The 72,089-nt window shown below is 42.9% G+C and overlaps 1 protein-coding gene across 1 annotated transcript; it reads left to right on the top strand.

Annotated features, from left to right (window-relative positions):
• The first annotated feature begins 26,765 nt into the window (after positions 1-26,765).
• LOC125552504 (DExH-box ATP-dependent RNA helicase DExH14) lies at positions 26,766-47,667 on the top strand. Its single transcript, XM_048716088.1, has 49 exons — positions 26,766-27,171; positions 27,264-27,316; positions 27,438-27,597; positions 27,785-28,226; positions 28,308-28,373; positions 29,606-29,710; positions 29,794-30,093; positions 30,504-30,620; positions 30,737-30,796; positions 30,913-30,984; positions 31,800-31,916; positions 32,010-32,171; positions 32,410-32,475; positions 32,551-32,703; positions 32,784-32,867; positions 33,235-33,309; positions 33,385-33,516; positions 33,596-33,661; positions 34,075-34,140; positions 34,229-34,351; positions 35,140-35,289; positions 35,632-35,844; positions 35,937-36,092; positions 36,176-36,400; positions 36,481-36,582; positions 36,682-36,762; positions 36,854-36,934; positions 37,602-37,805; positions 37,889-38,005; positions 38,452-38,574; positions 38,645-38,734; positions 38,812-38,937; positions 39,055-39,117; positions 39,379-39,467; positions 40,213-40,303; positions 40,691-40,840; positions 40,923-41,114; positions 41,250-41,315; positions 41,387-41,542; positions 41,626-41,769; positions 42,055-42,122; positions 42,210-42,375; positions 42,483-42,545; positions 43,727-43,822; positions 43,917-44,084; positions 44,234-44,404; positions 44,913-45,059; positions 46,630-46,761; positions 47,262-47,667. Exons 1-49 carry the CDS (start codon positions 27,065-27,067, stop codon positions 47,340-47,342), a joined length of 6,237 nt encoding a protein of 2,078 aa, XP_048572045.1. The 5' UTR covers positions 26,766-27,064; the 3' UTR covers positions 47,343-47,667.
• The last annotated feature ends 24,422 nt before the right edge of the window (positions 47,668-72,089 follow it).

The following is a 72,089-nucleotide window of genomic DNA, read 5'->3' as shown; positions in this document are numbered from 1 at the left end:
TTCGGTGACGATCGGTATTATGCGTTTATGTGTTTTGATGTACCGAATGTAGTTCGGAGTCCCGGATATGATCACGGACATGACGAGGAGTCTCGAAATGGTCGAGACATAAAGATCGATATATTGGATGACTATGTTTGGACATCGGAATGGTTCCGAGTGAGTTCGGGCATTTACCGGAGTACCGGGAGGTTGCCGGAACCCCCCGGGGAGTGTATGGGCCTTATTGGGCCTTAGTGGGAGAGAGGAGGAGGCGGCTGAAAGGATCGATATGGTTGACTAGAGGGGGGGGGGGAATAGGCAACTAACAATTTTTAACTTTTCTTTAGCAAATTAAACTTTGCATCAAAGTAGGTTGTCTAGACATGCAACTAAGTGAGCAACCTATATGATGCAACAACAACAAGCACACAAGCAAGGAAGGGAGACAACACAAATAAGCTTGCACAAGTAACAGTATGAGATAACCAAGAGTGGAGCCGGTGGAGACGAGGATGTGTTACCGAAGTTCCTTCCTTTTGAGGGGAAGTACGTCTCCGTTGGAGTGGTGTGGAGGCACAATGCTCCCCAAGAAGGCACTAGGGCCATCGTATTCTCCTCACGCCCTCACACAATGCGAGAAGCCGTGATTCCACTATTGGTGCCCTTGGAGGCGGCGACCGGACCTTTACAAACAAGGTTGGGGCAATCTCCCCAACTTAATTGGAGGCTCCCAACAACACCACAAAGCTTCACCACAATGGAATATGGCTCCGGGGTGACCTCAACCGTCTAGGGTGCTCAAACACCCAGGAGTAACAAGATCCGCAAGGGATTAGTGGGGGGAATCGAATTTCTCTTGGTGGAAGTGTAGATCGAGGCCTTCTCAACCAATCCCTAGAAAATCAACAAGTTTGATTGGCTAGGGAGAGAGATCGGGCGAAAATGGAGTTTGGAGCAACAATGGAGCTTAGGGTTGGAAGAGGTAGTCAACGCGGAGAAGAAGACACCCCTTATATAGTGGAGAGAGAAATCCAACCGTTATCCACTTAACCAGCCCGCGATAAGCAGTACTACCGCGCCTGCCAAGCGGTACTACCGCAAGGCCTTACGGTACTACCGCACACCCTTGCAGTACTACCGCAAGGCAGGGTTGGACCAGCCTGGGAAGGCCGTGGACATAAAAACGTCCGTGGCTAGTGTAACACCCTCGATGCGACTATAGCTCCCACGTGTCGAGGCACGACTTAGAGGCATAATCGCATTGAAGGCATATGTCGCAAGTTAGGCAATCTTCACAACATCCCATGTAATATAAATAATAACAAAGGGGAGATAACATAGTTGGCTTACACTCGCCACGTCAATCAAGTACATAAATAACATTACATCATCCAAACACTCATGGCCCGACTACGACGCCAAAATAAAAGAGAACCCAACATGCGACACGGTCCCAATCACCCCCAACTGGGCACCACTACTGATCGTCGGGAAAGGAAACATAGTAACGTTGAGAGTCTTCGTCGAACTCCCACTTGAGCTCATACGCGTCTCCTGGAGCGGAATCATCAGGCCCTGCATCTGGTGTAATAGTAATCTGTGAGCCATAGGGACTCAGCAATCTCGCACCCTCGCGATCAAAAACTATTTAAGCTTATAGGAATGGCAAGGTAAAATATGAGTGGAGCTGCAGCAAGCGACTAGCAAATATGGTGGCTAACTTATTCGCCAAAGAGAGCGAGAAGAGGAGGCAAAGCGCGAGCGAGAAACTAGAGAGTTAACTCATATTTCGGACACCGTGTCCACTTTCCGGACTCCGCCGAGAAGAGGCCATCATGGTAACACACTCAGTTGATTCATTTTAGTTAAGTTAAGGTTCAAGTTATCTACAACCGGACATTAACAAATTCCCATGTGCCCATAACCGCGGGCACGGCTTTCGAAAGTTCAATCCCTGCAGGGGAGTCCCAACTTAGCCCATGACAAGCTCTCACGGTCAACGAAGGAATAGACCTCCTCCCAAGACGTTCCGATCAGACTCGGTATCTCGGTAATTCAAGACACTTCGACAGGTTAAAACAAGACCAGCAACACCGCCCGAATGTGCCGACAAATCCCGATAGGAGCTGCACATATCTCGTTCTCAGGGCACACTCAGATGAGACTAGCTACGAGTAAAACCAACCCTCAAGTTTCCCCGAGGTGGCCCCGCAAGCAGCTCAGTTCGGACCAACACTCAGAGGGAGCACTGGCCCGGGGGGGGTTAAAAATAAGATGACCCTTGGGCTCCGGTAACCCAAGGGAAAAAGAGGCTAGGTGGAAAATGGTAAAACCTAGGTTGGGCATTGCTGGAAAAGCTTTAATCAAGGCGAACTATCAAGGGGTTCCCATTATAACCCAACCGCGTAAGGAACGCAAAATCCGGGAACATAACACCGATATGACGGAAACTAGGGCGGCAAGAGTGGAACAAAACATTAGGCGAGAGGCCGAGCCTTCCATCCTTTACCAAGTGTATAGATGCATTAAGATAACAAGATAATATGATGATATCCCAACAAGAAAATAAATATTCCAATAAGGAACGGCCTCCGATCTCCACCCGCAACTAGTAACGCTATAAGAGGGGCTGAGCAAAGCGGTAACATAGCCAATCAACGGTTTGCTAGGACCATGGTGGGTTAGAGGTTTGACATGGCAATTTGGGAGGCTTGAAAGCAAGTGGTAGGCATCGTAGCAATGGCATAGCAAAAGAGTGAGCAAACTAGCATAGCAAAGATAGTAGTGATTTCGAGGGTATGATCATCTTGCCTGCACAGTTGTCAGAGTTGACTGGATCCTCGAAAGCAAACTCAACGGGCTCCTCGTTAGCGAACTCGTCTCTCGGCTCTACCCAAACAAGACAAACAAGCAATAAGGATACAATCAACCACGTGCAAGACCAAGCAATATGATGAAATGATGATATGCTATGCGGAATGCGATGCGGGATGCAAAATGCAAGATATGACAGGAAATGCATGAACCTGGCCTCAACATGGAAATCCAAGTGTGCCACTAGAAAGATGAGGTGAAATCGCTTGAAAACGATATAAAGAACGCGGGAATCGGAGTTACGGTTTGGAAATGGCAAGCGATTCAAAAATGACACCGGTCTGCGATTTACAGCAAGTAGGCATCTAAATGCAACGCAATGAACATGCTACAGCCGCCAAATATGACAACAAAATACATGGCAGGGATGCACACAAGATGCTTAACAAAAGTCTAGCACTTAGCTACGGCCAAATCATCCATTAACAGGTTCAAACAAGCATGGCAAAAATGCATATGACGAACAGATCTCAGACTTAGTGAAATTAACACTCGCCTGGAATTTCAGATCAGGTAGCCCTCTTCGGAGCAACAAAACTACATGCTACAGGACCTTAACATGGCAAAGTAAAGCATGTCATGGAGCTACTCAAAGAGCTTAACAAAAGTCCCTTAGTGACCTTGAGCCAAAAGGGATCAGAAAATACAATTGCAAGTATGTGAACATAGCAAAAACATAATCAGTTTCAGACTTAGTGAAAAACTGACACATGCTGAAATATAACTCAAGTAGGCACGTTTACAAGCTCGATGCACTCACTACAGAGCAAGTCATGGCAATACAAGCATACACCCATCAAGAAGGCACAAAATTCAAGCTAGAAATGGCAAGAACAATAGCATAGCATGCACGGATCAACTACAACATCACCGATAAAATTGCAAACAAGTTGACAATCTGCCCAGATTCACAAAGTAGCAAAAGTAGAGCTCGATTGACTCAAGCTAGGTTGCTCCATAATTGCAAACAAATACATGGATGGATAGAGCACTACAATATTAACAAAACTCCCTTACTGATCATCCTCAAAAGAGGAACAGATCACTAGGAAACAACATGAACATATGGCAACATGAGATAAACAGCTCCAGGACTTGGTGAAATCACTAAGTCCCTGAAAACAGAATTAGCAAGTGCACCACTTTGCAAGCTTGCACAAGTCACCACACACATCCTAAAAATACATGGGTTGCACCTCTAGAAAGATGACAAAACCCTTAACAAAACATAAGTAGAACTCACGGGCATATCATGCACACAATAATCATGGCAAAAAAGACAAAAGTGCTAAACGGAGTAGCAGATCTGACAATTAACTCAAGTAGCCCTATTCTAACAGCATTTCGGGCATCAAGATGAACTCAAATGAAAAAGATGCAATGGAATGAAATGATGTACTCTCTGAGATGAACATTTTGATATGCTATATGCATGAATCGGGAGCTACGGATGCAAAGTTATGGAGCGCGAACATGTGCACTTGGACTGAAAATAACAGGGACTTAGAAGAAATTTCGACCTCCGGATCTAGGGTTGACCCGGCACGCGAACCGAGGTGGCGGCGCTGCTTGCCGGAGATGGCGCGGACGGCGGCCGGAGTGGAGGGGATCGCCGGATCCGGCTCTCCCGCGGCCGGATCTGGCCGGAGGCGAGGCGAGGAGGCGGCGGAGCGGCCGGAGGGCGCGGCGGCGGCGTGCGAGTGGCCGGGCCGGCGAGCTCGGGTGGCGGCGAGCTCGCGCCGAGAGCTCTCCGGCATGGCGCGGCGGGGCTGGGAGGAGTGCGGCGACCGGATCGGGAGGAGAGGGGCGGCTGTCGGTGGTGGGCGGCGGCGCGCTGGGCCGGGAGGGCCCCGCCTGGGCCCGGCGGGCGGAGCGCGGGGATGTGGGCGCGGCGCCTCCGCGAACCCGGTGGCGACACTGGCGGCGGACACGGCGGGCGGACACGTCCGTCGGTGGCGCCTTTGTCGGCGGCGGCGGGTGGAAATGGATCTGAGGTTAGGGATGGAGGGGATCCGGGATTTTTAGAAGGGGGAGGTATATATAGGCATAGAGGGAGCTAGGAGAGTCCAAATGAGGTGCGGTTTTCGGCCACGCGATCGTGATCGAACGCTCTAGATGATGGAGAGAGTTTGGTGGGTTTTGGGCCAAATTGGAGGGGTGTTGGGCTGCAACACACACGAGGCCTTTTCGGTCCCTCGGTTAACCGTTGGAGTATCAAACGAAGTCCAAATGATACGAAACTTGACAGGCGGTCTACCGGTAGTAAACCAAGGCCGCTTGGCAAGTCTCGGTCCAATCCGGAAATGTTTAAACCCCACACACGAAAGAAAGCTAGAAATGACCACCGGAGGAGAACGAAGCGCCGGAATGCAAAACGGACAACGGGGAAAATGCTCGAATGCATGAGACGAACACGTATGCAAGTGCAATGCACATGATGACATGATATGAGATGCATGACAACGACAACAACACACGGAGACAAAGACCCGAACCCGAGAAAATAAGATAACTTAACGCCGGAAACGGCAAGAGTTGGAGTACAAATAGGGAAAGTTACATCCGGGGTGTTACAACACTCCACCACTACGAAAGGATCTCGTCCCGAGATCTAGGACTGAAAGAACGCCGAGTACTCAGAACGGAGGTGATCCTCGCGTTCCCAGGTAGCTTCACGGTCGGAATGGTGTGACCACTTGACTTTGAGAAATTTGATCGACTTGTTGCGAGTCTTGCGTTCAGTCTCTTCAAGAATAGCAACTGGGTTCTCACGATAAGAGAGATCTTCTTGGAGCTCAATGTCCTCGAAGTTGACGGTGCGGTCAGGAGTCTTAAAGCACTTTCGAAGCTGAGAGACATGGAACACGTCATGAACATTTGCAAAGTTTGAAGGAAGCTCGAGTTGATAGGCGAGGTCGCCTCTCTTGCCGACAATCTTGAAAGGTCCCATGTATATGGGGGCAAGCTTCCCTTTGATACTGAAGCAACGAGTACCTTTCATAGGAGAGACACGGAGGTAAACATGATCTACGATCTCGAAAGCCAAATCACGGTGCTTACTATCATAGTAGCTTTTCTGGCGGGATTGGGCTGCTTTGAGGTTATCACGAATGACTTTGCACATTTCTTCTGCTTCTATGATTAAGTCATTACCCAAAAGCCGACGTTCACCGGTTTCAGACCAGTTGAGTGGGGTACGACACTTCCTGCCATACAGAATTTCAAAAGGGGCCTTGCCCGAACTTGCTTGAAAACTGTTGTTGTAGGAGAATTCAGCATAAGGAAGACAATCCTCCCACTTCATGCCGAAGGAGATCACACAAGCCCTGGGCATATCTTCAAGAATCTGGTTGACACGCTCGACTTGACCGCTAGTTTGAGGATGGAAAGCTGTGCTGAAACGGATGTTGGTGCCCATGGCCTTCTGAAAAGAATCCCAAAACTTTGAGGTAAAGATGCTGCCACGGTCTGAAGAGATCACTTGAGGAATACCGTGCAGAGAGACAATACGAGAGGTATAGAGTTCCGCCAATTGAGCTGCAGTGATCGAATCTTTGATAGGCAGAAAATGAGCCACTTTGGTGAGTTTGTCGATGACAACGAATATAGCATCATTGCCACGCTTGGACTTTGGAAACCCAGTCACGAAGTCCATTTCAATGTGGTCAAACTTCCATTCTGGAATGGCAAGAGGTTGGAGGAGACCTGCTGGCCTTTGGTGTTCTGCCTTCACTCTTCTGCAGACATCACATTCATTCACGAATTGAGCGATCACGCGCTTCATTCGAGTCCACCAATAAGCCTGCTTAAGGTCCTGATACATCTTCATGCTCCCAGGGTGGATGGAGAGGAGAGAATTGTGAGCCTCGTTCAAGATCACTTTACGGAGGTCACCTTTGGGTACCACAATACGATCCTCGAAGAAAAGAGTGTCCTTGTCATCAAGGCGGTAGCACTTGTACTTGGGTTGACTCTTGGCAATCCCAATCTTCACCTTTTTCACCATAGCATCAAGAAGCTGGGCTTGGCGAATCTGGTCTTCTAAGGTAGGAGAGACTTGAAGGTTGGCGAGGAAACCTTGAGGAACAACTTGTAGATTAAGTTTGCGGAAAGCTTCACAAAGCTCGGGTTGATAAGGCTTGAGAATCAGACTGTTGCAGTAAGCTTTCCTGCTCAAAGCGTCAGCAATCACATTGGCCTTGCCTGGAGTATACTCAATACTCGGATTATACTCTTGAATCATTTCGACCCATCGAGTTTGCCTGAGGTTGAGATTAGGCTGAGTGAAGATGTACTTGAGACTCTTGTGATCAGTGAAAATGTCCACTTTTCTTCCCAATAGAAGATGTCTCCAAGTCAAAAGAGCATGCACAATTGCCTCCAACTCGAGATCATGAGTGGGGTAGTTATTCTCATTAGGCTTCAACTGGCGAGATGTATAAGCAACAACTTTCTTCTCTTGCATCAATACTGCGCCAAGACCTTGGAGAGAGGCATCACAAAAGACCTCGTACGGCTTGGATTCATCAGGCGGAGTCAGAACTGGAGCAGTGATCAATTTCTCTTTCAAAGTGTTGAAAGCAATGTCACACTCCGGAGACCAAACGTACTTGACGTGCTTCTGAAGAAGATTAGAGAGAGGCTTCGCGATCTTAGAAATTTTTTCAACGAATCTTCGGCAATAGCTTGCGAGACCGAGGAAGCTACGGAGTTGCTTCACGTTCTGAGGAGGTTCCCAATTCACAATTGCAGACACCTTCTCAGGATTCACGGCAATGCCCTTGGCAGAGATGATATGACCAAGATAAAGAACCTCATCAAGCCAAAATTCACACTTGGAGAACTTGGCGTAGAACTGATGTTCCCTGAGCTTATCGAGTACCAAACACAAGTGCTTGGCATGATCTTCCTTGTTCTTGGAGAAAACCAGAACGTCGTCGAGATAGACCAAAACGAAGTCATTGGTGTAGGCGTTGAAGATGAAGTTCATCATGCGAGAGAACGTCGGAGGAGCGTTGGCGAGGCCAAAAGACATGACAGTGTATTCATAAGAACCAAAGCTTGTTCTGAATGCTGTCTTGGGAATATCTTCTTCACGAATGCGAATCTGGTGATAACCCATACGGAGATCAAGCTTGGAGAATACTTGGGCACCTTTGAGTTGTTCGAACAGCTCATTGATGTTGGGAAGTGGATATTTGTTCTTGATGGTCTTCTTGTTCACTGGACGGTAATCAACACAAAGTCGGTCCGTTCCATCCTTCTTCTTCACAAAAAGAACACCACAACCCCACGGAGAAGCACTAGGCCGGATGAGACCCATTTTCTATTGAATATCGAGTTGCTTCTTCAGCTCCTTCAACTCTTCTGGTCCGAGCTTGTAAGGACGTTTGCACACAGGGTCCATACCAGGCTCAAGATCAATAACGAATTCAACTGGCCGGTGCGGAGGCATTCCTGGAAGCTCTTCTGGAAAGACATCTTGATATTCATAAACGACTAGAATTTGAGAGATAGCATCCAATTCACCCTTCTCATTGAGAGAAAACAGACGGATGGTATTATCCCGAGCGGCAAAGGCAATTACATCCTCAGACGAATGAGTCAATTGAATCTGCCTGGCTGCACAATCAAGCTGAGCCTTGTGCTTAGAAAGCCAATCCATCCCGAGAATAAGATCAATATCCGAGGTACCAAGAATCATTGGAGAAGCCAGAAACTTGAAATCACGCATCAAGATAGAAATATCCGGAACCATCAAACTAGAACTCAGACGCTTAGCCGGAGAGACGACTTGCATAGCTCTGGGTAAAGCCTTATTACTAAAATTGTTCTCCGATGCAAATGGGAATGACATGAAGGAATGCGATGCACCAGAGTCAAAACGTACTTTTGCGGGAATATCATTAACAGGAAGGTTACCCATGATCACATCTGACGAGTCCTCTGCCTGAGCTGCATTCATCAAATTGACCTTGGCATGCTTGGGGTTATGCTTGACCACAGCTGTACTTGCCGATCTGACAGGAGGAGGAGGAGGAAGACGCCTCTGGTTGAAACACTTGTTGGCATAGTGACCCTTCTGTTGGCACTTGTTGCACGTGACCTCTGAAAGTGGACGGTGATACGGAGCACTCAATCTTGGAGCTTGAGACGAAGTCTTGTTCTGAAAGCCAGGGTTGGGTGGGTGGGAAGAACCAATGCCACCTTTACTCTTCTGCTGATACGGCTGACGGAACGGAGGAGGAGGAAGCCAATACTTCTGCTGCTTGGCCACTTGAGTAGAGGAAGAAGGAGTAACACCTCTGACTCGCTTCTTGGAAGCATCACACCTCAACTGAGCAGCCTCTTGCTTCAGTGCCATGTTGTAGAACTCATCGTACCTCAAGGGCTCAAAGAGAACAAGAGCGAGCTGGATATCTTCTCTGAGACCACCCCTGAACTGGTATATCATGCTCTTCTCATCAGGGACGTCCTGCTTGGCAAAGCGGGCGAGCTTCTGGAACAACTTGTTGTAGTCATAGACAGACAAAGAGCCTTGCTTCAGATTGCGGAATTCCTCACGCTTGCTTTCAACCACGCTCTGCGGAATATGATGAGCTCGGAAATCTCGACGGAAATCATCCCAAGTGATAACACGTCCACCTCTGGAATCCTTGTACTGCTGGAACCATTCTGCAGCTTGATCTTTGAGTTGGAAGGAAGCGAACTTAACAAAGTCCTCAGGCCTGACGTTACTGCACTCGAAATGCTTACATAGATCCACAAGCCAATCGTCAGCATCGGTTGCCTCAACACAATTGCTGAAAGTCTTTGGCGCGGTAGCAAGGAACTGGTTGAGTGTAGCAAAGTGACTCTGGTTGCTGCCTTGATTCCCTTGGTTGCCTTGATTGCGCTCTTGGAGAATTTGCATGATCAACTATGTGTTTGCATTGGTTGCGGCCATCATAGCTTGCCATGCCTCTGAAGGAGGTGGAGGTGGTGGCGGATCAAGATTCGGAGTCGTGCGCGTTGGAGGAGCCATCCTGAAGAGGTTGACCACCATTAGCACAATGATAGAGAAATATTGAAGCTGAATCCAACGGAATGAAAATTGCAACATATAGTCTTCACATCCGAACAAAATGAACGAATGCATTCCTCTTGAAATGGTCACATATCCATAAATTGAGAAGCCACGTAGAATTAAGGTAGAGAAATAAATCAACAAGGTACGGATCAAGAACGAATAATCGGTAAGAAATCCCAATCTCAAACCAATATCCGTGGAAGAAGAACTAGAGCTACTAGAATTCCCACCTATGAAACTCCCGAACCTTTCCGGTTATGCAATTAGGTGTTGGGGATACAGGGGAAGCATAATATCTCACCCAAACTAGCAAATCCGACATCCAGCTGTATCCATCCTTCAACACATAACCAAGAAACCTTCGGAAACCATCTACCTCAACCTTCGAAAAGCATCCGTTATACAAGTCATGGCGATACTCCCGAACTCCCGCCCCAGTACTGGGTGGCGTCGAGGTTATCACACCAATGAACTGCATAAAAGAGATTTTCGATGTCGGCGTACTAAACTCAGGTATTCCAGAACTGCAGCGATAAAATTATGATGACAACACCTCAGAGCTCAACTCCCCGGGACACTTCCACTAAACCCCTGACAGGAGGCACCAAGACAATGTTCTCATCATAAAACCATCGGAACAATTCCAAGACACCCGCGTGATCCTAAATTTTTTTTAGTGAAATTTGAGGAGACTAGGAAGTAAAAAGAATTCCTAATATCTCCGATATATAATTCCTAAAAGACTCAAAACATTTTTCTAGACACAACTCGGCCGCTAAAAACGATCAAGCAATGGGGCTCCTAAGGCCGGGGAAGGCTCTGATTACCAACTTGTAACACCCTCCCTCGATGCGACTATATCTCCCACGTGTCGAGGCACGACTTAGAGGCATAATCGCATTGAAGGCATATGTCGCAAGTTAGGCAATCTTCACAAACATCCCATGTAATATAATAATAAAAGGGGAGATAACATAGTTGGCTTACACTCGCCACGTCAATCAAGTACATAAATAACATTACATCATCCAAACACTCATGGCCCGACTACGGCGCCAAAATAAAAGATAACCCAACATGCGACACGGTCCCGATCACCCCCAACTGGGCACCACTACTGATCATCAGGAAAGGAAACATAGTAACGTTGAGAGTCCTCGTCGAACTCCCACTTGAGCTCGAGCGCGTCACCTGGAGCGGAATCATCAGGCCCTGCATCTGGTGTAATAGTAATCTGTGAGCCACAGGGACTCAGCAATCTCGCACCCTCGCGATCAAGACTATTTAAGCTTATAGGTAAGGCAAGGTAAAAATATGTGGAGCTGCAGCAAGCGACTAGCAATATGGTGGCTAACTTATTCGCAAGAGAGCGAGAAGAGGTGGCAAAACGCGAGCAAGTAACTAGAGGACAACCTGCGCAAGCATTACTCCAACACCGTGTTCACTTCCCGGACTCCGCCGAGAAGAGACCATCACGGTAACTCACACAGTTGATTCATTTTAATTAAGTTAAGGTTCAAGTTATCTACAACCGGACATTAACAAATTCCCATCTGCCCATAACCGCGGGCACGGCTTTCGAAAGTTCAAATCCCTGCAGGGGAGTCCCAACTTAGCCCATGACAAGCTCTCACGGTCAATGAAGGAATAGACCTTCTCCCGAGACATTCTGATCAGACTCGGTATCCCGGTTCTACAAGACACTTCGACAAGTTAAAACAAATCCAGCAACACCGCCCGAATGTGCCGACAAATCCTGATAGGAGCTGCACATATCTCTTTCTCAGGGCACACTCAGATGAGCCAGACGTCAGGTAGGCCAGCCCAGAGTTGCCCCTGGTAGCCCCGGACATCGCTCGGTTGGACCAACACTCAGAGGAGCACTGGCCCGGGGGGGTTTAAAATAAGATGACCCTCGGGCTCCGGAAACCCAAGGGAAAAAGAGGCTAGGTGGCAAATGGTAAAACCAAGGTTGGGCATCGCTGGAAAAGCTTTAATCAAGGCGAACTATCAAGGGGTTCCCATTATCACCCAACCACATAAGGAACGCAAAATCCGGGAACATAACACCGATATGACGGAAACTAGGATGGCAAGAGTGGAACAAAACACTAGGCGAGAGGCCGAGCCTTCCACCCTTTACCAAGTATATAGATGCATTAAGATAACAAGGCAATATAATGATATCCCAACAAGTAAATAATATTCCAACAAGGAACGGTCTCCAATCTTCACCTGCAACTAGCAACGCTATAAGAGGGGTTGAGCAAAGCGGTAACATAGCCAATCAACGGTGACATGGTGGGTTAGAGGTTTGACATGGCAATTTGGGAGGCATGATAAGCAAGTGGTAGGCATTGTAGCATAGGCATAGCAAAAGAGCGAGCATCTAGCAAAGCAAAGATAGTAGTGATTTCGAGGGTATGATCATCTTGCCTGCAAAGTTGTCAGAGTTGACTGGATCCTCGAAAGCAAACTCAACGGGCTCCTCGTTAGCGAACTCGTCTCCTGGCTCTACCCAAACAAGACAAACAAGCAACAAGGACACAATCAACCACGTGCAAGCTCAAACAACATGATGCAAACATGGTATGCTATGCGGGATGCAATATGCGATGCGTATGCAAGACTTGACAAGGAATGCATGAACCTGGCCTCAACTTGGAAATCCAAGTGTGCCACTGGAAAGATGAGATGAAATCGCTTGAAAACGATATAAAGAATGCCGGAATCGGAGTTACAGTTTGGAAATGGCAAGCAATTCAAATATGACCACATTCTGTGATTTACAGCAAGTAGCCAACTAGATGCAACAAGATGACCATGCTAAAGCACCCAAACATGGAATCAAAATACATGGCAGGGATCCATTCATGATGCTTAAAAAAATACTAGCACTGAGCTACAGCCAATTCATCCATTAACAGGTTCAAACAAGCATGGCAAAATGCATTTGGTAAACAGATCTCAGACTTAGTGAAATTAACACTTGTCTGGAATTTCAGATCAGATAGCACACTTTGGAGCATGAAAACAATATGCTACAGGACCTGAACATGACAAAGTAAAGCATGGCATGGAGCTAATCAAAGAGCTTAACAAAAGTCCGTTAGTGACCTTGAGCCAAAAGGGATCAGAAAATACATTTGCAAGCATGTGAACATGGCAAAAACATAATCAGTTCTCAGACTTCGTGAAAAACTGGAGCATGCTGAAACAGATATCAAGTAGGCATGTTTACGAGCTCGATGCACTCACTACAGAGCAAGTCATGACAAACTAAGCATGCACCCATCAAGAATACACAAAATACAAGCTAGACATGGCAAGAACAATAACATAGCATGCACGGATCAACTACAACATCCTCGGCAAAATTGCTAACAAGTAGACAATCTGCCCAGATTCACGAAATGACAAAAGTAGAGCTCGATTGACTCAAGCTAGGGTGCTCCATAATTGCAAACAAAGACATGGATGGATAGAGCACTACAAGATTAACAAAACATCATTACTGATCATCCTCAAAAGAGGCACGGATCACTAGGAAACAACATGAACATATGGCAATATGAGATAAACAGCTCAAGGACTTAGTGGAAATGCTAAGTCCCTGAAATCAGCATTAACGAATGCTCCACTTTGCAAGCTTGTGCTAGTCGCCAAACATATCACAAAAATACATGGGTTGCACCTCTGGATAGATGGCAAAACATATAAAAAAACTCATGAAGAGCTCAGGGGCATATCATGCACACAATAATCATGGCAAAAAATGACAAATATCTAAATGGAGCAGCAGATCTGACAATTATCTCAAATAGCCTACTTCTAACAGCGTTTTGGGCATCAAGATGAACTCAAATGAAAATGATGCACTGAGATGAAATGATGTACTCTCTGAGATGAACATTTTGATATGATATATGCCCAAAACGGAGTTATGGGTGCAAAGTTATGACATGATGAACATGAGCAAATAATTAGGGTTTCGGAGGGAAAAAGTCAACCTGAGAGGTTCCAGATCCAGATCCGGCCGGAGTTACTGTAGCAAGGCGCGGATCTCGCCGGGGATGAGCACGAAGTTTGCCGGAGTTGGTGGATCCGGCCGGGAGGTGGAGCGCGGCGGCCGGAGTCGGCACCTAGCACGGTCGACGGCGAGGAAGGACGGAGAGGCGGCGACGAACGGACGGCGGGGACGGTCAGGCGACGGGTCGCGGGCTGCTGGCGCGAGGCGGAGGCACCGGACGGCGACGGCGGCTGGCGGCGAAGAAGTGGCACGGCGAGGCGGACGGTGGCGTGGCGAGCGCGGTAGGCGGCGGGGCGCGGGGCCCGGTCGGGCGGCGGGGAGGGCCGGCCGCGGGATTCCGCAGGCCGCGGCGGCGGGGACGGCGGAACGCCACGTGGCAGGCGCGGATTGGCGCGGAGGTGGCGGCGCGGGCTGTCCGGCACGAAGCGGACGTGTCCGGCCGCGCAGATGTGCGGGGAACTAGGGTTAGGGTGCGAATGACCCGGGATTTTCGGGGAAGAGACATTTTTATAGGCAGGAGGAGCTAGGAGAGTCCAAATGAGGCGCGGTTTTCGGCCACGCGATCGTGATCGAACGCTCTAGATGATGGAGAAGGTTATGGTGGGTTTTGGGCCAACTTAGAGGGGTGTTGGGCTGCAACACACACGAGGCCTTTTCGGTCCCTCAGTTAACCGTTGGAGTATCAAACAAAGTCCAAATGGTACGAAACTTGACAGGCGGTCTACCGGTAGTAAACCAAGGTCGCTTGGCAAGTCTCGGTCCAATCCGGAAATGTTTAATCCCCACACACGAAAGAAATGTAGAAATGACCACCAGAGGAGAACGGAGCGCCGGAATGCAAAACGAACAATGGGGAAAATGCTCGAATGCATGAGATGAACACGTATGCAAATGCAATACACATGATGATATGATATGAGATGCATGACAACGATAACAACACACGGAGGCAAAAATCCGAACCCGAGAAAATAAAATAACTTAACGCTGGAAATGGCAAGAGTTGGATTACAAATTGGGAAAATCATATCCGGGGTGTTACACTCCGATACGTGACCCTTCCTGAAAAAGATGATGAATTGTAGTTGCGAAGTTGACTGAGAACACAGTTTGTTGGTTTTCAATACAGTTTATGCCTTATACTTCGATGTTGTGATGAATTGTTACTTATTCATGAGAAGTTTATGATAAAATGTGATACAAAAATTCTATGATGAAGTTTGTTGTTGTCATAATAATATACAAGATGCTTCTATCTCCGTATTTTGTTTTTATCGACACCTCTCTCTCTCTAAGCATGTGGACATGTTTTTTGATTTTGGTTTTCGCCTGAGGACAAGTGAGGTCTAAGCTTGCGGAGTTGATACGTCCATTTTGCATTGTGTTTACCTACTGTTATTTATAATGTTTTTATTCATAATAATATTTTTTGGAGTAATTCTAATTCCTTTTCTCTCATAATATGCAAGGTTCACACAAAGAGGGAGAATACCGGCACCTAGAATTCTGGACCTAAAAAACTACGTCAAGCTACCTATTCTGCACAACTCCAAATGAGCTGAAACTTCACGAAGAATTTTTATGGAATATATAAGAATTATTGGAGCAAATAAGTACCATAGGGGGCACACAAGGAGGGCACAACCCACCTGGGCGCGCCAGGGAGCCCATGCGCGCCCTGGTGGGTTGTGCCCTCCTCGGCCCGCCTCTGGTGCCCCTCTTCTGGTATATAAGTCATTTTGACCTAGAAAAAAATAAGGGGAGGACTTTCGGGATGAAGCGCCGCTGTCTCGAGGCGGAACTTGGGCAGGAGCACTTCTGCCCTTCGGTGGAGCGATTCTGCCGGGGGAACTTCCCTCCCGGAGGGAGAAATCATCATCATCATCATAATCATCACCAACAACTCTACCATCTTGGGGATGGCAATCTCCATCAACATCTTCAACAACACCATCTCCTCTCAAACCCTAGTTCATCTCTTGTGTTCAATCTTTATACCGGAACCTTAGATTGGCGCTTGTGGGTGATTAGTAGTGTTGATTACATCTTGTAGTTGATTACTATATGTTTTATTTGGTGGAAGATTATATGAAGATTATATGTTCAGATCCATTATGCTATTTAATACCCCTCTGATCTTGAGCATGATTATCATTTATGAGTAGTTACTTTTGTTCTTGAGGTCACGGGAGAAATCTTCTTGCAAGTAATCATGTGAATTTGATATGTGTTCGATATTTTAATGGTATGTATGTTGTGATTCCTTTAGTGGTGTCATGTGAACGTCGACTACATGACACTTCACCATATTTGGGCCTAAGGGAATGCATTGTGGAGTAGAGTAAGTTGTCATCGGTGCAATAAGGTAATAAAATTGCTTCTAAAAGTGTTGGATCATTTAGTGTAAGAGAAAATTGAGCGTTGTACGAACTTGTGATGGCAAAGAATAAAAGCGATAGACTGCATAATAAAGGTTGCTATCACAAGGGGCAATATAAGGTGATGTTCTTTTGCACTAAGGGATTGAGCATACAAATAAAAAGTGCATGGCAACCTCTGCTTCCCTTTGCGAAGGGCCTATCTTTTACTTTTATGTAATTACTTTTATGCAAGAGTCAAAGTTTTTCTTTCTATTCCTTTTTATTTTCTCTTTTGGCAAGCATCATGTGGTGAGGAAAGATCTAGGCACATATATCCAGTTAAATATGGGTAGCATGAGTTATTATTGTTGACACCACCCTTGAGGTGAGTATGTTGGGTGGCGAAATTTATAAGCCCCTATCTTTCTATGTGTTCGGTTGAAACTTTTTGCTCATGTGTATGTGGCGAGTGTTAGCAATCATAGAAGACTATATGATGGTTGAGTGTTGACACCACCCTTGAGGTGAGTATGTTGCGTGGCAAAATTTATAAGCCCCTATCTTTCTATGTGTCCGGTTGAAACTTTTTGCTCACGTGTATGTGGCGAGTGTTAGCAATCATAGAAGACTATATGATGGTTGAGTATGTGGACTTGCCAAAAGGCTCCGATATGTGACCCTTCCTGAAAAGATGATGAATTGTAGTTGCAAAGTTGACTGAGAACACAGTTTGTTGGTTTTCAATACAGTTTATGCTTTCTACTTCGATGTTGTGATGAATTGTTACTTATTCATGAGAAGTTTATGATAAAATGTGATAAAAAAATCTATGATAAAGTTTGTTGTTGTCATAATAATATACATGATGCTTCTATCTCCGTATTTTGTTTTTATCGACACCTCTCTCTCTCTCTAAGCATGTGGACATGTTTTTCGATTTTGGTTTTCGATTGAGGACAAGCGGGGTCTAAGTTTGGGGAGTTGATACGTCCATTTTGCATCATGTTTACCTAGTGTTATTTATAATGTCTTTATGCATAATAATCCTTTTGGAGTAATTCTAATTCCTTTTCTCTCATAATATGCAAGGTTCACACAAAGAGGGAGAATACCGGCAGCTAGAATTCTGGACCTGAAAAACTATGTCAAGCTACCTATTCTGCACAACTCCAAATGAGCTGAAACTTCACGAAGAATTTTTATGGAATATATAAGAATTATTGGAGCAAATAAGTACCAGAGGGGGGCCCACCAGGTGGGCACAACCCACCTGGGCGCGCCAGGGAGCCCATGCACGCCCTGGTGGGTCGTGCCCTCCTCGGCCCGCCTCTGGTGCCCCTCTTCTGGTATATAAGTCATTTTGACCTAGAAAAAATAAGGGGAGGACTTTCGGGGCGAAGCGCCGCCGTCTCGAGGCGGTACTTGGGCAGGAGCACTTTTACTCTTCGGCGGAGCGATTCCGCCAGGGGAACTTCCCTCCCAGAGGGGGAAATCATCATCATCATCATCATCACCAACAACTCTACCATCTTGGGGATGGCAATCTTCATTAACATCTTCAATAACACCATCTCCTCTCAAACCCTAGTTCATCTCTTGTGTTCAATCTTTATACCGGAACCTTAGCTTGGTGCTTGTGGGTGACTAGTAGTGTTGATTACATCTTGTAGTCCCTGTTTAAGAATTCATCCGATTAACCAGTTAACTTGCCGATTAATCCCTACTCATAGGGTCACCGAGTAGCCGATAAACCAAAAAATCGTCCGATTAATTCATTAAATGGCCGATTAACTTGCCGATTAGCCGATTAATCCCCTACTCGCTAGCCAACCGAGCAGCTACCAGTTAACGATTTCCTCAACAATGCTTGTAGTTGATTACTATATGGTTTATTTGGTGGAAGATTATATGAAGATTATATGTTTAGATCCATTATGCTATTTAATACCCCTCTGATCTTGAGCATGATTATCATTTGTGAGTAGGTACTTTTGTTCTGGAGGTCACGGAAGAAATCTTGTTGCAAGTAATCATGTGAATTTGATATGTGTTCGATATTTTAATGGTATGTATGTTGTGATTCCCTTAGTGGTGTCATGTGAACGTCGACTACGTGACACTTCACCATATTTGGGCCTAAGGGAATGCATTGTGGAGTAGTTATTAGATGATGGGTTGCGAGAGTGACAGAAGCTTAAACTCTAGTTTACGCGCTACTTCGTAAGAGACAGATTTGGATCCAAAAGTTTAATGCTATGGTTAGATTTTATCTTAATACTTTTCTCGTAGTTGCGGATGCTTGCGAGGGGGTTAATCATAAGTAGGAGGTTTGTTCAAGTAAGAACATCAGCTAAGCACTGGACCACCCACATATTAAATTATCAAAGTAGGGAACACAAATCAAACCAACATGATGAAAGTGACTAGATGAAATTCCCGTGTACCCTCAAGAACGCTTTGCTTATCATAAGAGACCGTTTTGGCCTGTCCTTTGCCTCAAAAGGATTGGGTTACCTTACTGCACTTTTGTTACCGTTACCACTACTTGCTCGTTACAAATTATCTTACTATCAAACTACTCGTTACTTATAATTTAAGTGTTTGTAGAAAATACCTTGTTGAAAACCCGCTTGTCATTTCCTTCTGCTCCTCGTTGGGTTTGACACTTTTACTTATCGAAAAGGAGTACGATTGATTCCCTATACTTGTGGGTCATCAAGGTTACCCTTGACGAAATCACTTCCATAACGCATGATTTATCATTACGGAAGTGGACACTTTCGTGATAATAAATGGAGTATTGTCATGGTACACTTACGCGGCATTACAAGTATGATTATATTGATTCTTTCATAAAATCGTCATGGATGTACATGTGTGAGAAAACATGACCTACTATGACAAACGCGTATCATCATGAAAGTTTTTTTTTTCTAATGTAAGGTGGAGATGATGCTTAGGGAACATGTGTGTACATCCTTTATCCTTTTATTCTTTCAGTTTTATAGGTACTTTCCAGCAGCAGTGTATCCTTCTCTTCTTTAAATTTTAGGTACTTTCCAGCATTCAACTTGCTAATAAAAAAACGTGTTAGCAATTGTTCCCAATAAACGAGGTGAGTGTTGAAACTTTGATAGATATGTTTCAAACTTCTAATTTCCAACAACATTAGTAACTCTAATACAAATAAGTTGTTTCAACATTAGTTTTGGTATAACAGAAAAATGGTACAAAATATATCTATTTCATTTTCATATTTTTTTATTTCTTTATGTGTTAAAATCATTCCACCCGCCCCCTCTCCCTCCTTCCCGGTCAACATGTGTGCACAAGAAGGCATCATGTCGGCATTGTCGGGCACGGGACTATGGCGCCCCCACACCATCAACGATGGTGGCGAAGAGAAGTTGCAACATGGATGGGTTGCTAGGGGCGTGTGAGGATTATTTCTCCCAATGCAACGCACTGCATCTTTGCTAGTCAAATAGTATAATAAGTCATAAGTATGTTGAATTTTGCTTCTCATGTTATCAATCCAAAATTTTCATCCACCAATTTCCACAGCAACACATGTGTATCCTCTACTATTAAAGAAAATCATTGCATTTTAACAATTTTCACTGTATATTAAAAAAGTCAACGTGTATCTAAAAAATATCACAGTATATTAAAAAATTATATAGCTTGGGGAGTTGATACGTCCATTTTGCATCATGTTTACCTATTGTTATTTATAATGTTTTTATGCATAATAATCCTTTTTGGAGTAATTCTAATTCCTTTTCTCTCATAATATGCAAGGTTCACACAAAGAGGGAGAATACCGACAACTAGAATTCTGGACCTGAAAAACTACGTCAAGCTACCTATTATGCACAAGTCCAAATGAGCTGGAACTTCACAAAGAATTTTTATGGAATATATAAGAATTATTGGAGCAAATAAAGTACTAGAAGGGGCCCACCAGGTGGGCACAACCCACCTGGGCGCGCTAGGGAGCCCATGCGCGCCCTGGTGGGTTGTGCCCTCCTCGGCCCGCCTCTGGTACCCCTCTTCTGGTATATAAGTCATTTTGACCTAAAAAAATAAGGGGAGGACTTTCGGGACGAAGCGCCGCCGTCTCGAGGCGGTACTTGGGCAGGAGCACTTTTGCTCTTTGGCGGAGCGATTCCGCCAGGGGAACTTCCCTCCCGGAAGGGGAAATCATCATCATCACCAACAACTCTACCATCTTGGGGATGGCAATCTTCATTAACATCTTCAACAACACCATCTCCTCTCAAACCCTAGTTCATCTCTTGTGTTCAATCTTTATACCGGAACCTTAGATTGGTGCTTGTGGGTGACTAGTAGTGTTGATTACATCTTGTAGTTGATTACTATATGGTTTATTTGGTGGAAGATTATATGTTCAGAAATCCATTATGCTATTTAATACCCCTCTGATCTTGAGCATGATTATCATTTGTGAGTAGTTATTTTGTTCTTGAGGTCACGGAAGAAATCTTGTTGCAAGTAATCATGTGAATTTGATATGTGTTCGATATTTTGATGGTATGTATGTTGTGATTCCCTTAGTGGTGTCATGTGAAAGTCGACTACATAACACTTCACCATATTTGGGCCTAAGGGAATGCACTGTGGAGTAGTTATTAGATGATGGGTTGTGAGAGTGACAGAAGCTTAAACTCTAGTTTACGCGCTACTTCGTAAGAGACTGATTTGGATCCAAAAGTTTAATGCTATGGTTAGATTTTATCTTAACACAAATCAAACCAACATGATGAAAGTAACTAGATGAAATTCTCGTGTACCCTCAAGAACGCTTTGCTTATCATAAGAGACCGTTTTGGCCTGTCCTTTGCCTCAAAAGGATTGGGTTACCTTACTGCACTTTTGTTACCGTTACCACTACTTGCTCGTTACAAATTATCTTACTATCAAACTACTCGTTACTTATAATTTAAGTGTTTGTAGAAAATACCTTGTTGAAAACCCGCTTGTCATTTCCTTTTGCTCCTCGTTGGGTTTGACAATTTTACTTATCGAAAAGGAGTACGATTGATTCCCTATACTTGTGGGTCATCAAGGTTACCCTTGACGAAATCACTTCCATAACGCATGATTTATCATTACGGAAGTGGACACTTTCGTGATAATAAATGGAGTATTGTCATGGTACACTTACGCGGCATCACAAGTATGATTATATTGATTTTTTCATAAAATCGTCATGGATGTACATGTGTGAGAAAACATGACCTACTATGACAAACGCGTATCATCATGATTTTTTTTTCTAATGTAAGGTGGAGATGATGCTTAGGGAACATGTGTGTACATCCTTTATCCTTTTATTCTTTCAGTTTTATAGGTACTTTCCAGCAGCAGTGTATCCTTCTCTTCTTTAAATTGTAGGTATTTTCCAGCATTCAACTTGCTAATAAAAAAACGTGTTAGCAATTGTTCCCAATAAACGAGGTGAGTGTTGAAACTTTGATAGACATGTTTCAAACTTCTAATTTCCAACAACATTAGTAACTCTAATACAAATAAGTTGTTTCAACATTAGTTTTGGTATAACAGAAAAATGATACAAAATATATCTGTTTCATTTTCATATTTTTGTTATTTCTTTATGTGTTAAAATCATTCCACCCGCCCCCCTCTCCCTCCTTCCCGGTCAACATGTGTGCACAAGAAGGCATCATGTCGGCATTGTCGGGCACGGGACTATGGCGCCCCCACACCATCAACGATGGTGGCGAAGAGAAGTTGCAACATGGATGGGTTGCTAGGGGCGTGTGAGGATTATTTCTCCCAATGCAACGCACTGCATCTTTGCTAGTCAAATAGTATAATAAGTCATACGTATGTTGAATTTTGCTTCTCATGTTATCAATCCAAAATTTTCATCCACCAATTTCCACAGCAACACATGAGTATCCTCTACTATTAAAAGAAATCATTGCATTTTAACAATTTTCACTGTATATTAAAAAAATCAATGTGTATCTAAAAAATATCACAGTATATTAAAAAATTATATAGTATAGAAAACTATACAAAGGAAAAAGTGCAAAAGGAAAAGCCTAACTAAAAACAAAGGAAAACGCAATCCAATAAAAAAAGAAATAAAAAAGAACAAAAAAATAGCACAACAGAAAAATAGAAACAAAATGTCCAGTAAACAATGAGCGAGACGCAACGCACGAACCGCGGGTGTGGCCTCGCCTATTTTGACGCTAACGAACGTCCAATAGGATGAGAGCAGCTATGTCTCGCTTGTTTTGAGATGGTAGCTTTTCAAGCCTCAATGACACTATAGTGGGCTGGCCCAGTAGGAGCTAATTGCTTTGTTTTGCTCATTTATTTCTGTTCCTTTTTTGAATCATGTATATATTTTAAATTACTTTACTTAATTTTTAAAGGTTCAGCGCACATTAAAAAAAGATCATGAAATGTAAAAATTCTTGAGATTTTTTTTTGAAATATTTGTATCATTAAAAGAAATAATTCATCACATGGAAAATATATTCATGTCTTTAAAAAATATGTTTGGATGTTTAAAAAATATATTCATACAATCTAATTTTTTCTGTAGTTTTGGGAAAAAATGTCCAACTATTACATAAAATTTAATAACATTTTTTTAAATAGATTCACAAATCGACATTTCAAAATATCTATGGCCTTTAACAAAAATGTTTAGAATCCATGTTTAAATTTTTTTACCGTATAATTAAATTTATTTGTATTTTAAAAATCTTCAACTTGTATTTAAAAGTTTATTAACATATAATCAAAAAATGTTTAGCATGTTTGGAAAATGCTCAATGCGCATTTTAATAAAACCGGCTTGTATTTGGAAATAAATAAATACCAGCGAAAACTGAAAGAAAAACGATGAAATCAGTAGAGAAAATACACATACCAAAGAAAAAAAAGGATAAAACAAAACATAGAAAAACAGAAAAGCATGCTAAAGGCTGTGAAACCGGCCTGTACCGATTTATAGAACCTTCCCAAAACAACTTTATTGGGCTGAGCCACTAAGACGGGCACAAAGGCGAGACAATGCTACATCTTGTAGAGTGGCCATATTAGATGGGTAAGAAAAACACTTTCAGATATTGAGATGTCGATTTGTTCTTCATCGAAAAGGAAGAAGGTCAAGGGTATAACAGTCTTCCTTCGGGCTTTGCCTGCTGAAGTTCTAATAAAGAATTCCTGCTCGCAAGATCGAAGCGGTATCATCGGTGCACCCCCGCGTCAACCAACAACATAGCTTCCTACAACTCTTGATGGGTCTCCTTCCATAACTTTCCAATTACGACGATGTGTGCAAGAATTGAAAGACATGAAAATTCTTGCTTCATTTTTGACTCCTGTAGGTTAGGTTACTGATTTTCCTCCGACAAATTGGACAATGACTCTAAGTGAGGGACTCTATCAACTTCCAACTTAATGAGGAAGAAGCATCTTCATTTGCATATTCAATAGATAGGAAAAAAGATCTTGACCTGAAGCCTTCGACCAAAGGAAGGGAGACTGTTGAAATATATTGCCCACCTCCCTTCATCAGTTCGGACTTTGGAATGAGTTGGCTGGAGCATGAATTCAATAGAGACTTGGTGAAGCCAGAGGTATTTGATGGGCGCGGCTTTCTCTCGCTTATAGCGAGCCAAAGCGTTCCGCTCGCCTATGCGCTATCTTAAATGGGCCAACCCATAATCACATAGGCACACATATATCCGTTGTTGTTCGCTTCTTCATTTTGTTTGTATTTTTGAAAAATATTATAAATACATATATTCTAAATACTCAAAGTTTTAAAAATGTTCACAACATATTTGAAAAATGTTAGTGCAATATAATTTCTTTCTTAGTGTAATTTAATAAAAAATGTAAAGTATATTAAAAACGTTTGTGACATTTAGGAATGTACACGTGTTTCAAAAAAATTACATTAAAAAATGTGCATGCATTACAAAAAGATGTTTGTGGCATTTTTAGAAATGTTTATACAATGTAAAAGAATGTCTGGACAGTTTAAAAAAATGTTTCATATAGTTTGAATATTTTTCAATGTGTACATAGAATTTGTTTAACACATAATCAAAATATGTTAACATGCATTTAGAAAATACTAATCATGTATTTGAAAAATGTTGAACATGTATAAAAATATTTAATTGTATATAAAAATATACAATGTGTATAAAAATATAAATACATATATTTTATAAAATATGAATAATCCATTTAGAAAATATTAAACGAGCATATTTTTTCGTGAGAATATAAAAATATATTTCAAATGATAGTAAAGACTGGAGCATACGCATTCGCAAACTGGGCTGGCCCATGCCGCCTTGTCCCCTCGTCCTGCACGTCACCTCGTTCGCTCGATCGCGTTTTTTTTTCTGAACACAATACAGACGTAAGCGCTCATTCGATCGTGGTTGACTGGTCGACAATTGATTCGTCAACCATTGACTTTTGAAATAATAAGGGAACATTTAAAAATCCGAAAAAATCAAATATATATAAAAAATTGTGAATTTAAAAATCCTCAAGAATTTTAAAAAGAAAGTTCACAAACTTTAAAAATTGTTCACGAATTTATTTTTTTATTGATTTTAATAAAGTTCATCAAATTTGGAAAAAGTTAATCGTTTTTGAAAAAATACATCGAAATCTAAAACATTTCATCAAATTTAAAAAAATGTCCACTGATTTTGGAAATTTTCACAAACTTAAAAAAAGTTCATGAATTTTAAAAATTTCGTGGAATTTGAAATAATATTAGGAAAATTTAAAAAAGTTCAAAAATTTGAAGAAAACTTCGCCGATTTTTAGGTAAGTTAATCGGTTTTGAAAAATGTTCATCGAATTAGAAGAAAGTTTATTGATTTTGAAAAAATGCTGACTAAATTTGAAAAAATGTTCGTAAAATTCTATGATTTTTTTAAGTCAAAGTAGGAAAAGGAAAAAGAAGAAGATAAAAAGAAATATGAAAAAGAAAAAGAAAATAATAAAGAAAAGGGAATAGAAAGAATAAAAAATGAATGAAAATGTTGTAGATAATCACATCACTGCGATTGGTCTAGTTGGCTATCGTAGCTAGCTTGCACGAGAAGGTTGAGAGTTCGAAACTTGTCGGTTGTTCTTTTTGCACGAGTTTAAAACAAAAAAAGGGAAAATGGGTTGTTTAGGATTTGAGTGTATGCGCCCGTTTAAAGCATATCAGTGTGCGCCTGTTTGTGTACAATGAAGTAATGGGCGCAAAGGGCGCCGTTTAGGATTTGCTTGTATGTTGGCGCAACGACTATATATTGCATTAAGTGAGTCCACAAGGTTCTCTCGTGTCGACGTGTACAGTGTCGGGCCGGCCCATTAAGCGCACGCAGATTAAAAAAAACAGGAATGAACGGGGTGCCCTCCAGGATCAAACCCTGGTCTCCGGGGTTCTCACTAGTGCAGCTAACCACTCCGCCCACTTCGTGTTATTGGTTAGTAGTAGGATCGAGAACTTCTAGAGGCGACCGAGTCGGTCTTCTACATTTTTTTTCCTTTTTTGTTTCCTTTTGTTTTATTTTTTCTGCTTCGTTTTTTCATTCTTTGTTCTTTCTTCTCAGATTTCTTTCATTCTTTTTGTTTTCTCTCTCTCAATTTTTTGTTTGGTTTTCTTTTTTCTTCTCCATTTTTCTTTTTCTTTTGTGTTTTCTTATGTTTGTTTTCGTTTTCACTCTATATTTTCGTACATGTCAAAAACAATTTTTTGTAACAAGTGATCAACATTTTTTGTATACACATTCAATATTGTGCGAACGCGTGTCAACAAATTTCAAATACTTGTTCAATATTTTAGTAGTTATTCAATATTTTTCAAATATTTGTTCAACATTTTTAAATACTTAAATACTTGTTCAACATTTTTTAAATTCTTGTTCAACATTTTTAAATACTTGTTCAACCTTTTTCATATACTTATTCAACATTTTTAGTACCTATTTAACATTTTAAAATACTTTTCAACATATTTAGTACTTATTCAACATTTTCAAATACTTGTTCAACATTTTTGAAATTTTTGTTAATTTTTTAATACTGATTCAATATTTTTTCAAATTTATTTATGGAGAGTGTTTTTTGTAATATATATATATATATATTTAGAATAATTTAAAGTTTAAAGAAAAGTACAAATATAACAAAAGATGAGAACATATAACAGAAAAAAACAAAAAACAGGCTGTTGCTCCCGCCCGGCTGGGCTGGCCCGTCTGGGGCTCGCCCCGACGCGAGCGCATCTCTCCGTGTGTCTCGCTTAATGAGACAGAGGGGCGGCACTGATTTTTGGGCTTCCATCCCCGGCCTCAGCCCTGCTCCGTTCTGTTTGATCAGCTGGGCTTGTGTCTAGCCAATAGAGTGGGCTCACCCAGCCCCGGAGAGGGTAGCCGCAGGGAGGCAGGGAGGCAGAAGAGAGGGGAGGGCGAGCCGCACGGAAACGAAGAAGCAGCACCAGTCCACCACCGTCCACCGGCGCAGGCGCTTCCGTGCGGCGCAAGTTCGGCGCGGGGCGTCTCCCTCCGTCACCACCAGGACGGGATCCAGAGTCCAACCCAAGTCAATCACTCCCAAACTCGCATCCATCGCCTCTCCACTGCCCCCGCCGCCTCCCTCCCTCCGCCCGCCCGCGGTCCCCTCTCCGCCGCCGAGTCGCCGAGGCGATCCGACTCCGAGATGCTGGCGCCGCTCCCTCGCCTGACGGGCTCCCTCCGCCCCCACTTCGACGCCGACCAGGCCTACCTCCTCCGCAAGGCCGCCCTCCAAGCCCGCGCCCTCCCAAGGTATCACCGCGCTTATCCCCTTCCCAACCCCAATTTCAGTCACCCGGCCCGAATCCGATGGTATCCCTGACGCTTTCGTGCTGTCTTCGCAGGCCGCATGACGAGTGGGCGCTCGCCCGGAGGTTCGTGCCCAACTGGGACGACGGTAACTCCCCCAAAACCCTCCCCGCCTGCGCTCGGCTGCTAGAGCCGACGCGATTGATTTGCGTGGGTGTGTGCGTGTCTCCCAGCGTGTTACCTTCTGAAATTGCCATCCATTGTTGCAGCTCCCAGCGATGTGCGCCAGGCGTACAAGCAGTTTATCGGGGCCGTGGTGGAGTTGTTGAACGGGGAGGTGGTGTCTGAGGAACTCCAGCAGGTTGCTCAGGCTGTCTATAGGTTGTTCGGCACGGAGTCCGACACCACCCAGAAGCCCCTCCAGAGAAGGTATATGCTATTGTTTTTTTAAGTGGAGAGCCCTCACATTAGCTGCTTTGCTCTGAATGCTGCCCACCGTGTTTCCATATTTTAAACACGGTTAAATTTAGAAAGAACATATGACATAGCACGTTGCAAATGCCGTGGATCCTTTTTTGCCGGAATCCTTTACTCATGATTTTATCTATCTCCGTAGGAATGAATTGGAACGACTTGTGGGCTACAACGTGCAAGACTCAGTTCTGAAAAAGTTAGCTCAGTTTGCTCAGAAGCTCCGTTCCCTTCAACGGGGGAGCATTCAGGAATTTGTACAGGAAGACACGAAGGCCGTAGATGGAGATGATACAAGTGAATTTGGGGCAAGCTTTGACTTCAAAGCACCTTCTCGTTTCATTATTGATGTTACGCTTGATGATGACCTACCATTGGGAAGTGGTGTATTGAGTTCATTTCAAGAGGAGCAGCATGATGCCAGCACTACATCTTGTAATTCAACTGCTTTTGCGGGTCCTGTGAATTTGAGGTGGCTAAAAGATCAGTGTGATCTGATAACTAGAAGTGGTGGCTCGATGCTCTCGGGAGATGAACTTGCAATGGCTCTGTGCAGAGTGCTACGTTCCAATAAAGCAGGCGATGAGGTGCTGCTATAATTTGCTTCAGCTATTCCCTTTGTTTATTGACTCACAATCATTTAATATTACAACCTTCCGACATTGCAGATAGCTGGTGAACTGCTGGACATGGTTGGGGATGGTGCCTTTGAAATAGTTCAGGATCTTCTTTCAGTAAGAGACTAACACCCTGTCATTATCTGTGTGCAGTTTATTTCGCATGGTTCTTCATACATGATACCTGGATCAATCAAATAATTAAAACAATAATTAGCTGGATTTCTGCAACTACTACGACTTCTACTGATATTCAACAGGGCATTATACCTCGTAGTCCTGCATCCTTGCAACTTATTAATGTGATATAAACAAAACATGCCCGAGGATTCAGTTACTAGCAAATCACTTTATAAACATTTAGAACCCTGGCTGGGCTACATGTCCAAAGGCTAATATCCGGCTAAAATTCAGGTAGCAAACTGGCCAGGGGAGGAACCAGAAGTTCATTAGACATTAATTAAGTCATTACTATGATTGTTGGCTACTCTTTTTTATGACCCAGTGCATTATGTGGCCTTGTTCTGTTCATCTTGATAATTCTCATTCATAAGAGAAAGATTTATACAGTCTATCCCTTGTTTATCTCTTTAATCAGTTTGACACATAATTTGTGCTTTCACTGTGGCAAGAATCGAGCAGCTATAGTTAACCCAGAAGAGTTCTTAAATTTGAGGTTCCCAACTGAACTATGAGATAGGTCAATCATGATGAGTCATGACATTCCCCTTCCAGAAAATCTGTAACAGTTTACAACGTAATGACTGCTGTTACTGCCAGTCCTTGCATTAACTTGTTAAAATCTGAACCTTAAACAGATCTTTGCAAGACCCCGAAGGCTATGTTGCCCTGATACGCTATGCAGTTATGATGATAAACTATTGTAGCAGTATATATATGTACATGAGCATATGAGGCTATGAGAGACCATCTGCCATATGGTGCTTGAGGTGAAAAGTGAGAATGAGAGCCCCAGTGAGTAGCTATGCACATGTAGACTTGTCCTGCTCAAAATTTGGACCTTAAGGTATTGGATGTCAGTTATACATTCATCTCAGATTTTGTGTAACCAGCACCTGATGTTAGATTTACCATTTGAAAATGTGACACTGGTAGTGATTGTGGACTGATAGATCATAGATGTTGCTGCAAATATTCCTGTGGGTCTTCCTGCTTTCATTTTTCAAGTTAGAAGTTCAAGATTTCTGGCCACGATAGCAAAGCTCCTAGTTTATCGTTGCGTTGGTCAATAACAGGAGGCTTTCATTTGTTTGTATTAACGAGCAACTTCACTTGTTTTGCCTGTCTAATGCAATGGAACTGATTGGTTATGTCATCATGGTCTGCAGCATAGAAAAGAGCTAGGGGATGCAATTCAGCATGGATTGACGATACTGAAATCAGAAAAGGTGTCTTCAAATAATCAACCAAAGATGCCAACATATGGCACACAAGTAAGACTACTTTCTTCTATGAATTTTCTGATGAGGTGGGTAATCCAGTGTTAAATGACTTCTCACATCCACTATGCCTGCAGGTAACAATACAAACAGAGTATGAGCGTCAGCTTGATAAGATTAAGAGGAAAGAGGGAAGACGTGCCAAACGTGGTGCAGAAAATGGAATGAATGATTTTGGTGCTGATGATTTCTCATCCCTTCTTCAAGCAAGTGAAAGAAAGCAGCCATTTGATGACATGATTGGGACTGGAGAAGGGGAGAGTAGTTTCCAAGTAACCTCTCTTCCTCAAGGAACAACTCGGAAACATATGAAGGGGTACGAAGAAGTGAAAATTCCACCAACTCCTACAGCACCGTTGGGACCCAATGAGAAACTGGTATTCCTATAGCCTCTTTATGTCATGGTACATACTTTTGTATTGCTTCGTGGATCCTGCCATATTTTTTTGAAAAGATTTAGTGAAAGAGGACAAGTCCTACATTACATTTAGTTTGAGGTGATTTTATGATCACATGAAATGGTGAATGCCAAGTACCTACAAGGATCAATTTGCTCACATTTTCCTTGTGTTAATTTACTGCATTAATCCAATTGATTGAAATACTCATATTTGAACGCATGCAATCTTCCTTCTTTGTTTTTATCTATATTTTATTTCTGTAGCGAAATGGCTTAGCCTGCACCGAGTTAATTAGCCTTGAGCATTAGCAGGTTTGAACAAATTGCTGACTGCACACCGTTACTGTTTTTTTGTTGATTACAACACAACTTACTTTTTTTTTCCAGATTGAAATAAGAGAGTTGGATGATATTGCCCAAGCTGCTTTCCAGGGATACAAGTCACTCAACCGTGTTCAGAGCCGTATTTTTCAAGCCACATACAACACCAATGAGAACATTCTAGTGCGTAACTAAATCTACTATATGTGCAGTTGCACTTTCCATGTTCAAGAAGAGAGCTTGTGCCATTAAGTTTATGTGTACCACTGTTGTCATAGCTAACTTGCATAAATGTTCAGGTTTGTGCTCCGACGGGTGCTGGCAAAACAAATATTGCAATGATCGCAGTTCTTCATGAGGTATATACCTTAGTAAAACCTGCATAGTTGTTATGAAGTCTTGACTTTCTGAACCTTATCAGCGATTTTTTTCCCGAATCTTGTTGACGGGTTCTGCTTATTGATAAATTCTACAGGTTAAACAGCACTTCAGGGAAGGCATTTTGCATAAAAATGAGTTCAAGATAGTGTATGTTGCACCAATGAAGGTATTCTTCTTCCTACATTCTCTGTTCTCGTTGGATGCTCTTATCATAGTCACTGGATTCGTTAGACAAGGCATGGAACCCCGATCTAGATCGGGGTTCGAACCGCTCCAGATAGAAGATGGTTCGCCATCCAATTCTTTGAAAAGATGGAACCACACTGTGTCTGCTCAACCCATGCTGCCTCCGCCACTAGCCGACCATGCTATTACGGTGGCTGCTCAACCGTTCCAATGTGCTTGCTCTACCATGCACCTTTGACTACAGCCGTCCTCGCATCACCATGGACAAGATGGTTGAGGAATGAATCGGGAGAAGTAGATTAGTGGCTGCAACTGCAGTTCTGGAGGAAATTAATCAGTAGAAGAACAGCAGAGTAGTGGCTGCAAAATCAAGTTTGCAAATTTTTGTTGATAGCTTACCAAGCTGACCACTTGGTTGCAAAATCAAGTTTGGAGGAGGGCTGTGACTTCTGTAGTGCAGGGTGAGAGGCATAACAGAGCAGTGACAGTGGGTGGCTTTGGGTTAACAGCCACTGAGAATGTACAGAAGACAAATTTTTTGTTGGGCTGGGCTGGCAACTGCCCAGGCCTCCCTCTGTGTTGCTATGTGTGTACAAAATCCATTGATTCCTACACATTGCTTATCAAATTTTACTGATTAGCGAACCCCATGTTTGATTCGCGAATCGGAGATGTGCACCCTCAAAGCGAAGCCGATTCGCATTAGGTAGAAAATTGCGAACCACAAATTTGAATCGCGGATCAGGTAACTATGGTTCTTATGATCACTATATTTATCAAAATTGTGTTATGTAGGCCTTGGCTGCAGAGGTAACGGCAACATTTGGTCGTCGACTATCTCCATTGAACCTTGTTGTTAAAGAACTTACAGGCGACATGCAGTTGACCAGAAGTGAGATTGAGGAAACACAGGTATTATCTTTATTTGTTTCATTATTTAAACTTGTGTTTCTGAGCTGTACTTTTTTTAACCTCGTGAACTGTATTTATTTGTGCATTACCCAGATGATAGTGACTACTCCTGAGAAGTGGGATGTCATTACACGCAAAAGCAGCGATATGGCACTGTCAATGCTGGTCAAGCTGATAATCATTGATGAAGTGCACCTGCTAAATGATGATAGAGGGTCAGTAATTGAGACACTAGTTGCTCGAACTCTTCGCCAGGTCAGTTTTGGAGAAAAAAATAGGAGCCCATCTATTCGCTTGTTATGATCAAAGGGGTGCTTATATTTAACGATTTCAAAAAGTAAACTATAAATCTTTGTAAAAACTATAAACAATAATAAATGGGCAGACTTAAGTTGACTACATTCTCATAGGACCATATCATATGCCTGTTCTTCTCTAGATATTGTTTCTTGTTATGTCTGATCCATATTTATGAGTGATCTGAATTTGACAGGTTGAGTCCATGCAATCAATGATTCGCATTGTTGGCCTATCTGCTACACTGCCTACTTACAAAGAGGTTTGTTACCTTCAATATCACGTCCTCTACTTGAGTCCATGCAATTAATTAAACCATGGGGTTTCTCATTTTCAGGTTGCAGAATTTTTGCGGGTTAATGCGGATACTGGCCTTTTCTACTTTGACTCGAGTTACCGTCCAGTTCCTCTTGCTCAACAGTACATTGGAATCACTGAAAGGGATTACGCCAAGAGAAATGATCTATTCAATAGTATTTGCTATGACAAGGTCTCTTTTCCTTTGTATTGTAGTTCCATCTGGATTTTGTCATTCATACAAATCTTTTTAACACTATATCAACTTGTTAGGTTGTGGAGTCCATTAAACAAGGTCATCAAGCATTGGTTTTTGTACATACCCGCAAAGATACAGGGAAAACCGCTAGAACCCTAGTAAGTAATAGTTTCTAATAAGAGGATTTTTGTGTGGGGTAAATGTTACTGTTTATCAACTATCCTGGCATTGCCATACTTCTATATCTTCAATGTCTGCGCATCCTTAAGCTTTTGTTTATCTAAAATTATCTGTTGTACTCATGGTTTACCAATATGCCAAGCTATGTATCGTCCCGTGCCATGCTAACTTCCAGCAAGCCTTACTCCATAAGTTCTTTGAATGTAATAAAATTATGCTTCCACAGTGTTATTTATGTTTTCTATTTATAAGACACTCTTCAGGTCCTCTTGTTTCTTTTTTCTTGATATCTGTATTCATTTTTCAGTCGATTTCAGTTGCACATTCTTATGTCATGCCTTGCAGATTGACCTAGCTGCAAAAGCAGGGGAAGTGGAGTTATTTTCAAATGCAGACCATCCCCAATACGGATTGATCAAGGTATACTTTACCATTCTGGTTTTATTATTAGCCTTAAATCTAGTAATTTTTGTTTACCTAGTCTTGTGTTTGCAGAAAGATGTCAGTAAAGCTAAAAGTCGTGAAGTTATAGAATTTTTTGATTCTGGATTTGGCATACATAATGCTGGAATGATGCGTTCTGACCGAAATTTGATGGAGCGCTTGTTTGCTGATGGTCTCTTGAAAGTAAGTTGATGGTCTCTTGAAAGTAAGTTTCTGTGCAACCTTCAGTAGTTTCAGTCATGTGCTAACTTATTTCGATTAGGTCCTTGTCTGTACAGCAACATTGGCTTGGGGAGTGAACTTACCAGCTCATACAGTTGTTATAAAGGTTAGTGTCTATTTGTTTTTTTTCCATGCCATAGAAGCATTTTCGTTGGAATCTACATGACTTATTTCTTAACTAAATATTGGTAAAATAAATTACTGTCAGCATATGTATCACTAGTTATATTTTATTTAATTCCATCTAGTAACTTCTTTAGGGGTAGTAAAGTAATTAATTATAGATACTGTTAATAGATAAAAGTGTTATTTGGAAAGGTCATACTAAAAAAACTCAAACAGTTTAGTGACTTGTTTAGAGGTAGTAAACTCAAACAGTTTATGATTGTGCTATCTTGAATACATTTTTTGGCCAATCCAAGAATGCCAACATATGTTTCCAGTTGTCTACAATCTTTTTTCCCCCAATGTACTGTACTGCTGGCCTGCTGCATAAAGTAATATATTACCAACAAACAGGGCACACAATTATATGATGCTAAAGCTGGCGGATGGCGAGATCTGGGGATGCTCGATGTGATGCAGGTACCTCCCTGAACTTGTCGTGATTTTGCATTCCTTCATTTCTATTACTCAAATATTATATTCTAATGCTCTTTCATTTCCTTATTAGATCTTTGGACGTGCTGGGAGGCCACAGTTTGATAAAAGTGGTGAAGGAATTATTATTACGACGCATGACAAATTGGCTTATTACTTGAGATTATTGACTAGTCAGCTTCCAATAGAAAGCCAGGTCAGCAAACATGTGACCTTTTACAATGGAGGATATTAGAACAAGCTGTGAACGATATCAATCAAATATTCTTCTGTGTCCAGTTATAGGTTAGAAGATTGAGTTGTAGAGGCGGTGTATCCGGTGAAACTGTGCGATTTGGTGGAAATTCCGAAAAAATAAACCTTAGAAGTTCTAATTTTCTTGAAAAATGACAGTGTAGTGGGGGATATATTCTAGAGCTCTGCAAATATCATGGTCAAACTCAATCAAATAGGTGGGACATGAAGAGGAGTACTTGCTGGAATAGTGTCACACTTTGTTGACTAGTATTTGTCCTGTATATTCGATTGATTTTGGCCTTGAAAATACACAGAGGACCCTCCCCTACATCTGCTATTCTTTTTCATAGAATTTTCCTTCCCTCTCTATCTCTCTAAGTCTGTATGGTGAGCTTTTCAGTGCACATTTTGTTTTATACCTTGTTTTTTGTGCTACCTTGCATCTCTTCCAAGTTGCATTTCCTCATCCCCACCTCAACAAAATCTTGGTTTGTCATGGCATTAGATAAGTACACGGACCACTGTGGATGATCTAATACTAATTAATTTCCTTACCAGGGTAGTTTCTTAGGACTAGTTAATACTTACTAATACCTTAAACATTGCTAATTTGCAAAGTCAGTTTCTTATTTGCTTGTAGTCTTGGCAAGTTTTTTCTTTTTGAAATGTAGCCTTGGCAAGTTGGTTGATTGCTGTAAGTTCTTTCCAGTCCACGCTTAATTTTTCGTGACCACAATTATTTTGCAGTTCCTTGGATCATTGAAAGATAATTTGAATGCTGAGGTTGCCTTGGGAACTGTAACAAATGTCAGGGAGGCCTGTGCCTGGCTTGGCTATACATACTTATTTAGAAGGATGAAGACTAATCCTCTGGTGTATGGGATAACTTGGGAAGAGGTGATATTTCTCCCATTGTTCACACTTTATATGTATAAAATCAATAGCACTCTTTTCAGTGGATGGCAAATTTTCTAGTGTGGTTTTTGATATCATCTGAGTAAAATAACTGAAAAGCAGTCCTTGTACATATATTCTTTTAACATCTGTTACACTGTCTAGTTCTTTTTAACGCATTAATTCTTTCAGAAATAAGTCATGGTCCCTGTATTCTTAAGAACAACCATTTTGTATCATGTCAGAAACTAGATAATTTATTACTCTTTGAGGTGCTTCACTGAACATATTGGTACCCAACACTTCTTTGATTGTGACAACATTTTAACTTGTCTAACCATTAAGGTGATCGGAGATCCTTCCATGGGCGCCAAGCAACGGTCATTTATTATTGATGCTGCACGTTCGCTAGACAAGGCTAAGATGATGCGCTATGATGAAAAGAGTGGCAACTTCTACTGCACAGAGCTCGGTCGAATTGCAAGTCACTTTTACCTTCAGTACTCCAGTGTTGAGACATACAACGAGATGCTTCGTCGTCACATGAGTGAAAGTGAGGTAGGCAGTTGGTTTATCTCCTTTTGTGGTTTCTTTGTTACAGCTTGTGATGCTCGTGAAGTTTTATTGACGTTTCTTGATACCTACCTCAGGTGATTAACATGGTGGCCCATTCCTCTGAATTTGAAAATATCGTAGTTAGAGAAGAAGAACAAGATGAATTAGAAACACTTGCCAGGAAAGCATGCCCATTGGAAGTTAAGGGTGGGCCGACTGACAAGCATGGGAAAATTTCAATTCTCATACAGGTTACTGTTGAAGAACTGTCACTTTTTTCATTTAGTTTGAGTCCAGGAACATTCCTAAGTTGAGGAATTTGATCTATTTTCAGGTTTTTATTTCCCGTGCCTCAGTTGACAGCTCCTCCTTACACTCTGATGCCCAATACATTAGTCAAAGCTTGGGTCGCATTATGAGGGCGTTGTTTGAGATTTGTCTGCGAAGGGGGTGGTCTGAGATGACATCCTTATTATTGGAATATTGCAAGGCCGTAGATCGCAAAATATGGCCACATCTCCATCCACTTAGGCAGTTCGATAGGGACATTTCCCCTGAGGTTGCTATTGGTCATCACTTTTTTTTTACCATATCGTCTTTCTCTCGTTTCCCAAATATAATTAATGCTCTCTGAACTAGATATTGTGGAAACTTGAGGAAAGAAATGTGGACCTGGACCGTCTTTATGAAATGGAGGAAAATGACATTGGAGCCCTCATTCGTTTTTCTCATCAGGGAAGGGTATGTGTAGACTTACAAGTCATGCATTTATGGTTGATTCTATTAGTTTGAACTAGTGACTATACCTGATGAAGTTAACACTTTTTTTTTCTACTAAAGTTGGTTAAGCAGTATGTTGGATACTTCCCACATGTCAACTTATCTGCTTCTGTTAGTCCAATCACCAGGACTGTTCTGAAAGTAAGAGCTGGTGTCAACTCAATTATTCTGATGTTTTTTCTTAAATTAGTTCATTATTTACCACTTACGCGATTACTATGATAATTTATAGGTGGACCTGCTTATAACTCCTGAATTTGTGTGGAAGGATCGTCACCATGGCATGTCACAACGATGGTTGATTATTGTGGAGGTGTGTTAATCTACACATGTCATGTTTTTGCACCTGACACTAAATCGTTTTAGAATTGTAGCAGAGTTGAGAAAACTTATCTAATGTATAGTACTGGACTATGGTTAGTGTACTTACAGTTTGGTGTGATTATTTGAAGATGCCACTGATATGACTGTGCTTAGAGACTAGTAACTGCAGAGACGGACATACATCTATATACATCGTCATCATTCTGGGACTTGAGACATCAGCTCATTGTGTATGCAGTTGTATTAAGAACTGTACAGTGAATCAAATTCTGTAACTTCCATTTATGGGTGCCAACCTAAATTTGTCTCATTCAGTGTTAAGTTAGTTACTATTGGATGCATGTGTACCAGCAACTGATAAGGGCCAAAGAATTAGCTTATACTCCCTTCTTTCCAGAATATAAGGTGTATCGATTTTTGTGCAAGTCAAACTTGTGTATGTTTGACCAAGATTATAGAATAAAATATCAACATCTACTTACAAAATAAACAAATTATGAAAATACTTTTCATGATGGATCTATTGATACAAATACTTTTCATGATGGTATTCTTTTTCTAAGAACTTGGTCAAACATGCACATGTTTGACTTTTGAAAATTTTAATACACCTTATATTTTGAAACGGAGGGAGTAACGATAATATTTGTTTACAGGATTCTGAAAATGATACTATTTATCATTCGGAGCTCTTCACACTGACAAAGAAGATGGCAAGAGGTACACCTACAAAGATGTCCTTTAATATACCGATCTTCGAGCCTCATCCGCCGCAGTACTATATCCGAGCTGTATCAGACTCCTGGTTGCATGCGGAGTCAATCTTTACCGTCTCTTTTCATAATCTTACCTTGCCTCAGGTGAATTTAGCAATATCTTATGTCAGTTCCACAGTGTTTACATTCCACTGTCAAATCTTAAATTCTGCATGTGTTTCCTGCAGACACAAATAACACACACTGAACTTTTGGACTTGAAGCCTCTTCCACTGAGCGCTCTTGGCAACAAAGCATACGAAGATTTGTATAGATTTACCCATTTCAATCCCATACAAACACAGGTGCACTTTGGATTCCATTTATCTTTTGTCTTGGTTGTTTCATGCTATGTTTCAGCATGCTAATGCTAGTGTATTTACACCACATAACTTTCTAGTTAAATGTTTTCGATACTTCAGTTCAGTATTCCTACAGCAATTTACCAATCTGTTCCTATTAGTGGAAGTTATCAAATTCTTCCTCCGTTCCTAAATATAAGTCTTTTTAGAGATTCCAATATAGACTACATACGGAGCAAAATGAGTGAATCTACACTCTAAAATATGTCTATATACATCCGTATGTAGTTTCTATTGAAATCTCTAAAGACTCATATTTAGAAACGGAGGGAGTATTCCTTTTGCTGTATGATGCCTGGTGCATACACTGTTTGTGCCGGCTGATTCCAGCCTAATGTACCTTTTCCTTTAATGCATATACTTTCTGTCCTGATGATTTTGTTTTCCAGGCTTTCCATGTTCTTTATCACACTGAAACCAATGTGCTCTTGGGAGCACCAACTGGGAGTGGCAAGACAATTTCTGCAGAACTAGCAATGCTTCATCTTTTCAATACCCAGCCGGACATGAAGGTTTGTTGATTGAATTCCTGTATAAAGCCGAGATATTTTTTGGCATTGATACGTTTTGACACCTTTTCAGGTAGTTTACATTGCTCCTCTAAAGGCTATAGTGCGAGAAAGAATGAATGATTGGAGACATCGGCTTGTTACTCAGCTTGGGAAGAAGATGGTTTGTAGCATTCCATCTTCTTTTCTGCCACCAATACATCATCGTGCTTAATGTAATTGAAGTGATGCTTTTGGCAGGTTGAAATGACTGGTGATTTTACACCAGACATGGTGGCCCTATTATCAGCTGATATCATAATTTCGACCCCCGAAAAGTGGGATGGGATTAGTCGCAGCTGGCACAGTAGAAGTTATGTTATGAAGGTCTCATTTTTTTTATTTCTGCGTTGGCTATTTTCTGTTTTGCTCTGTTTCTGTAAATTATACGGAGTATATAATCTTATTTTAAGTTGCACTGACTTGTTAGCTTGCTGATGATAGGTTGGACTCATGATATTAGACGAGATACATCTTCTTGGAGCTGACCGTGGGCCTATTCTTGAGGTAACCCTTCCATACGCACAACTTGGTAAATGCTTTTAGTAAATTACACTGTAGCCTGCCTATGAACTCAGACTCTTGTTGATGTTAACATATTATATGGCCTCTCAAGTAACTTCATTTACTTTGTACTACTATATCTCAACATTGTACAACTTATCGTCTTTTGCATTGATTCACCTCAATACCATATGTTCTGCTGTGTTTATCCTTCTTTGAAGGTGTACTTACAATTGTTTACAATGGTTAAACTTCTTATTTCAGGTCATCGTATCAAGAATGCGATACATATCATCACAAACGGAACGTTCAATTCGGTTTGTTGGTTTATCAACAGCATTAGCCAATGCTCGGTATGTTTCAAAGGGATACTTTGGCTTGCATTTCTCTCTATCTGCTATTACATCAGAATATCCTTATCTACTCTGTAATTTTATAGAGCTATCTATGTGCTTTATGAGTTCTTCCCGCGTACGAACTGCAGAAACAATGCCATGTCATCATACATTCACCAGTGTTAAATCGTATTTAACCAGTGGCTCCCCTGGTTGGGGTGGGGTGTGTGTGTGTGTGTGTGTGGGGGGGGGGGGGGGTTCCTGATCAATGGATTCAATTAAGGGTACACATATTTTAAAAATAAATCCTATGACATGAGTGCTAGGAGTACTCTAAGTGTATTTGAGAATCATAGGTGTTATCATGTAGGGCACAGATTTGGTGCTCTCAACAACTTGAAAGTGTTGTTTCTCATCTTTTTACTGATATGTATCGTGCAAAAACAAGTGTATTAGCAAAAAAATCGTACAAAAGCATGTCCATTTACGAGCTCTACACGATGAATGACTAATACAGTTAGAAAACACAAAAAATCATATTGTTGCATAGATTTTGCTAGTACACCTACTTCTATGGTATGTACATCTATGTTATTTTTCCACCTTCGAGCATGTTATGCATGTATATTCTTTTCTTCACCTTCGAGCATGTGGGCCCAGGATAGGCTTGTCATGTATCTGTATTTATTTTCGTAATGTGTATATGATCACCGGATCACTTTTCTGTGTGGGCTGACCACTTGCATCTACCATAATACTTCAGTGACTTGGCCGATTGGTTGGGCGTCAGAGATGATGGTCTGTTTAATTTCAAGCCCAGCGTGAGGCCTGTACCTCTTGAAGTGCATATTCAGGTAAGGAGGATTTCAGTTGTTCTGTAAGATCCTTGTTTGGTTCAATAACAACTGCCCATATTCTCCAGTAGAGTCACTTTCCTCATGATGCTGGCTTTAGGCATGAAGATACACACAACCATTGCTTTTTAAAGTTGTATTTTAAGAAACATATTCATTTATTAATTCTTCTGCATTCTTGGATGACCCTTTTTTTAACCCGCAAGCAGATATGTAGGCAAGGTAATCGTTAGTTTTGTGTTACCTCGAGGAGAGAAAAATATTTCCGGTTCCCCATCTGTGGATAGTCAATTATTTATTTGATCGTTACATGTTTTGATATATCACAGCTTAAAAGAGGCTTCACAGTTTACATCATAAATTTGTATTGCCTTTTTTCACAAACAGGGATATCCTGGGAAGTTCTACTGCCCGAGAATGAATAGCATGAACAAACCAGCATATGCAGCCATATGTACTCATTCACCTGATAAACCAGTTCTCATTTTTGTGTCATCACGTCGACAGACGAGACTTACAGCCCTTGATCTCATTCAGGTAGAATGCTACTCTGTTTTTCTGTCACTAAGAAAGTATATAGCTGGCTACTATCTTATATGTGTTGTACTCTATATTGCAGCTTGCAGCATCTGATGAGAAACCAACGCAGTTCCTCAGCATGGCAGATAACTCTCTAGACATGATTCTTTCACAAGTCACTGATAGCAATTTGAGACATACACTTCAGTTTGGAATAGGTCTGCATCATGCAGGTCTAAATGATAGAGATAGATCCTTGGTTGAGGAACTCTTTTCAAACAACAAGATTCAGGTGTGCCTTGTTTGATAACTGAATTTCTTGCTAACAGGTTCTTTGTTACACTTCAGTATGGTTATTGCAGTATATTTTATATGAACTTGGTCACATAGTTGAGCAAAATGTAAACATAATTTATTGTTTTGGCAGGTACTAGTATGCACTAGCACACTGGCTTGGGGTGTCAATCTTCCAGCTCACCTGGTCATAATCAAGGTGACATGATGCTTCACATTTTCTTCATCTTTGATGACGTTTATCTGAGCACTCACTCCATTCTTTTGTAGGGTACTGAATACTATGATGGGAAAACAAAAAGATATGTTGATTATGTTATCACAGATATTCTGCAAATGATGGGTCGTGCAGGCCGGCCACAATATGACCAACATGGCAAAGCTGTTATTCTTGTTCATGAACCAAAAAAGAGCTTTTATAAGAAGGTAGCATGTTACTTTGTTTACCTAACGAATGGTGCGATGCTTATTCATCTTGAGTTTAACACTCGTTATTGTAATTGTTTCAGTTCTTGTATGAACCGTTCCCTGTTGAAAGTAATCTGAGGGAGCACTTGCACGATCACATAAATGCAGAGATTGTTTCGAGCACAATTGGTAATAAAGAGGAGGCAATTATCTATCTTACTTGGACTTACCTATATCGCAGACTGGTATTTATCTTGTTCTCTTTCCTAACTATGTTCTCTTAACTTATACTTAATTGGACAATTTTTCATGTTCACTGTTTCAGGCTGTAATTTTCTCTGGTCAAAACCATAATTAAAATGGATACTAAATACTTTACGATTGATGTACATACGTTGAATATATACAACTGTTTTGTTTTCCCGTTGGTTTAAACCTGTTGCCCTTAAGCTATTGATAGAAGTCCTTCATTATATCGTTATGAAATTCTGATGTGGCTATATGCATCTATTGCAATGTCTGTTCGGCAGGTTGTTAATCCATCTTACTACGGATTGGAAGATACTGAAACATATACCTTGAATGCTTATCTCTCGAGGTGATAAACAAGGACCTCATTTAGCTTAGACCTGCCACTAGCTTTAACATCACATGACAGTCTGTCTATCCTGCTTTGTATAAACAGGTTAGTGGAAACTACACTTGAAGATCTTGAAGACAGTGGATGCATAAAAGTGGATGACCATTCTGTGCAGTCTTTAATTTTGGGGAAAATAGCTTCACAATATTACCTTAGTTACCTTACCGTCTCAATGTTTGGGTCAAATATTGGTCCCAATACATCATTGGAAGTAAGTACAATTGATGCCTTACTTATTCGGTAGTTCTTTATTTGGCTGTTGTAGACCAATTGATTTGGAATAGCTAGAGGATTAATAGCTCAGACTATTTTCTGCAGGCCTTTGTGCACATACTGTCAGCTGCTGCAGAATTCGACGAGCTTCCTGTACGTCATAATGAGGTGAGTTTCCCTATCAACCCTTCTTTTCCAAAAACCAAGCATTCCTCCATTTTTTCTATAGAATGATTGAACATGGATTATAGTTCCTTCGACAAATCCTGTCAGTCCTTGACATGAAAGTTTTAAAGGAAAAATTGCTAAGGACACTCAAATCCATGGCATTTGCTCTTTGTCACCCTACTTTTTGGCTTTGCTTCTGGGAAGCGAACAAACAAGAGAGATAGACTGGGAGACTAGGGCCCTGTTCGGCAGCTCTCCAACTCCATATAATACGGGAGCTGACGGAGCGCCAGTTTTACAACTTCACAAAAATGCACTGCAGGCCGCTCCGCTCCGGCCGCTCCAGGAGCAGAGCCGCGGAGCGGAGGGCTGCCGAACACGGCCTAGAGGCGTGTATCTGCACATCTGTACCATATAGGTAGATTCTCAATGGAATGATGATGCATCACACCCATGTGCACACTTTGGCTTTGCATTTTGAAGAGCATGGGGCTGGTGTAGCATATGCAATAGGGAGGAGGTGGCTGAAATGTCTCTTTTGCCCTTGTGTGTACTAGTCTATCACACCATGTTACAGTAGCCCCAACTGATTCGGTTGCATCATCTTTACCATTGCTTCCAATTGTCTAAAAAAGGAAATTCTTATGTGCAAATATTCTGCCACAGCCTAGGAAAAAGGCCAGAAAACAGAACACAATTTGTGCATCGTAGCACTAGATATACCTAAATTGTTAGCAATTCACAGCAGATCTTTTTGTAGAATAGACAAAGCATAAAAAGCACAACTGTGTACTGCAGCATGCATCCGTCGGTCAGTCCATAGGTATAGGTTCACTAGTACGCATGCACAATGGAAAACAGAACTTTCACGTGATCCCTCCCAAGACAAACAATATCATAGTAATTTGTGCAGCTCGTTGTTGCGAATGCATTTCAGGAAAGCCACAAATTTAGAGTGTGAGCCACGGCGAATCTGAAATGTCTTGTCTCACTTTTGCCACATTAGAAGAATAGAGTGCTCTGGTTTTCTTTTTATTCAAGGCAATTATCTATTTGTTTGGAGGTGGAAAAATACCATACATCCAGTCCATCAAAACATTATAATCTTAGTATAATACCCTGAACTTGATTTTGTGACAATGTTATCTCTGTGATTGCACTTATGTTTTTCTCCTATTCAGGATACCTTGAATCGAACACTCTGCGAAAAGGTCCCTTATTCAGTTGACCAGCACCACCTTGATGACCCACATGTCAAGGCTAATTTACTCTTCCAGGTAAGCGGAGTTCAACTGATGTTAAGGCTAATACATACTTTACAATGTACAGTGAGGTGCTAAATACCTTATTCTTTCCATGTTTGCCTTGCAGGCACACTTCTCCAGAGCAGAATTACCAATTAGTGACTATATCACTGACTTGAAGTCAATTCTTGATCAGAGCATACGTATTATACAGGCTATGATTGATGTATGTGCCAACAGTGGATGGCTTTCAAGTGCATTGACATGTATGCATCTCTTACAAATGATCATACAGGTGAATGTTGTTGATTCAGATTTTCTTTCATTTTGATGATCTGTGGTAGGCTGGCGGCTAGGTTCTGTATGGAAGGATAACATTGTACCAGTGTCAGAATTCCAAATAGGGTTTTCTTTATGAACTGAACTTCAATTTTGTTTTATCAGGGTCTCTGGTTTGAGAGAGATTCATCACTCTTGATGTTACCATCCATGAATGATAACCTTCTAGATCATCTTAAAGGCAGAGGAGTTTCAACAGTTCTGAGCTTGCTAGATCGTTCTCGTGAAGAATTACACAAGTTGCTTCAACCGTTTTCTGCTGCAGAGTTGTATCAGGTACTACTTTGGACTTCCATTGCACTGCCTTTGGAAGAACACTCCTATGGAAGAACATTTGTTTCCCTAGCGATCTTAGATATCTGCTGAAATATATGATTGGCAGTTACATATCTGTATTCCCATCTTTAGCATGGAACAGAAGTGCTACCAAATCTGCTATTGAAACATTACTGAGAAATAGTATTATTTGTGTTAGGCTCAGCCACTTATGCTTTTGTATTGTGCCCAAGAGTTTCTAGCCTCATAGTAGAAATAAGCATATTCTGTTTGGAACAAAAATGTTTTTGAAACCTTGGGTTTTCACGTAGTGTGGTGCAAGTCCACACTTTTCTTTTATCCAGTTCTCTTTTATGGCTTGTATTTTTTGAGAGGTACCTTTACAACTTGTATCACTGGATAGTTATGTCATCCATGCAATAAAGGTCATTTGGTAATATCCTCGATTCCTCGTACCGCCAGATGGAAATGAAAATCATATTGTGAATATTATGTTTGTATTATGCAGGATCTGCAACATTTCCCTCGCCTTGATGTTAAAGTTAAGCTACAGAATGAAGATAAGGAGCAGTCAAAACCTCAAATGCTGAACATTAGAATGCAAATTAAAAATACGCGTCGTTCGCCAAGAGTATTTTCCTCTAAATTCCCTAAGGTTAGTGACTATGTAAAATTGCTATGATTTATAAGTACTGCTTGCATCTCATTGTCAAACATATGGCATTGTATCATTGGATCAGACTGCTGTTACATAAGCTAAACTTTTGTCCATTTATGGCCTCAAATGCAAGATTCTGTTATAGTGCTTTCTAATAATATACTAGCGGAAGTTTCACGACCTGCAAGTCATATCTATGGTATTATCTACTCCATCTGTCCTATAATATAAGACGTTTTTTGGCACTACACTGTCAAAAAACATCTTATATTATGGGACAGAGGGACTTAATATAGGGCCTGTTCGGATCCACTCCATTCCACAACTCTGCTCTGTGAGCGGGAGGAGCCGACCTGAATGCTGCAACTCCCTGGGGTCGAGAGAGCAGAGCGGAGCGATCTGCAGATAAAAATCATAGAGCGAGGAATGAGGCGCTCCGCAGATCCTGGAAACGAAAGAGTTTGTCAAATATACGGCAGACTGCCACCGATAAGTGGCATACCGATTCGTTCGCGTTATGTCTCTCGTGCCTTTTCTATCCTACCACCTCCCCTCCGTATGGGCCCCAGGCCAGATTGGGCTTTCGGCCCATCTCATGAACCAGAGCAGAGCGATCAAGCCGAGCAGTTTCCTCGGTCTCACGATTGATGGAGGAGCCGGAGTTCGCTTGGAGGAGCCGGAGCGTAGGATTTTGTGGAGCCGGTGGATTACCGAACAGGCTCATAGTCGACAATATTTTACTGCATGGATCCCATGGCGACATATACTTACAGGTGGATAGAGTAATTTTACAAAACCCTTTGACATGATAGTGGTACTTTCGAGAACTGTAATGTATGCTTCAGCGGTATTATACTACTCCCTTCGTCCCATAATATAAGAGCGATTTTGACACTAGTAAAACGCTCTTATATTATGGGATGGAGGGAGTAGTAATGAGTAATCCAACATGATAAATATAACCTCCAAGTTGGTGTTTGATTTAAAAAATTGGATAAACAAATCCACATGGAACTTTTTCAGTAATTTTGAAACATTTGAAATATTATACAAGAACTTGATAGGTTTGTTGAAAGTTTCAGTGTACCAACAAGTAACTTAAGCTATCTCAGGTAAAGCCCCGTTTCTCAGCCAGAAACAAATGTGGCAGGTGGCAAATAATGAAATAACCATACATTACCTCACAACTCTGATTTGCTACTGGCATATCAAACTTGCTATGTGTCAATAATCACGAAGTCTCCCTAGAATTATTACCCTGTGCAATGAAAAAACGGGTGATAGATTCGGCAAAGCAAATAGCAGAAAACAACTATTTGGGTAGTTGCGAGTTTGACGTTTTTACAGAGCTTTCCGGTGTTCTAAGAAACTGTTTGTATACTCATGATATCTTGTGCTAATAATTGCCTGTTATACTTGTAACTGACTGTTACTATATTAGCTCCAATGTGGTACTCGTAAATCCTCTTTAGCTTCAATATTATTGCCTTTTGGACTTTTTATCAATGTTCATTCCTGAAGTTCAATAAATGCCTTTGCATTTAACTTTCCATGCTGTTTTCTGTAGGCGAAACAAGAAGCCTGGTGGCTGGTCCTGGGGAATATTACAAGCTCGGAGCTATATGGTCTGAAAAGAATAAGTTTTGCAGATCGTGTGCTTAACACTCGCATGGAATTGCCACCGATGTTGAATATGCAGGTAATAATTTCTCCACATGTGAATTGCCAGACTAAGCAAAGCTCACTGCGAATATATTGTTCTGCTTGAGTGACTTGACATTTGTGTCCAAGAATCGTCGATTTTTTTACTTAATAAACAATAATAATTGAGCAGCAATCTAAATGATGAGCCTTACTATGCTAGAGCCGACACCAAATTGCCAATATATTAGCTCTGCCATATACCTTTTTACCCTTGCCATGTTTGGCCATTCACTATGCATCTGTGTTATTCAGTGCTTCAGTTTGTTGTATAAATGTTGAATCTGAACAATATGCAGACCTAATATGTCCATCCATAGTTCTTGGTGGATTCTGTCAGATTGCTGTATAAACTTGGGATCTAGGCAAATGCACGACGTGTTTTTTTTTCCAATGAAGACTCGTATGATTTCCATGTGCTGGCGTTGTGCTTAGATAATTACATGGTCCTTTTTTCTTGCACTTTTAAATATTTTGACGAGAGGATACTCTTTTCAGGAGGCAAAGCTGATTGTTGTGTCAGATTGCTACCTTGGGTTTGATCAGGAGGTCTCCCTTGGGCATCTAGCGAAGGTCTAATTCTTCCGCGGACTAGCAGATCTGCTTTTGTGGAACTCAGCTCCCAGGAATCCAGATATTCAAAATCAAGCATGCTCCCATGCTCATCAGAGCCTTTCTGGATTTTGCTGTTGTATAGGTTTACTTGAGTGTAGCTAACAACACGTCTCTTGTAATGCTTATATATACAAATCGATTGTGAGGTGGTTTTGGTCCTCCGGCGATTTGTACGTCTCTTTTGGAAAAAAAATGAACATCGGTTGTAAGTTTACTTTTCCAGATGCCGTAATTGATATCCTTCACCTCGCTATCTATCTGTAACAGCGCTGCTCTGGTTTTGTTTGCACGGCTGCTATTTTTTTTTTTGACGTGACCGTCTCATAGCATGCAATACTCCCTCTATCCGAAAATACTTGTTATCAAAATGCATAAAAAGAGATGTATCTAGAATTAAAATGTCTAGATATATCTCCTTTTATCCTAGAACTAAAATATGTTTAGATATATCTCTTTTTATTCATTTTGATGACAAGTATTTTCGAACGGAGGGAGTATTAAATAACTACCTCTTTGTCAGTCGTCTGCTGTTGATCCTGTTTCTGGCAGACATAATCGACTGAGAAATTTTTACTTTTAAATTGTCGGTATTTGGTTAAGTAGTTGTATATTTTGGAGATGAAACTCTAGTTTGATGTGCAAACTTCGTTGACCGAGAAATAGAAAATCCAGAATTTTTTGTAGAAAAAGTAGCGGCAACTCCGGCTGTAAGACCAGTGGCTCTTGGCTCCGACCACCGTCGACAAACAAAATGGTAGACGTTTGTCCTTTTCCGTTCGCATCAACTGAGCCAAGCGAGCATGCCAGGCAGAGGTTACATACTCCGTTTCCATCCACGCGCGCCGCGGTAGCCGCCTACTCTCCAATCACCAGAAGTGTTAGTGATCTACTCCCTCTGTTCCGAAATATAAGTCTTTCTAGAGATTCTAACAAGTGACTACATACAGAGTAAAATGAGTGAATCTACACTTTAAAATATGTCTACATACATCTGTATGTTGTAGTCCATTTCAAATGTCTAAAAAGACTTATATTTAGGAACGAAGGGAGTAATCGTTTCCATGAGTTTTTTTAACACGATACATATGCTCATACATACGAGTATACACTTACCCATAAAAATGCACACACACACCCTACCACTACAAACACATCTGAGAGACTGAGTCAGCATATCATTTTGAGACTGATGAAGTTGGCACATATGCCTTCGTAGTCAACAAGAATGTCTCCCCTCACTGAACGCATACCGCCGAAAGGCCTGAAATAAATCCAGGCAAATGCGAGCACCAGACCCTGTGGGTTGGGAATACAGGTTGGTTTGCTTGTTTCCATGAGTTGGGTCGTGTGCTAGGTGCCATTACCATGATGAGACGGGACGTGTTGTCATGTGTGTTGACTGCAGGATGAACAGATGGACCAAATGTTATGCGATTTAGAATTACCGAGGGCCAAAAGACTTTTGAAGCTTTGTGCTCGCCACTACATCACATCCTTGAAAATGCTACTTCCCAGGGTTCGCCCCACCCTCTAAACAGGAGGTCCCCTCCTACTAGTGCATCACTACATGCGGACAATGTAGCTAGCCATTTTTGTTGCACCAATTAAAGAGGATATTCAGTTCTTGGCTTCAACTTTGAATGACTTTGGTGATGTCATTGGGTCATAAACTGCACCAAAAGCCTTGTTGCACCTATCCGATGCACAAACATTGACCGCGAGGACATTCTTCAGGCCTTCCCGACAGTCCGCTCCTCCTTCCTGATGCGCTACATTGGTCTCTCTCTGTCGATTAAAAGGTTGAAGCATATTCATTTCCAGCACCTCGAGGACAAGGCTGCAGGTAAGCTTGCACCTTGATGTGGCAAGAATGCGTTGTCAAGGCGTTGTTGACAACCATTGCAATATATCATTTTAAGCCGCTCGATGTGCTTGTTGAAGTTAATGAAGGTAAATCCTTTGAGACACACCTATCTTTGGGCGGGTTGTGAAAAGGTGTCTGGAGGCAAGTGCAAAGTCAATTGAGAGCTGGTTTGCAAGCCATAATCTTGCGATGACCTGGGTATTCTTAATCCAGAGAACTTTGCCTTTGCCTTCCTATCAGTTGGCTCTGGTATGAATGAGACGACCCCCCCCTAAGACTTGGCTTTGGTCTTGGACCGCCTTGTAATGACAATGATCGTGACATTTTCGTGGCGGCTACCAAAGTTTCTGTAGGAGATGGGAAAAACGCTAAATTTTGGGATTTTCCTTGGCTACATGGCATTAGGCCGAGAGACCTTGCCCCCAAGATCCCGCAAGAAGAGCTGCTCGGTTAGCACGGCTATGTTTGATAACTCGTGGCTCCACCATATCAACACCCATCGTGGCTTGTCGATGGATCACATCCAAGAGTTTGTCACCCTTTGGGAAAAGCTTACTCATATTAATCTCACCCATGAATTCAGGACACCATTACATGGAAATTCACTGCCAATGGGGAGTACTCGACGTCTTCACCGTACAAGGCACAATTTGTTGGGCTGACCTCCACGACCATGGTTCCTACAGTGTGGAGGGTCTAGGCTCCCCCCAAGTGCAAGTTCCTCATCGGGCTTGTCATCCAGGATAGGGTATGGATGACCAATAGGTTGCTTCGCGGTGGAATGGCCAAGCTACGTGTTGTGTCCCCCATGTAAGCAAGTACATGAGTCCGCGGTGCACCTCACTTGTCATTGCAGATACACTTGACAGATTTGGTCAGAAGTCACTACTTGGCTTGGGCTCCAACACATCATGACTTTGGATTGGCGCCTGTTGGCCTCGGTGAAGGACTGGTGGATTGATATGGCTACCATGAGGGGCCAACATAGGAAGGCCATCTCCTCCTTGATGATGCTTGTTACGTGGGAAGTTTAGAAAGAACAGAATGCCATAGTCAAAACAAATCATGAAACAATTACAAAAAAAATGCATGAAATGTTCTTAAAAATAATGTATTTTAAAAAATCTCACCTTGTTTTAAAAAATCACCATGTGTTTAAAAGAATGATCACCATTTTAAAAAATCACTGTGTGCAGGGAAAATGTTCATCATATATTTTCAAACAAATTTAACATGTATTTTGAGGGGAAATGCGCACAAAATTATGTTTTATACATAAAAAAAGTTCATCATGTATTCTGAAAAAAATGCTCGCCATGTATTTGAAAAAAATGTTCAACATGTTTTTGGAAAACATTAATGTACACATAATATATTTATGAAAGTATAAGGCGAAAAAATAAGGAATATAAAATAAATTGAGAAAAATGAAAATGAAGATAATGAAAACAAGAAAAGTAAAAAACCAAATAAAATCCACTCATAAACTAAAAAAGGAAAGAAAAGAATACCAGAAAAACCAAACAAAACAAGGAACCGGAAGAAGAAACCCACTAAACCCGCCAGAATCATATAGCCATGAAAACTACCGTAGTTGGGCCGCCCAAGTTCCTTGCTCCTACTGCAGCAGACTGCTTCCAATTTCTCAACAACAAAAAAGGAAAAAAAAAGCAGACTGCTTCCAGCCGACATGCTCTGTACCACATGGCATACTAAAAAACCCAACATATCAAAGCCGACATGCTCTGTTTTCTTCATCAAAATATTTAGACGGCAAGCTTCAGTTTTGTTTTACAGAGGAACCATATGCTTCTCTCAGACATCAGTACATCAAAGTCACAGAACATGACAAATGCTGGGTGCCTGGGTGATTTTCATCAAATCCAATAGGCAATTGCAATTTGCATCGATGAGAAACAAAGAGACCCAGCCAAAATATAAAACGAGAAGCAATAACAGATAACAATCTCGCATATATCTTCAGCAAAAGCTCGATTCAGATAATATTCATCGATTCGTGAGCAATACAAGATTTGCCCAACGAACAAACAAATGCATAGCAATTCGAGATTTATACAAAGAGAATCCAATCTCTTGCTCCTATTACAGTTTACGAGATGTCAATATGCCAAGGCTCGCTGACGTCCGCCGCGGTTGATCCGGCCGGCGCCGCTCCTCTGGTACGGATGGTGGCGGCAGCACGCTGTAGACGTGGTCGACTCTGCTTCTGACGCCAGGGGCGATGGAGGCGGCGTGCTGGGCATGTAGTCCGGCGACTCGGCGCTCCTGGAAGGAGTTGACGGTGTGTAATACGGCGACGCGCACGACTCGGCGTCAGACACCACCAGGGGCGACGGAGGCGGCGTGCTGGGCGTGTAATCCGGCCAAGAAGCGTGCCCGGGACCGGGAGGACTCAACGGAGTATAGTAAGGTGATGTACCAGCGTGCTCTGACGGAGGAGACTGCATCACGAAAGCGAGCCGAACAGGGCTTGACGAAGTGTACACCAGCGACGGCGAAGGGCTCGCCGGAGTGTAGTCTGGGCTTGATGGATTGTAGTCGGGGCTCGCCGGAGTGTAGTCTGGGTTTGATGGAGTGTAGTCGGGGCTCTCCGGAGTGTAGTCTGGGCTCGCCGGCGTGTAGTCGGGGCTCGCGGGAGTGTAATCCGGGCTCGCCGGACTGTAGTCGGGGCTCGCCGGACTGTAGTCAGGGCTCGATGGAGTGTAGTAGTCCTTGGAGCTGGCGAGCGGCGAAGGGCTCGATGAGGCGTACTCCTGGTAGTCGTAGTAGTCGGAGAACGACGGGTCGCAGAAGTCGCCGCCGAAGCCCAGGAAGAAGGGGGCGCACTGGGACGCACCCGGGGTGTATGACGGCGGCGGGCAGAACCCGGATGCGTGCGCCATGGTCGCCGTCTGGAGTTGGCCGGCGGGATCTACAACTAGAGCGCGTCCGCGTACGTACGATGTGGAGAGAGGCGGAGGTGGAGGAAGACTGCGATCGAATCAGCCGGGGTGGGGGCATAATTAATATCGCCGTGATCGCGTGGCGGCCACGCCTCGAGTTCGTCCGGAGTCGGATTCGAAATGCCGAGCTTGGCGTCGACGCAACGCGGCGGTCGCTCACGCCTCCGTGTTCGCAACGCAGCGGGAACGAGCAATCCGTCTGAGTCTGTCACGCATTCAGTTCAAAACGCAACTCCGATCGTGGCCCTTATTCATCTCCTTCATTTTCTTTTTGAGGATCATCTCCTTCACTTAGCGCTCTTCACACCTGAACTGGCCGGTTGGTTTTTCCAAAAAAATTAGCATAAAACAACTTTTAAAAAATGTATGGAACTTTTTAAAAAGTGCATAATTTACAAAAAAAATCATGAATTTTTTTACATAAAGAGTATGAAAACCTTTTTTTAATTATCTTGTATTTTCAAAATGTTAACCATGTTGCAGAACAAATTCGTTGTGTGTGTAATAAATGTTCGTCATGTTTAAAAGAAAAGAATGTTCACCGTATATAGGAAAATCGTTCACCATGGTTAAAAAAAAATTCACCGTGTATAGGGAAAATGTTCATCATGTATTTTTAAAATATTCACAGTATATTTAAAAAGTGCTCATTGTGTATTTCAGGGGAAAATATGCACATAATCATGTATTTTCATCATATATTTTAAAAAATGCTCACTGCATATTTAAAAAATGTTCACCATTTTTTTTGAAGAACATTAATACATATTTATACAAGGAAAGGTGAAAAAAATAAGAGCACAAATGGAAAATAAAAGTAAGGAAAAGTCAAAAAACCAAAGCCAAACAAAACCCAGCTGAAAACTAGAAAAATAAAATAAAACCGGAGATACCAAAGAATCAAGAAACCGGAGGAAGAAAACCTAAGTGCTTTTGGAAACACATGGAAGAAAACACACTAAAACCGCTAGACTTATAGCGCCAAAAACTGCCATAGTTGGCAGGCCCAAGTTGCTCGCCCCTACTACACGTAGCCTCAATCATTTGAGGCCAGAGAACCAACATGGTTGGTGGTTGGTTGTATGTACCCCCGGTCCAACAGGGATCAAACTTTGGATTTTACACTTTGATGGTTCATAAAGATGAAATGTTGTCTAGTGGGAGCCGATATTTCTGTTGAAGGCAATGCAACTCTCTATGTATTGATCGGATGCACGGTGCACATATATAAGTACAAGGGCAGCCCTCGGCCTCATCTAAACAAGGAAACTAGAGGCGGGGCCGGTAGGAGATTATCCTAACAGATACATGCACATAATATGTTCAACCCCCCTGCAGTCGATACGTCACTAGTGACGCATAGACTGGACCGGAACTCCTCAAAGGTAGGCGTCGGTAACCCCTTGGTCATAACATCGGCAAACTGCTGAGCGGTGGGAACGTGAAGAAGGCGGATGCGCCCAAGAGCCACCTGCTCGCGCACGAAGTGAATGTCGAGCTCAATATGCTTCGTGCGACGATGATGAACAGGGTTGGAGGAGAGGTAGACTGCTGAGACATTGTCACAGTAGACAATGGTGGCCTTCGGGACGTCAAGGAGCAACTACGTCAAGGAGCAACTCCTGGAGAAGCTGCCAGAGCCACGAGCACTCGGCGACGGCATTGGCCACAATACGATACTCGGCCTCGGCACTGGAGCAGGATACCGTGGGCTGTCGTTTAGACGACCACGATATGAGCGAGGGACCTAGGTAGACACAGTAGCCAGAAGTGGAGCAACGTGTGTTCGGACAGCCAACCCAATCGGCGTCACTGTAGGCAACAAGGCCGGTCGAGGGCGAGACCGTCAACGTAAGACCCAGAGCCGTGGTTCCGATCCGCTTCACCAGGTTCCAGTGAGTGTCACGAGGGGCGTGCATGTGGAGACACGCCTGCTGGACGGCGTACTGCAGGTCCGGCCGAGTGAGCGTCAAGTACTGAAGGGCGCCGATGATGGAGCGGTAGAATGCCGCATCCGGCACGGGTGAGCCGTCGAGCGCATAAACCTTGGCCTTCGTGTCGATAGGCGTAGGGACAGGCTTGCGGTTAAGCATGCCTGCCCGCACAAGAAGGTCCTGCGCATACTACTGCTGGTGAAGAAAGAACCCGTCGGTGCGTCGTACCACCTCAATACCGAGGAAGTATGCAACTGGCCGAGGTCCTTAATGGCGAACTCAGCGCTGAGGTGAGCAGTATGCTGGCGAAGGAGCTCTGGCGAGGAAGCCTCCAGGATGATGTCGTCGACGTAGAGGAGCAGGTAAGCGGTCGCCGGAGCCTGGTGGAAGACAAACAGCGAGGCGTCGGAGCGAGTAGCTCGGAACCCAAGCTGCTGCAAGAAGCCGGCAATCCGCTGGTACCAGGCTCGAGGGGCCTTCTTCAACCCGTATAAAGAGCGGGAGAGCAAGCACACGTGGTCAGGATGAGCCGCGTCGACGAAGCCAGTGGGCTGCTGACAGAAGACCTGCTCCGAGAGATGGCAATGCAAGAACGCACTCGACACATCCATCTGATGCACTGGCCAGGTGCGAGAGACCGTGAGTTGAAGGACCGCGCGAATCGTGCCCGGTTTGACAACCGGGGTGAAGGTGTCGGTGAAGTCGACTCCAGCGCGCTGCCGGAACCCGCGTACCACCCACCGAGCCTTATAGCACTCGATAGACCCGTCAGGACGAGTCTTATGCCGGAAGACCCATTTGCCAGTGATGATGTTGGCATGGGGGGGGGGGACAAGCTGCCAGGTGCGGTTACGCACCAGCGCGTCGAACTCCTCCTGCATCACAGCGAGCCAATGCGGATCACGAAGCGCGGCTCGAGCTGACGACGGGAGGGGTGACGGTGCAGACGTCGAGGCAGCGAGGAGGTACTCATCCATGGAATAGCGCGTGCTGGGTCGGTGAATGCCGGCATGAGCACGAGTGACCATGCGGGTGCCCGGGGCAGCCGGCGGGGCCGGTGACGCAGCCGGCGGAGCCAATGGGGCCGGCGACGGGGGACCCACCAAGGGCGAGGTCGACGAAGAGCCCATTGGGATCATCTGTGAAGCCATCGAGGAGCCCGGGTCAGGCGCATGGGATGTGCTCGCTGACCGGGCTACGGACTCAACGGGAGTCGGGGGCGCCGTGGCCGCCGGGAGAGCCTGAGGCGGCGGGTGAAGAACCCGGGTCCAACGCAGCGGACCCAGACGAGGACCCAGGCGTCAGGGACGCCGAAGCCAGGGGGAGGCCTGATGTCTACTACACAACCTTCTTCTTGTAGACGTTGTTGGGCCTCCAAGTGCAGAGATTTGTAGGACGGTAGCAAATTTCCCTCAAGTGGATGACCTAAGGTTTATCAATCCGTGGGAGGCGTAGAATGAAGAGGGTCTCTCTCAAACAACCCTGCAACCAAATAACAAAGAGTCTCTTGTGTCCCCAACACACCCAATACAATGGTAAATTGTATAGGTGCACTAGTTCGGCGAAGAGATGGTGATACAAGTGCAATATGGATGATAGATATAGGTTTTTGTAATCTGAAAATATAAAAACAGCAAGGTAACTAATGATAAAAGTGAGCACAAACGGTATTGCAATGCGTTGAAACAAGGCCTAGGGTTCATACTTTCACTAGTGCAAGTTCTCTCAACAATAATAACATAATTGAATCATATAACTATCCCTCAACATGCAACAAAGAGTCACTCCAAAGTCACTAATAGCGGAGAACAAACGAAGAGATTATAGTAGGGTACGAAACCACCTCAAAGTTATCCTTTCTGATCTATCTATTCAAGAGTCCGTAGTAAAATAACACGAAACTATTCTTTCCGTTCAATCTATCATAGAGTTCATACTAGAATAACACCTTAAGACACAAATCAACCAAAACCCTAATGTCACCTAGATACTCCAATGTCACCTCAAGTATCCATGGGTATGATTATACGATATGCATCACACAATCTCAGATTCATCTATTCAAACCAACACAAAGTACTTCAAAGAGTGCCCCAAAGATTCTACCGGAGAGTCAAGACAAAAACGTGTGCCAACCCCTATGCATAGGTTCATGGGCGGAACCCGCAAATTGATCACCAAAACATACATCAAGTGGATCACGTGATATCCCATTGTCACCACAGATAAGCACAAGACATACATCAAGTGTTCTCAAATCCTTAAAGACTCAATCCGATAAGATAACTTCAAAGGGAAAACTCAATCCATTACAAGAGAGTAGAGGGGGAGAAACATCATAAGATCCAACTATAATAGCAAAGCTCGCGATACATCAAGATCGTGCCACCTCAAGAACACGAGAGAGAGAGAGAGATCAAACACATAGCTACTGGTACATACCCTCAGCCCCGAGGGAGAACTACTCCCTCCTCGTCATGGAGAGCACCGGGATGATGAAGATGGCCACCGGAGAGGGATTCCCCCCTCCGACAGGGTGCTGGAACGGGTCTAGATTGGTTTTCGTTGGTTACGGAGGCTTCTGGCGGCGGAACTCCCGATCCATTCTGCTCCCCGAAGTTTTTTAGGGTATATGGGTATATATAGGAGGAAGAAGTACGTCGGTGGATCTCCAGGCTGTCCACGAGGCAGGGGGCATGCCCAGGGGGGTAGGCGCGCCCCCACCCTCGTGGGCAGCCCGGGACTCTTCTGGTCCATCTCCGATACTCCGTGGGCTTCTTCTGGTCCAAAAATAAGTTCCGTGAAGTTTCAGGTCAATTGGACTCCGTTTGATTTTCCTTTTCTGCGATACTCTAAAATAAGGAAAAAACAGAAACTGGCACTGGGCTCTGGGTTAATAGGTTAGTCCCAAAAATAATATAAAAGTGCACAATAAAGCCCATAAACATCCAAAACAGGTAATATAATAGCATGGAATAATCAAAAATTATAGATACGTTGGAGACGTATCAAGGCCCACGCGCTGCAGGGGGCCCGAGCACAAGTGAGCGGCCTCCTCAAAGGGGGCCAGGAGGCACGGGGGACGATGGCGAGTCGACCGGCGGCGGTACCTGGTGAAAGGGAAAAGATCTCTCGTCAAAGTAAACGTGCCGTGAAGTGAAAACTCGGTTGGAAACCGGATCATAGCAACGATAACCTTTGGTGTTTGGTGGTTATCCGAGAAAGATGCATGCCACGGAGCGAGGTGCGAGTTTACGAGGGGTAGTGGAGGCGATGCTAGGATAGCAGAGATACCCAAAAACGCGAAGGTCGTCATAGGAGGGAGGGCTATCAAAGAGGAGATTATGTGGGGCAAAATTCCCACGAGCACGACTCGGACGAATGTTGATGAGGAGAGAGGCGGTGGAGAGGGCGTCCGGCCAAAATCGGGGCGGGACGTTAGCGTGGAAGAGAAGAGTGCGCACACAATCATTGAGGGTGCGAAGGATTCGTTTGGCGCGACCATTTTGTTGCGAGGTATACATGCAAGTGAGACGAAGAATCGTGCCATCTATGGCAAGAAGGGTGCGAACCCCGACATTGTCGAACTCCTTCCCGTTGTCAGTCTGCAAGGCATGAATGGGACGCCCAAACTGCGTAGCGACATAGGAGTAAAAGGTAGTGAGAACGAAGAGTGCATCAGATTTTCTCTGCAACGGAAGGTCCACACATAGTGCGAAAGTCATCAAGTATGACAAGATAGTATAAAAAACCTGTATTACTGGCAATAGGAGATGTCCATAAGTCACTATGAATCAACTCAAATGGATACGATGCCACCGATGAGGATGCACTAAACAGAAGACAGACGTGTTTGCCAAGACGACAAGCATGACAAGTATGATCATCGGTTTTATTACACGTGAATGAAAAAGTCCTAAGAATATGACGAAGGGTGGCTGGGTTCGGATGTCCCATCCGAGCATGCCAAAGGTCCACCATGGCGGAGAAAGCGACCGGAGCGGATGTGGAGGTGTTGTTGGAGTGCACAGGGTAGAGGCCATCCGGACTGTCACATCGGTGGAGTACCATCCGGGTATGGGCGTCCTTGACAAAAAAAACCACATCGTCAAATTCAACAGTTATAGGATTTTCACGTGTAAGAGAACGAACAGAAACAAGATTGGTGACTAACTCAGGTGAAACTAAGACATTAGACATATGTATAGGTGTGGAGTTAGACGGAAAAGAACCATGACCGACATGAGTAATGGGAAGGGAGGAACTGTCCCCAACAGTGATACGACATGCAGTAGAAACTGGATATGCGGAGTTGAGGTTACCAGGATTGGAAGTCATGTGGGCGGTAGACCCGGTGTCCATATACCAGTCGCAGCCTCCGGTGTATGTGTTGGGTGTAGGAGCGGAGTAAAGCGCCGCGAGAAGGGTTGGATCCCAGGGAGCCGGCGGGAGTGCGGCGGCCGTGACAGGGGGCACGACAGGGTAGGCGGGCATGGCCGCGGGGTAGCTGCCCGGGGTAGCATACGCAGGCGCGGCGGCGGGGTAGCCGCCTGGGACGGCGAACATTGCCTGATGGGCACTGGGGCGGGTGTAACACCCCAGATGTAATTTACCTTATCTGTACTCCAACTCTTGTCGTTTCCGGCACTAAGTTATTCTATTTCCTTGTTGTCGGGTTTTTGTCTCCGTGTGTGTTTGTCTTTGTCATGCATCTCATATCATGTCATCATGTGCATTGCATTTGCACACGTGTTCGTCTCATGCATCTGAGCATTTTCCCCGTTGTCCGTTTTGCATTCCGGCGCTCCTATGTCACCCGGTGTCCCTTTCTACCTCTTTTCGTGTGCGGGTGTTAAATGTTTTCAGATTGGACCGGGACTTTCCATGCGGCCTTGGTTTACTACCGGTAGACCGCCTGTCAAGTTTTGTGTCATTTGGACTTCGTTTGATACTCCAATGGTTAACCGAGGGACCGAAAAGGCCTCGTGTGTGTTGCAGCCCAACACCCTTCCAATTTGGCCCAAAACCCACCAAAACCCCTCCATCGTCTAGAGCGTTCGATCACGATCGCGTGGCCGAAAACCGCACCTCATTTGGAGCTTCCTACCTCCCTCTACCTCTATATAAAGGCCACCCCCTAAAAATTCGCGGATCATTTCACACCCCAAACCCTAGTCCCTTCTTCCTCCACGCGCAGGACAAAGTCTGCCGGTGCCGGACGTGTCCGCCCGCCGCCGCCGACCAATCCGCAGACGCCACCTGTCCCGGGCGGGACCGCACCGCCGCCGGCCGCGCCAGGCCCGCGGGGCCCGGAGCTGCCCCCCCGGCCCAAGTCGCGCTGATCCACGCCCGCGTCCCGCAGCGCCCGAGCCCGCTCCTTCTTCCCCGAGCGCCGCCGCCTCCCTGCTTCGGCCGCCGCGCGCCATCGCCTGCGACTTCGCCACCTCGCCGCGTCGGCGACTGCCCGACGCTGCCCGGCCCGGCAGCGCCGCCCAGCGCCGCCTCCACGCCGCCTCAAGCTCCGGCGGCGACCTCCCCCCTCTCCGGCCTCCTTCTCTGGCCGACTAAGCTCTGGGAAGCTCGAGTTCTCCTGCAGCTACAGTATCCTCCGGTGATCTCCTCGGTTCGCGTGCCACCGGATCTGGATTTGGACGAGACGGCTGACTTTTTCATCCCGAAACCCTAACTTTTAGCATTTTTCCTCATGACATAACTCTGCATCTGTAGCTCCGATTCGTGCATGTAGCATATCAAAATGTTTGTCTCGACGAGTACATCATTTCATATCATTGCATCATTTTCATTTTAGCTCATTTTGATGCCAGAAATGCTGTTGGAAGAGGGCTATGTGAGGAATTTGTCAGATCTGTTTCAGCAAATGGTCTTTTGTCATTTTTGCCATGATTAATGTGTGCATGCTATGATCCTGAGCTCTACATGTGTTTTTATGAATGTCATGCCATCTTTACAGGGGTGTATGCCATGTATTTTTGTGATATTTGTGATGACTAGTACAAGCATGCAAAGTAGCGTAATCGTTCATGCTGATTTCAGGGACTTAGAATTTCACTAAGTCCTTGTCCTGATTTTGCTTTTATGTCATATGTTCATGTTGTTTCCTAGTGATCCGTGCCTCTTTTGAGGATGATCATTAAGGATGTTTTGTTAAAATTGTGGTGCTCTATCCATCCATGTCTTTGTTTGCATTTATGGAGCACCCTAGCTTGAGTCAATCGAGCTCTACTTTTGCTATAAAATGATCCTGGCATATTGTTGACATGTTTAGCGATTTTGTCGAGGATGTTGCTATTGATTCGTGCATGCTATGTTGTTGTTCTTGCCATGTCTAGCTTCTATGCCATGTCTTCTTCATGGGTGTATGCTTAGTTTGTCATGCCATGCTCTTTAGTGAGTGCATCGAGCTCATAAACATGTCTACTCGTTAACTGTTTTGCATGCTCCAGTTTTTCACTAAGTCTGAATCTGTTTATGTTTTTTGCTATGTTCACATGCTTGCAATTGTATTTTCTGATCCCTTTTCGCTCAAGGTCACTAAGGGACTTTTGTTATGTGCTTAGAGTAGCTTCATGCCATGCCTTTATTTGCCATGATATGTTCCTGTAGCATGTAGTTTTCATGCTCTAAATATTGTTTCCTGCTGATAAATTCCAGACTTGTGTTAATTTCACCAAGTCTGAAACCTGTCATCATTTGCATTTTTGCCATGCTTGTTTGAGCCTGTTAATGGATGAATTAGCCGTAGCTCAGTGTTCATCTTTTGTCAAGCATAATGAGTGCATCCCTTCCATGTATTTTGTTGTCATGTTTGAGTGTTGTAGAATATTTATCTTGATGCATTTAGATAGCTACTTGCTGATTATCGCAGACTGGTGCCATATTTGTTTTGCTTGCCATTTCCAAACCGTGCATCCGATTCCGGTGATCTTTATATCGATTTCAACCGAAATCACCTCACCTTTCCAGTGACACTCTTGGATTTCCAAGTTGAAGCCAGGTTCAATCATTCCTTTCCAAATCTTGCATATGCATCGCATATCGCATCCCGCATATCATACCATGTTTGCATCATATTGCTTGAGCATTGCACGTGGTTGATTGTGCTCCTTTTGCTTGTTGCTCTTATTTGGGTAGAGCCGGGAGACGAGTTCGTGAACGAGGATCCCGTTGAGTTTGCTTATGAGGATCAAGGCAACTCTGAGTACTTTGCAGGCAAGATGACCATACCCTCGAAATCACTTCTATCTTTGCTTGCTAGATGCTCGCTCTTTTGCTATGCCTATGCTATGATGCCTACCACTTGCTTATCATGCCTCCCAAATTGCCATGTCAAACCTCTAACCCACCATGTCCTAGCAGACCGTTATTTGGCTATGTTACCGCTTTGCTCAGCCCCTCTTATAGCGTTGCTAGTTGCAGGTGAAGATTGGAGATCGTTCCTTGTTGGAACATGTTTATTGTTGGGATATCACCATATTATCTTGTTTATCTTAATGCACCTATATAGTTGGTAAAGGGTGGAAGGCTCGGCCTTTTGCCTGGTGTTTTGTTCCACTCTTGCTGCCCTAGTTTCCATCACATCGGTGTTATGTTCCCGGATTTTGCGTTCCTTACACGGTTGGGTTATAGTGGGAACCCCTTGACAGTTCGCCTTGAATAAAACTCCTCCAGCAATGCCCAACCTTGGTTTTACCATTTGCCACCTAGCCTCTTTTTCCCTTGGGTTTCCGGAGCCCAAGGGTCATCTTTATTTAAACCCCCCTGGGCCAGTGCTCCTCTGAGTGTTGGTCCGAACTGGGCAGCCTGCGGGGCCACCTCGGGGAAACTCGAGGGTTGGTTTTACTTGTAGCTTGACCTATCTGAGTGTGCCCTGAGAACGAGATATGTGCAGCTCCTATCGGGATTTGTTGGCACATTCAGGCGGTGTTGTTGGACTTGTTTTACCATTGTCGAGGATGTCTTGTAACCGGGATGCCGAGTCTGATCGGATTGTCTTGGGATAAGGAATATCCTTCATTGACCGTGAGAGCTTGTGATGGGCTAAGTTGGGACTCCCCTGCAGGGATTTGAACTTTCGAAAGCCGTGCCCGCGGTTATGGGCAGATGGGAATTTGTTAATGTCCGGTTGTAGAAAACCTGAACTTAACTTAATTAAAATGCACCAACCGCGTGTGTAGCCGTGATGGTCTCTTCTCGGCGGAGTCCGGGAATGAACACGGCGTTGGAGTAATGCTTGGCATAGGTTGTTCTAGGATCACTTCTTGATCATAGTTGTTCGGCCGTGCTTTGCCTTCTCTTCTCGCTCTCTTTTGCGAATAGGTTAGCCACCATATATGCTAGTCGCTTGCTGTAGCTCCACATCATACCTTCACCTTACCTATAAGCTTAAATAGTCTTAATCGCGAGGGTGTGTGATTGTTGAGTCCCCGTGACTCACAGATTCCTTCCTAAACCAGATGCAGGGACCGATGATACCGCTCCAGATGATGCGCTTGAGCTCAAGTGGGAGTTTGATGAAGACTCTCGTCAATACTATGTGTCTTTCCCAGATGATCAGTAGTGGTGCCCAGTTGGGGCGATCGGGGACTTTGTCGCATTTGGGGGTTGATCTTTATTTTGGTACCGTAGTCGGACCCTGATTGTATTGGATGAATGTAATGTTATTCATGTATTTGTGTGACGTGGCGAGTGTAAGCCAACTATGTATCCTTTCCCCTTTATTTATATTACATGGGTTGTTTGCGAAGAGTACCTCTCTTGCGACATTGCTTTCAATGCGGTTATGCCTCTAAGTCGTGCTTCAACACGTAGGAGATATAGCCGCATCGAGGGCGTTACAGCGGGGACCAAGGATCTCGGTCGGGACAGGGGCCCGCGGCACGAGCATCGTGTACACGTGGACCACCCCCGTCCAAGGGTTGTGCGCGGCGGCCCAGGGGGCCCGGGGCAGCTGCTGTTGTGCCTAGCGGGGTGCCCCCCCCGCCGTGCTGCTGCTGCTTCTTGCCGCGACAGCGATCGGGGGCAGGGGCGGCGGCTGGTAGGCTGCTACCTCTTGAGCACTGCGTTGGATTTCCTTGAAGAGGAAAGGATGATGCAGCAAAGTAGCGTAAGTATTTCCCTCAGTTTTGAGAACCAAGGTATCAATCCAGTAGGAGGCTACGCGCGAGTCCCTCGTACCTGCACAAAACAAATAACTCCTCGCAACCAACGCGATAAGGGGTTGTCAATCCCTTCACGGTCACTTACGAGAGTGAGATCTGATAGATATGATAGGATAATATTTTTGGTATTTTGTGATAAAGATGCAAAGTAAAATAAAGCAAAGTAAAAAAGCAAAGGAAATAACTAAGTATTGGAAGATTAATATGATGAAGATAGACCCGGGGCCATAGGTTTCAATAGTGGCTTCTCTCAAGAGCATGCGTATTTTACGGTGAGTGAATGAATTACTGTTGAGCAATTGACAATATTGAGCATAGTTATGAGAATATCTAGGTATGATCATGTACATAGGCATCACGTCCGAGACAAGTAGACCGACTCCTGCCTGCATCTACTACAATTACTCCACTCATCGACCGCTATCCAGCATGCATCTAGAGTATTAAGTTCATGAAAACAGAGTAACGCTTAAGCAAGATGACATGATGTAGAGGGATAAATTCATGCAATATGATAAAAACCCCATCTTGTTATCCTCGATGGCAACAATACAATACGTGCCTTGCTGCCCCTACTGTCACTGGGAAAGGACACCGCAAGATTGAACCCAAAGCTAAGCACTTCTCCCATTGCAAGAAAGATCAATCTAGTAGGCCAAACCAAACTGATAATTCGAAGAGACTTGCAAAGATAACCAATCATACATAAAAGAATTCAGAGAAGATTCAAATATTGTTCATAGATAATCTTGATCATAAACCCACAATTCATCGGTCTCAACAAACACACCACAAAAAGAAGATTACATCGAATAGATCTCCACAAGAGAGGGGGAGAACATTGTATTGAGACCCAAAAATAGAGAAGAAGCCATCTAACTAATAACTATGGACCCAAAGGTCTGAGGTAAACTACTCACACTTCATCGGAGAGGCTATGCTGTTGATGTAGAAGCCCTTCGTGATGGATGCCCCCTCCGGCGGAGCTCCGGAACAGGCCCCAAGATGGGATCTCGTGGATACAAAAGGTTGCGGTGGTGGAATTAGGTTTTTGGCTCCGTTTCTGATCGTTTGGGGGTACGTAGGTATATATAGGAGGAAGGAGTACGTCGGTGGAGCAACAGGGGGCCCACGAAGGTGGAGGACGTGCCTGGGGGGGTAGGCGCGCCCCCTACCTCGTGGCTTCCTCCTTTATTTCTTGATGTAGGGTCCAAGTCTCCTGGATCATGTTTGTTCCGAAAATCACGTTCCCGAAGGTTTCATTCCGTTTGGACTCCGTTTGATATTTTTTTTGCGAAACTCTGAAATAGGCAAAAAAACGGCAATTCTGAGCTGGGCCTCCGGTTAATATGTTAGTCCCAAAAATAATATAAAAGTGGATAATAAAGCCCAATAATATCGAAAACAGTAGATAATATAGCATGGAGCAATCAAAAATTATAGATATGTTGGAGACGTATCAAGCATACCCAAGCTTAATTCCTACTCGTCCTCGAGTAGGTAAATGATAAAAAAGATAATTTTGATGCGAATGCTACTTGGCATAAATTTTAATTTAATTCTTATTAATTGTGGTATGAATATTCAGATCCGAAAGATTCAAGATAAAAGTTCATATTGACATAAAAATAATAATACTTCAAGCATACTAACTAAGCAATTATGTCTTCTCAAAATAACATGGCCAAAGAAAGTTCATCCCTACAAAATCATATAGTTTAGTCATGCTCCATTTTCGTCACACAAGAATGCTCTCATCATGCCCAAACCCGATGACAAGCCAAGCAATTGTTTCATACTTTAGTAATCTCAAACCTATAAACTTTCACGCAATATATGAGCACGAGCCATGGACATAGCACTATGGGTGGAATAGAATATGATGATGGGGGTTATGTGGAGAAGACAAAAAAAGAGAAAGTCTCACATCAACGAGGCTAATCAATGGGCTATGGAGATGCCCATTGATTGATGTTAATGCAAGGAGTAGGGATTGCCATGCAACGGATGCACTAGAGTTATAAATGTATGAAAGCTCAACAAAAGAAACTAAGTGGGTGTGCATCCAACTTGCTTGCTCACAAAGACCTAGGGCACTTGAGGAGGCCCATTGTTGGAATATACAAGCCAAGTTAATTCCCACTAGTATATGAAAGTGACAAAACAAAAAACTCTCTATCATGAAGATTATGGTGCTACTTTGAAGCACAAGTGTGGCAAAGGATAGTAGCATTGTCCCTTCTCTCTTTTTTCTCTCTCTCTCTCTCTCTTTTTTGGGCCTTCTCTTCTTTTTTATGGCCTTTCTCTCCCTTTTTTTAATTCCTCACTTGGGACAATGCTCTAGAAAATGATGATCATCACACTTCTATTTATTTACAACTCATTGATTACAACTCGATGCTAGAACAAAAGATGACTCTATATGAATGCCTCCAGCGGTGTACCGGGATATGCAATGAACCAAGAGTGACATGTATGCCAGAATTATGAATGGTGGCTTTGCCACAAATACTATGTCATTTACATGATCATGCTAAGCAATATGACAATGATGAATGTGTCATGATAAACAGAATGGTGGAAAGTTGCATGGCAATATATCTCAGAATGTCTATGGTAATGCCATAATAGGTAGGTATGGTGGCTGTTTTGAGGAAGATATAAGGAGGTTTATGTGTGAAAGAGCGTATCATATCACGGGGTTTGGATGCACCGGCGAAGTTTGCACCAACTCTCAATGTGAGAAAGGGCAATGCACGGTACCGAAGAGGCTAGCAATGATGGAAGGGTGAGAGTGCGTATAATCCATGGACTCAACATTAGTCATAAAGAACTCACATACTTATTGCAAAAATCTACAAGTCATCAAAAACCAAGCACTACGCGCATGCTCCTAGGGGGATAGATTGGTAGGAAAAAACCATCGCTCGTCCCCGACCGCCACTCATAAGGAGGACAATCAAAGAACACCTCATGTTTCAAAATTGTTACATAACGTTTACCATACGTGCATGCTACGGAACTTGCAAACTTCAACACAAGCATTTCTCAAATTCACAACTACTCAACTAGCACGACTTTGATATTATTACCTCCATATCTCAAAACAATCATCAAGCATCAAACTTCTCTTAGTATTCAAAACACTCATAAGAAAATTTTACTAATCTTGAATACCTAGCATATTAGGATTATTTAAGCAAATTACCATGCTATTTAAGACTCTCAAAAAAATCTAAGTGAAGCATGAGAGATCAATAGTTTCTATAAAATAAATCCACCACCGTGCTCTAAAAGATATAAGTGAAGTACTAGAGCAAAACTATATAACTCAAAAGATATAAGTGAAGCACATAGAGTATTCTAAAAAATTCCAAATCATGTATGGCTCTCTCAAAAGGTGTGTACAGCAAGGATGATTGTGGTAAACTAAAAAGCAAAGACTCAAATCATACAAGACGCTCCAAGCAAAACACATATCATGTGATGAATAAAAATATAGCTCCAAGTAAAGTTACCGATGGAAGTAGACGAAAGAGGGGATGCTCCAAGCTTTGGCTTTTAGGTGTCCTTAGATTATCTTGGGGGTTCCATGGTCATCCCCAAGCTTAGGCTCTTTCCACTCCTTGTTCCATAATCCATCAAATCTTTACCCAAAACTTGAAAACTTCACAACACAAAACTTAAAGTAGAAAATCTCGTGAGCTCCGTTAGCGAAAGAAAACAAAAGACCACTTCAAGGTACTGTAATGAACTCATTCTTTATTTATATTGGTGTTAAACCTACTGTATTCCAACTTCTATATGGTTTATAAACTATTTTACTAGCCATAGATTCATCAAAATAAGCAAACAACACACGAAAAACAGAATCTGTTAAAAACAGAACAGTCTGTAGTAATCTGTAACTAGCGCAATATCTGGAACCCCAAAAATTCTAAAATAAATTTATGGACGTGATGAATTTATCTATTAATCATCTGCAAAAATAATTAACTAAATATCACTTTCCAAATAAAAATGGCATCAGTTCTCGTGAGCGCTAAAGTTTCTATTTTTTACAGCAAGATAACAAGACTTTCCCCAAGTCTTCCCAACGGTTCTACTTGGCACAAACACTAATTAAACACACACAAAACACAATCAAAACAGAGGCTAGGTAAATTATACATTACTAAACAGGAGCAAAAAGCAAGGAATAAAAATAAAATTGGGTTGCCTCCCAACAAGCGCTATCGTTTAATGCCCCTAGCTAGGCATAAAAAGCAAGGATAGATCTAGGTATTGCCATCTTTGGTAGGCAATCCATAAGTGGCTCTCATAATAGATTCATAAGGTAATTTAATTTTCTTTCTAGGATAGTGTTCCATGCCTTTCCTTAACGGAAATTGGAATCTAATATTTCCTTCCTTCATATCAATAATTGCATCAATCGTTCTAAGGAAAGGTCTACCAAGAATAATAGGACATGAAGGATTGCAATATATGTTAAGAACAATAAAATCTATGGGCACATAATTCCTATTTGCGACAATAAGAACATTATTGATTCTTCCCATTGGTTTCTTAATAGTGGAATCCGCAAGGTGCAAGTTTAAAGAGCAATCATCAAAATCACGGAAACCTAACAAATCACACAAAGTCTTTGGAACCGTGGAAACACTAGCACCCAAATCATATAAAGCATAGAACTCATGATCTTTAATCTTAATTTTAATAGTTGGTTCCCACTCATCATAAAGTTTTCTAGGGATTGAAACTTCCAACTCAAGTTTTTCTTCATAAGATTGCATCAAGGCATCAACGATATGTTTAGTAAACGCTTTATTTTGACTATAAGCATGAGAAGAATTTAGCACGGATTGCAACAAGGAAATACAATCAATTAAAGAGCAATTTTCATAATTAAATTCCTTTAAATCCAAAATAGTGGGTTTAGCAACATCTAGGGTTTTAATTTCTTTAATCCCACTTTCATCAAATTTAGCATCAAGATCTAAAAACTCCGAATTTTTGGAACGCCTTCTAGGTAAAGGTGGATCATATTCAGCCCCATCATTATCAAGATTCATATTGAAAAACAAAGATTTAATAGGGGACACATCAATAACTTTTAGATCTTCATCTTTATTTTCATAGGAACTAGAAGAACACGCTCATATAAAGGCATCTTTCTTAGCACGCATCCTAGCGGTTCTTTCTTTGCACTCATCAATGGAAATTCTCATGGCTTTGAGAGACTCATTGATATCATGCTTAGGAGGAATAGATCTAAGCTTTCAAGAATCAACATCAAGAGAAATTCTATCAACGTTCCTAGCCAAATCATCAACTTTAAGCAATTTCTCTTCAACAAAGCATTGGAATTCTTTTGCGAATTCATAAATTCCTTAACACTATTCTCAAATTCAGAGGGCATCTTATTGAAATTTCCATAAGAGTTGTTGTAGTAATTTCCATAATTATTAGAGGGATTACTAGGATAAGGCCTAGGATTAAAGTTTCCTCTATACACGTTGTTACCAAAATTATTCCTACCAACAAAATTCACATCCATAGATTCATTATTGTTCTCAATCAAAGTAGACAAGGGCATATCATTAGGATCAGAAGAAACACTCTTACTAGCAAATAATTTCATAAGTTTATTCATCTTTCCACTCAAAGCATTAATTTCTTCTATCGCATGCACCTTTTTATTAGTAGATCTTTCAGTATGCCATTGAGAATAATTAAACATAATATTATCTAGAAGTTTAATAGCTTCTCCTAAAGTGATTTCCATAAAAGTGCCTCCCACGGCTGAATCTAAAAGATTTCTAGAAGCAAAATTCAATCCGGCAAAAAAAATTGTATAATCATCCACAAATTCAAACCATGAGTAGGGCTATTACGTATCATTAATTTCATCCTCTCCCAAGCTTGTGCAACATGTTCATGATCAAGTTGCTTAAAATTCATAATATCGTTTCTAAGGGAGATGATCTTAGCGGGAGGAAAATACTTAGAGATAAAAGCATCTTTGCACTTGTTCCAAGAATCAATACTATTTTTAGGCAAAGACTAAAACCAAGCTTTAGCATGATCTCTAAGCGAAAAAGGAAATAGCTTCAACTTAACAATATCGTTGTCCACATCTTTCTTCTTTTGCATATCACACAAATCAACGAAGCTATTTAGATGGGTAGAGGCATCTTCACTAGGAAGGCCGGAAAACGGATCTTTCATGACAAGATTCAGCAAAGCGGCATTAATTTCACAAGATTCAGCATCGGTAAGAGGAGCAATCGGAGTGCTAATAAAATCATTGTTTTTGGTATTGGTAAAGTCACATAATTTAGTGTTATCTTGAGCCATCGTGACAAGCAAACAATCCAACACACAAGCAAACAAAAAGCAAGCGGGCAAAAAGAGGAAAATAGAGAAAGAAAGGGAGGATAGAGAGAGAGAGGGCAAATAAAACGGTAAGGGTGAAGTGAGGGAGAGGAAAACGAGAGGCAAATGGCAAATAATGTAATGCGGGAGATAAGGGTTGTGATGGGTACTTGGTATGTTGACTTTTGCGTAGACTCCCCGGCAATGGCGCCAGAAATGGCTCGTTGTCGGGAGTCAAATCTTGACTTGCGCGAACCTTCCTGGCAACGGTGCCAGAAATGGCTCGTTGTCGGGAGTCAGATATTGACTTGACTTGCACGAACCTCCCTGGCAACGGTGCCAGAAATCTTCTTGCTACCTCTTGAGCACTGCGTTGGATTTCCTTGAAGAGGAAAGGATGATGCAGCAAAGTAGCGTAAGTATTTCCCTCGGTTTTTGAGAACCAAGGTATCAATCCAGTAGGCGGCTACGCGCGAGTCCCTCGTACCTACACAAAACAAATAACTCCTCGCAACCAACGCGATAAGGGGTTGTCAATCCCTTCATGGTCACTTACGAGAGTGAGATCTAATAGATATGATAGGATAATATTTTTGGTATTTTTGTGACAAATATGCAAAGTAAAATAAAAGCAAAGGAAATAACTAAGTATTGGAAGATTAATATGATGAAGATAGACCCGGGGGCCATAGGTTTCACTAGTGGCTTCTCTCAAGAGCATAAGTATTTGACGGTGGGTGAACGAATTACTGTTGAGCAATTGACAGAATTGAGCATAGTTATGAGAATATCTAGGTATGATCATGTATATAGGCATCACGTCCGAGACAAGTAGACCGACTCCTGCCTGCATCTACTACTATTACTTCACTCATCGACCGCTATCCAGCATGCATCTAGAGTATTAAGTTCATGAAAACAGAGTAAGAGCATTACTAGTAGAGCCCTCAAACCCTCAAACCCCTAAAAATAAGTGCTTTTTTTACAGTTTTTGTCGAAAAAAGCCGTAGATTAGAACCCCTTAACCCTCAAACCCTTAAAAAAATTTAAAGGTCCAACCCTCAAACCCTCTCCCAATCCTCAAAAGTAAGGGCTGGGGAGCAAAATCTACCCCAACCCTCATTTGGCGGTTATACTCGCGTGGGAGGGAAAATCCTCCCAACTCCCGCGCCCACGCCCGCGATCGCCGCTCTAGTCGCCCCCGTCACCGGCGGCCGCCCCGTAGACCTCCCGCGCGCAACGACAACGTCGTTCATGGGGAATATTCCATTATAAGGGTTGGTTTTGAGGGTTCTAATCTTTGCCCCTGTTTTTCAACCCGTAAAAGTGCACAAAAAGATCATTTTTGGACCCTTAAAACGCTAGTGAGGGTTTGAGGGTTTGAGGGTTCTACTAGTAATGCTCTAACGCCTTAAGCAAGATGACATGATGTAGAGGGATAAATTCATGCAATATGATAAAAAAACATCTTATTATCCTCGATGGCAACAATACAATACGTGCCTTCCTGCCCCTACTGTCACTGGGAAAGGACACCGCAAGATTGAAACCAAAGCTAAGCACTTCGCCCATTGCAAGAAAGATCAATCTAGTAGGCCAAACCAAACTGATAATTCGAAGAGACTTGCAAAGATAACTAATCATACATAAAAGAATTCAGAGAAGATTCAAATATTGTTCATAGATAATCTTGATCATAAACCCACAATTCATCGGTCTCAACAAACACACCGCAAAAAGAAGATTACATCGAATAGATCTCCACAAGAGAGGGGGAGAACATTGTATTGAGATCCAAAAAGAGAGAAGAAGCCATCTAGATAATAACTATGGACCCGAAGGTCTGAGGTAAACTACTCACACTTCATCGGAGAGGCTATGGTGTTGATGTAGAAGCCCTCCGTGATGGATGCCCCCTCCGGCGGAGCTCCGGAATAGGCCCCAAGATGGGATCTCGTGGATACAGAAGATTGCGGCGGTGGAATTAGGTTTTTGGCTCCGTTTCTGATCGTTTGGGGGTACGTAGGTATATATAGGAGGAAGGAGTACGTTGGTGGAGCAACAGGGGCCCCACGAGGGTGGAGGGCGCGCCTGGGGGGGTAGGCGCGCCCCCCTACCTCGTGGCTTCCTCCTTTATTTCTTGACGTAGGGTCCAAGTCTCCTGGATCATGTTCGTTCCGAAAATCACGTTCCCGAAGGTTTCATTCCGTTTGGACTCCGTTTGATATTCCTTTTCTGCGAAACTCTGAAATATGCAAAAAATAACAATTCTGGGCTGGGCCTCCGGTTAATAGGTTAGTCCCAAAAATAATATAAAAGCTGATAATAAAGCTCAATAATGTCCAAAACAGTAGATAATATAGCATGGAGCAATCAAAAATTATAGATACATTGGA

The sequence above is a fragment of the Triticum urartu genome, chromosome 4, assembly GCF_003073215.2.
Source record: "Triticum urartu cultivar G1812 chromosome 4, Tu2.1, whole genome shotgun sequence".
Taxonomy (NCBI): Eukaryota; Viridiplantae; Streptophyta; class Magnoliopsida; order Poales; family Poaceae; genus Triticum; species Triticum urartu.
This window is presented reverse-complemented; position numbering and strand designations above follow the sequence as displayed.

Bases quoted from the DNA above. Each gene is read 5' to 3' on its own strand.
- LOC125552504 (XM_048716088.1), top strand. From the start codon at position 27,065: ATGCTGGCGCCGCTCCCTCGCCTGACGGGCTCCCTCCGCCCCCACTTC. The intron at 30,797-30,912 runs GTATATACCTTA...TAAATTCTACAG, and splicing joins TGATCGCAGTTCTTCATGAG to GTTAAACAGCACTTCAGGGA. The intron at 39,118-39,378 runs GTAACCCTTCCA...TTCTTATTTCAG, and splicing joins ACCGTGGGCCTATTCTTGAG to GTCATCGTATCAAGAATGCG.